Source organism: Lates calcarifer, linkage group LG16_LG22 (genome assembly GCF_001640805.2).
Source record: "Lates calcarifer isolate ASB-BC8 linkage group LG16_LG22, TLL_Latcal_v3, whole genome shotgun sequence".
In the NCBI taxonomy this organism is placed as follows: domain Eukaryota; kingdom Metazoa; phylum Chordata; class Actinopteri; family Centropomidae; genus Lates; species Lates calcarifer.
The window spans coordinates 2,552,041-2,624,129 of record NC_066848.1 but is presented as its reverse complement, the minus strand read 5'-3'; the positions used below and the strand labels follow the sequence as shown (position 1 = coordinate 2,624,129).

The 72,089-nt window shown below is 42.1% G+C and overlaps 1 protein-coding gene and 2 long non-coding RNA genes across 3 annotated transcripts in view; all 3 read right to left on the bottom strand.

Annotated features, from left to right (window-relative positions):
- LOC108889828 (uncharacterized) overlaps window positions 1-11,842 on the bottom strand; it is a 46,396-nt gene extending 34,554 nt beyond the window's left edge. Inside the window, exons 1-3 of the long non-coding RNA XR_001962060.2 lie at window positions 11,446-11,842; window positions 10,454-10,646; window positions 7,690-7,778 (exon numbers count right to left, since the gene is read on the bottom strand). This is a non-coding gene — a long non-coding RNA (uncharacterized LOC108889828). The remainder of the gene's footprint in view (window positions 1-7,689; window positions 7,779-10,453; window positions 10,647-11,445) is intronic.
- Window positions 11,843-23,283: 11,441 nt separating this feature from the next.
- On the bottom strand, window positions 23,284-71,591 carry wdr11 (WD repeat domain 11). Its single transcript, XM_018686465.2, has 29 exons — window positions 71,376-71,591; window positions 70,179-70,290; window positions 68,325-68,478; window positions 67,896-68,069; window positions 67,307-67,508; window positions 62,941-63,106; window positions 60,719-60,821; window positions 59,788-59,986; window positions 58,656-58,756; window positions 56,004-56,180; window positions 47,881-47,965; window positions 44,416-44,522; window positions 41,630-41,705; window positions 39,871-39,979; window positions 39,079-39,200; window positions 38,409-38,556; window positions 35,932-36,038; window positions 35,584-35,698; window positions 34,092-34,263; window positions 33,780-33,888; window positions 32,690-32,752; window positions 32,285-32,350; window positions 30,968-31,157; window positions 28,976-29,071; window positions 28,063-28,228; window positions 27,680-27,777; window positions 27,346-27,491; window positions 26,700-26,779; window positions 23,284-25,429 (listed from the first exon to the last, which is right to left on the bottom strand). Exons 1-29 carry the CDS (start codon window positions 71,459-71,461, stop codon window positions 25,230-25,232), a joined length of 3,729 nt encoding a protein of 1,242 aa, XP_018541981.1. The 5' UTR covers window positions 71,462-71,591; the 3' UTR covers window positions 23,284-25,229.
- On the bottom strand, window positions 53,234-55,395 carry LOC108889819 (uncharacterized). Its single transcript, XR_001962057.2, has 3 exons — window positions 55,086-55,395; window positions 54,477-54,594; window positions 53,234-54,006 (listed from the first exon to the last, which is right to left on the bottom strand). It is a non-coding gene; the product is annotated as an uncharacterized LOC108889819 (long non-coding RNA).
- Window positions 71,592-72,089: the final 498 nt, after the last annotated feature.

Genomic DNA, 72,089 nt, shown 5'->3' with positions numbered 1-72,089 from the left:
ACGGTGGCTGCATTGTATTCTGGTCTGTTTTGCCTTCTATGTTTGGAAACCTTAGTATTTCTGTTTTTTTCTCCAATGAATTTATTGTTTCGCATTTGTGCAAAAAGATGAGTCTTGAAAAAGATGCATTGCATTAGTAGATTTTTTGGCCACCTGGGGGCAGTGGAAGTGTAAACACAAAACAGACGTTCCCTGTCATCACGCTAAGCTGATATGGTGAACTTGGTAGCAAACAATTGGCTATTTACATATCAACAACTTCAGCATTCAGTTACACTCCTGTGTCCTGTGTACCTGATGAGTTTAAGTATAACATTCGTTCTCTTTTCAGCTCTGTTTTGGTCTCCATCAGCTTCTGAGGGAAATGTCAGATGATAGCCACAAACTCTGTATGTCTGATGTTTGAAGCTGGACAGGTAGGGCACAGTGGGTTTTCAGAGCCTCTTCACTAAAAGCAGCTGCTGCTGCCTTGGAAAACTTAAACAAATCCATAGGATTTGAAATTAAATAAAAGTGATGAGGATTTTTTTAACCTTTAACAGAGAACTATAAATACACACATTCATATTTCTGCCATCAATAACACTACTACACAAACGCACCTGAAAGGGAACAATCATGCCTGTACACACATACACATGGGTCCCAAGGTGACCTGTGCATGACAGATTAAGAGTATAAATGGCTGCTATGTGCAGCTCTAATGACTGATCTGTCATCAGTTTTCATTAAGTGCCCTGGGTTTACCAAGGTGAGACCGTTCTGTCTGCACAGTCTGGATCGAGACGCCGGGCTGTGGATCGCGGACAAGAACAGAGAGAAACTTGGAACAGCTGAGTGACCTGAACTTCCAGTAAAATATTGGAGCAGGAAAGAAACTGGTGTTGCGTGTTTGGCATGTGCATACAGAGCCTGTGACTCGGGTCGCTGGCCCTGTGTCCTTAAAGGCAAATTCCAGCAAAGTCATCATTTGGAAGAAAAATAACATGCTTCATGAATTCCGGAGTAGTCTACAAGATGTGTTGCTTGGGCGATCGTATGCTTGTCCAATCTGCAGGAAATAATCGCAGATATGAACCAAGTCTGTGCATACCAAACCATAACAAATTGAAAATGAAGAAACAGATTTATTTTCCCAAATGAGCCACTTATTTTTGAAGTCCAAATTAGAAACTGTCTTTCTGCCTGCGGGACGTCAGCAGGGATGGTGCAGAGCCAGAGCCGGGGCCCGGGACAGGAACCAGAGCCTCCAGTTTGTCACCTCAGACAGAACACACAGCAACATGAAGAGATCTTTCTCTAAAGCACAGGAACACTGCTGACAGTGTTTAGACAACTGCTTAAGTCTCTGTTTCCCGCTATAACTCAACTCGCCTCCTCTATCCTGCACCTCCAGCAGCACGGAAGGAAGATGCTGAGATGAGTGTCACAGGCAGACAGACGAAGCAGTAAATAAAGAAAGTAAACACAGATTTTATCCTGACGCTAGATGGTGCTGAACTCTCCAATAAAACTGTACATAAGTGTCAGGAAAAAATGTCGTTTGTAAATATAATCTGAGCTGAGGAAAGTTTCCTATCACTTCCTGTGCTTTTAAAAGAGAAAACTCTGCAACATGTCAAGGACATCTACAGATTATCTCATCTGAACAGAAGCAGGGATGTGTTTTTCCCACAGCAGGCCGAGATAACATTGGTTTCGATGAGATTAACAGAGATTTGAGGAGAGCCATTTCCTTTTTAATTAAACATTAATATCACAGGCAAATATTCAACACATATGATTGATCTAGTTTATCAGAGTCAAACAAACAGCACAGATAGCCATCTGGAACAGAGACTTTCTCAAAATGCCCTTTCATAACTGTACTTATAAATAGCTTTGAATCAAATCCCTGAAAGAGCCAAAAAAAAAAAAAGGAAGAAAAAACAACGAGAGAGTTAACATGCTCCAAGTTCCAAGAATAGGCTGTACCACAAGGTCCGGGATTGGATTTTGTGATAAGCCAGCCATATGAGCTGCATTCTCTATCTTCTCTGACCTGGCTGCATGTGAGCCACAATAACAAAGGCGCTCAGACGTGGGCCCCAGGGTCCGTTTACTCAGTGGCGTAATGTTTGTGCTCTCATGGCCCTAACAGCAGCCGAGTGCAACCCTTATCAGGGGCCCCAGCCTAGCCTGCCACGGCCCTCTGTAAGGCTGTGGCTACACCGCGCTGTGTATTCTACCACTGCAAACAACCCTCACACAAAGGAGGGAGAAAAAGAGCAAAGGGTGAGGAGGTAAAGAGAGGGATGGAAAACAGAGAGATCTGATGCCTGGGGTCTTGGTTGCTTTCCATAAAGGGGCCTCCATCCCTGCTCCTCTGGAGGGAAAGGGGAGAGGAGGGTGGAGGGTCGGAGTGCATTCCTCTCTCCTCATGCCCTGGAGGGGTGTCGGCTTTGGCTGAAGAACGAGGAATGAAGGCAGGCCTAAGCCCCTGCAGACACGCAGGCCTCGGCTGGCTAATGCTCTGTTGGCCTAACAGCAAGCAGGACTGAGGGGCCTCGGGGTCCATCACTTTGCCCCAGCCCAAAGATCTGACCGACCAGAAGGGCCCTCTGATCCATCTCTCTCATTCAACATGGATGTACTGTGCAGAACCAGTCTGGATTGTGAGAATAAAAGCATTATTGTAAGAAAAGCAAGAAAACAACAAGGGGAAAGTGCTGATAGAAAACATGTCCTGCTGCGAACTGAGCTGAACTCATCTCAGTTGTTTGGTGAGTCACTGTGCCAGTCCAGCCAGGGGAGAAAAGGACTGTTCCATATTTTCCATCCTCGTCGCTGCTTTTTGGGCTTTTCTCCTTAACTGGCATGCAGGCAGGCAGCAGGCTGGCATGGCCGCTGTAATTTCCAGCTCTGTCCTTTCTCAAAAACGCCTCAGAGAATAGTGCTTAATGTCACTCTTGAGCCAATTCAGTCTAATTGGAAATATCACATCTATAAATACCTTCCAACCACAGAAGAAAGAAAAAAAAAGAATGGTTTTCTAGAAAATAATCTCATCAGACATGAAGAGAAATCAGTCATTTTGAAGTGATGATGATGCCACTTTGAAAAGGAACAACTTCCACATCCAAAATGAAATCAAAATTTCCTCTGTAGGATTAGCTCCAGCTATGTGATGCCAGTGACTGATGCGGAAATCTTCCCAAAACCCACCGAAAAACCTGTTCCAGCTTAGTAGAAACCATCCCACACTGTGACCAAAAGAGGCCTTCCTTCCATCAAGCAGCCAACCCACCAAGCCACAGCTCTCCTTTCCCCTCATGTTCTCTCTGGTTTACCCTAAAAACCAACAGCGAAATAGGATGCAGGCCTGCAGACTGTTTTGAATTGCACCCATAAAAAGGACAGGCGGAGAGACGGAGGACTCTTTTTGGTCCCCAAAAGTAGAGGAATGTTAAGCATATCCCTAAGATGATTAGGGGTCTCCTTGGTATAGCACACAGCTTTTCCTCGATGTGCCAAAGGACCCGTGTAGATCAAAGCCGCCTCGGACTTCCTCGTCATTAGCCATGGCTTATCCCCAAATGCTTTCACCCTCTGATACTGACCCCCCTCATTATCCCAGCACACCCATCACTTCTTCTGGCTTTGGAAACAGAGTGCAGGGCTCTGGCACAGGATGTGATCCCCCTCTCAAAGACCCCCTTCCTCTCTTATTGAAGAAGTTACGCTCACTCAGTAAAATTCAGATGTAAACAGCACAGGGCGCAGAGCCGTGCACATGCATCAGTATCTGAGTGAAGTGAAACGCACACAACACATTCAGTGTTTTACTTCTGTGTGCTTTGTTTCCACACATTTTACGAGCAGTATTTATTTATTTTCCAGAAATCAATCATTCATACATGCAGCATTAAAATGACTAATAGCAAACACACTGATTTATGGAAAGATGTTATGTGCTTAAGCAAACAGAAAAGTAAACCCTAAAAGGGTAACTAGTGAAAAATTGTTTGTTTTGATATTACTGCTTATTCTTTTTCCTATTTCTCTTCCTTTGTTTACAATTCTTAATGTGAATTTGTTAACATTCCTCCATTGGTCCTTCGTCATCAGGAAGCTATTAGTGTCAGGGTTTGCTTGCCAAGAAGGTTATAGGCATATTTATACATTTATGGCTCCTAATCAAAACAAAGACTGGCCACCTGAGCCAAACACTTACAGTATATATTGTTTGTGAAATAGAAATACTTGCACAGAGGCTGAGCAGGTAGAAGGGATTTGTAATTAGTATTCAGAGCAGTCACAGGAAAGACTACTATAGAACTACTATTACTACACTAGCTGCCAGTTTGTGATCCATAAAAAAATGAAGCAGTAATAGATTGCACTGGACTCAGTTCAACCCGCCAACATCCGCCTAACCAGCCCCCATCACTAAAGTCAATACAGCTCGATGAGGCGTGAACGAAGCGGGTTAAAAGAGCCTTTTTTCCAACATTTATGAATACATTCCTCCATACTGTAGATTATCCAGCTAGAACACGGGAACAAGCCTGTCACACAGAGATGGAGTTTTTACTCACAGTATAAAAGCATATAGTGCAGAGCAATCCAAGCGTTCAGTGTGTTTGCTCAGGGTGTGTGAGGCCCGGCATAGCGGAGCTGGCTTGGGGTTACTGGGAAGGCCACCTGAGCATGAGAGAGCTTGCACACCTGTTCTCTGTTTGGTCAACAGCGCAATCGTAGCCCGGTCACACAGCACAATGCTATCGCTGCCGATCTGGGGAGCAATCCAGCGCTTATCTCTTATTGGCTCTGATTGCAGCCATTCAGGCCAATTAGGAGCTCTCCCTCCTGTTCAGTGAGTTCCTGCCCTCCAGCAGCGTGGCCCCGCCACACGGCTGCTGCAGTTCCTGGACCGGGCCAAGCCAGCCGGGGCACAGAGGGAATTAAGATTTAAGCAAACATCACGGGACGTCAATTCACACATATGGATGTGTTTGTAGAAAGGAAAATGAAGGTGGAGCAGTGGCTGATGCGACAGTGCAAACCTTGTCACACCAATTTAGTTAAACTGTTTTCACAAAAATAAAGTTCCTGCTGAGTGGTTTGCACTTTTTCATGGATGGCTGGTTTCAGTTAACTGTCAGGCTCTGTAGCAAAAAGGGGATTCTGGCTCTTGTTTAGACTGAACTTGCAACCTTTCAGTCACAAAATTGTCCAGCAGGCCACCCTGTCTCGACAACATTATACCGTCTGTGAAATCTGTGTTCTGCCCACGCAGCACCAGTCACACAATTATTAAATTAAGCCCTCTCACTGCCCTGGAGAGGATCAGTCCTGCTAAATGAGGTTGTGCCAGTGAGAGAAGACGGGGTGCTGGACTCTACAAGAGCTCCAAGTTGCCAAAACTTGCCCCGCCAAAGCCCTCCAGTGTGGACGAAGAAAGCAGAATCTGGCACTGACCCTGAGTTCACACCACTGCCCACTTCTCAGGAACCAGAGAGAAGGGAGGGGAGAGAGAGGACTTTGAACACACCTCAGAATACACGCATACACACTTGCTATTTCCCTTGGACAGACTCACCAGTGTACGTCATCGGCCTGGCCACGTCTGACCATTGCCGTGGTGACAATTCACAGCCCAGCCATTAACACCGCTGGAGCACTGGAAACCTTGACACAAACCTGGCAACATGCGCACATTGTCCATATCTGAAAATCCCAAATTAGACGTCGAGAACAGAATTGATCTTTTCATGCCTGAGAGCTGAGAATGTGCCAGTGTGTGACGGCAGCATCATGCCTGCTCACTGCGTGCATATGTGTGTGTGTGTGTGTGTGTGGGAGAATATATGTGTTTGCAGGTGAGAAAGTGTGAATCAGACCAGTGTCTGAAAATAGCCAAGCTGGCATGATTCGTGGAATCAGGTTAATGATTATTTTTTGTCAAATAGCTCTGTGTAAACTTTGACACTCGCTGTACTCTGCTGATACATCCAATACACCAGTTCACCAAACCAACACACCAATTTCCTATTAAATACTATGAAAAATGTATAAAATTTAAGACACATAAGATAATGTGGCAGTAAAATATCAGCCACAGAATAAGAATGGAAGGTGCACACAGCACCTACACACAAGATGGAGATGTAGCCCCACTTGTATCACAGAGGTGTTGATGAACAGGAAGAAGATTCGTCTCACTTCTGCCTGGCAGAGCTGTGCAGTATCATTCCTTGACAGCTCAGAGTGCTGACGGAGAGCTCTGGAAAAACAAGACGCTGGCCAGAGTCAGAGAGGACACTGGATATGAAGAGGGGATTTAGAGAGAAAAGAGACAGAACTCAATCTAACCCCTAATGATGAGTGTGTGTGCAAAGTGTATGGATATTGGAGAACATCCACAGCAGAACAAAGCTTTCAGCTCAATGGACAGAAATCCTGCTTAATGCTGGGTGTTTTCAGAGCATTTGTGTCGTATCAGTTTCAACATGCACCAGCCTTAAAACTATGCTGTTCCTGGGCATGATTCTTTTTAATATACACTCCAGGAGGTGATGAACCTGGCACGGCTTCAACACTGGAGGCAGGGGGAAACAGCTAGCCTAACCCTGTTCAGAGTTCCTTCTTTACAGAAGAACTGCCTGGATGGATAAATTGTTGTCAAGTTTCAGCACGTAGCTTCCTCCCCCCAAAACACCATCTACCTTTTTTTTTTTTTTTGCTTTTTGTTTTTGAATGAAACAAAAAATATACAACATACAAGCTTTATCTGTTAGCAGGTACATTTTGTGCTGTGTAAAGTGATAAATGATTGGTGACACTTGATTGTACTGGAGACAATGTCAGTTTGTGTCAGCAGTTTGTTACAACTGAAGCTAACACTGTCTTTTTAACCAGTAACAACTGGTTGACTTTATCAGCACACCTGCTTGTAATAAGGCACCAATTAAAAGTCCCATTAGCACCTCTGAGTACGCCAATTAACAGGTCATTAAATTCTGAGATATATGACTGTTGGGCCACTCTGTGACACTCTGTTGTCGTCATGGTGGCAAACGTCAGCTCACCACAGAGAAAAAAGTTTTCATCACTATGAGGAATCAGATCAGGACACCACCTAACAACAAGTGCCTTTTGCACCTCAGTTTACAGGAATGTGAGAAGAGCAACTGAAAGGGATACTGCCAGCAACAATAAGAGAAATATACACTAATTTGTCTGCTGCTGCAGTAAAAGTGATCATTTCCAAGTGAATCTAAGATGATTAAAAAATAATAATAATTAAGTCCCAAGCATTTCTGACTTTCCCCCCCCTTTATATTCGGTTATTTTCAGCAGCCATGTTGTTTGAAATTTCAACAAAAATGTGACAACATTCAGTGTTCAAAACATTTGACTTACATGGATGTATATCTAGGTCAATTTCAGCCATGATACTGAACCTATCAGTGAAACAACTGAATGACAGGGAAGAGAAGTCCGTATCAATGAGATACATATGACTAACAGAGTGCTATGATCTATACAGTCATAGATCTACTCCTCTACTCATGGAAATTATTCTTGGATTGCCTTGAGAGGCCGCCAAGCCACGCCGCAGTCACTGAAAATCAAACATGCAGGGCATGGTACATATGAAAGTCTTTACGAGACCCTATAGTGTGCCTCATTCTTTGTATCACTCACCCCTTCCCTTCCTTCTCCCTGTCTTGTCATCCTCGGGGCTGTGTAAGCTCTGTGGTTTTGGCAAGCTGGTGCAGAGATCCCAGTAGTTCCTGTTGTGGGGAGAGCAACTATTACAACCCCACACTGCTACAGTTCACAGAACAATTATCATAATTATCATTTCACCAAATAGAGCTATGATATCCAGTGATGCAGCTGCCATGGGTTTTGAATGTCAGCTTGATTTGCCTGATATGTTTCTATTTGGCAGTCTGTCTTTAATTTACTCTCTTTTGTGTATCAAGTTGTGGGAAGCAGTGACATGACCACTCACAGAAAGAATACAGTGTCATTAGATGAGTGGCCACTGTGAGAAAATTTACGAACCAACCATTTTCTAAACTGATATACAGAAAACATTATGAGAAAACATCAAATAAAAACTAGTGCATTTGAGCTGAGTCTTTTATTTCTTATTCCTTTCACTCTGCACATCTGGCAGCGCACAAACTGAACAACGTCAGTCCATGCAAAGAGAAAAATAAAGAACAGGAGAGTAACGAGCACGAGAAGAGAGCAGGAAGAGATGAGGCGTCCACTAGTCTCCAAAGCAGAGGAAAGACGAGGAAAAAGTGAAGTCAATGATAGTTTGGCCAAGACAATGCTCACATCCATCCTCCATCTCCATTCAGCTCCTCTTTTCTCCCAGCCACAGTGGCTGTTAGAGATGACTGTGACTTGTGGAGTGGTGAGCATTAGACACCAGCATGTCTGCCATCGAGTCAATATGCCGCCAGGGGTGAAAGGTCACATCTGAGAATGGGGATGGGAAACTGCTACAGCAAAAGGAGGGGGGACCAACACAGGATGGTTAGGCATTCACTGGCATAATGAAATAAGAGGCAGTGGTTAGAGAGAGATTGTCAGTAGAGGTTTAGACTTTGTGTATATTCATATTTCCTCTATGGTTTTTGGCCTGAAATCGGAGCCAAATCACACTTAATCTTCTGGAGGGACCAGTCTTCTTGTTTAGATACAAAGTCAGAAGCCACAGATTCACATTTTACGGGATTTCTCTAAGATTAGTTCAAAATGAGTGACACCACTCTAAGTCATGGAGTACAACATAGGAGTCGCATTTGAGGTCAGATTAAGATGGTAAACAAACACAGAGACGAAAAAAAATCTGTACATATGATGCCTAAACCAACTACAGACAACAATCAGTTGGATTTGTCTGGGGGTCAGGCTGACAAACCTACACCAGGGTATGCTCATTTATTTTGCTATGCAGTTCCTCCAGCAAACTGATCACTAATACTTTGTCTGTGTTGTGTTAACTTTACGGTCACAGCATCAGTTAATAGATCATTTTTGAGATATATTTGTTGACAATATATCTCTAAAATATGAAGTTCATGATTTAGATATCATATTCTTTTTTTTTTTTACATTTACATTCCTCTGAGCTTAATGCAGCACAATGGCTTTGGCCTAAACCTCTGTAGGAAAGTAAACAGTACAGAGGAATACCACAGTCAAGATTTACAGGCGCGCACACCCACGCACACTTGTTATTTAACATTAACACAAAATTAACGTCACGCTCGCTACCCTCTCCCATTCCAAACTCTTCCACTCACTCACACTACATTTAACAGTGCACTCTTGCATACTTGTGGCAGCTGTAAGTCCCAGTGAAGCTACATTTCCTTCATTAAGATATATTTCACTTGCACAGAGTCTTGGGTGCAGCCTGTTTCAATAAGACCCCAACAGACTCAACCTGGCTCATTTATCACCATTAAGGAAGTGAGAGGAGCCCCGGACAGGTGCTGAAACCTGCTTGTGGAAAGTTCCCTGGATTTTGACACAAAACACCATTGCTATCAATGTTTTTTTGCGTTGTGACTGAAGTATTTACGATGCTCAAAGAACTAATAACACAGTGGACAGCAGCACCACAGAGGAGGACTACCATTTTCTTCCTCAGCCTGCTCCATTTTGTAACCCAACTGTACTTGTACCCCAAACATTAGACCAGTGGAAAATATTTTAATAGCAGCTTAAAGTATCCTGCAGAACTCTGTTTTAATTACACCGCTGAATTAAATTCCGCAAATCTAATACCTCAAACATTATGAAGTATGTGTAAACATTATTTGACTGAGGTCTTTACTCGACTTAAGAGTTGTTACCTGATCCTTCCTTCAAATGTTTCAAAAGCAACAAGCAACCTGGTTTCCATTTAACCACTTAATTTAACTACTTAATGGTTCCTGAATGCCTTAATCACCGCAGCTCGAGATACGTTTCTCAGTTGCTCCCCAACAAAACAAACCTCTGACTGACATTTGTTGTCAGGCGTTTAACTTAAATCCAACTGCAGAATAATCGGCTCTGGCTTTTCAAGTCTGGACGATTGACAGGATTCAGAGGTGTGGTGCAGTTCAAGGAGGAGCAGCCTGAAACATCTAATGTGAAGAGCTCATGTCATGACTTGTGTCTCGTCTTAATGCTCATTATTCAAGCTTAGAAAAGTAATTTCACTGTTTGCTCTGTTTTCTTCTCGTTGAGTAGACACGCTGAGAAGTCTAAACTTGCTGTAATACCCTTGGCAGACAGAGTGTGTGTGTATTTGTAGATATATGTATGTGCATGTCAGTGTATTGTGTGTGTGTCTGAGGCAGGGCCTCTGGGTTACCTCCTGGGCTGAATGTGAGGAATCCACCCCTGCTTTCTCTGTAAACGTGCACCCAATGCCCTTCTTCATGGCAAATCTCACCTGGTCCAGGTGTGCTCCCCCCGCTCCCTGGGGGCCTTCAGTGAACCTGTGAAGAAAAGCCCTGGGCCTGCTTGGGTCGCCAAGCCAGTCCTCGTTTATAGCTCATCTTGTGGGCCTCTCTCCTCCTCCTGTCCAAGCAGCCATGTAATGAAGTCCTAATGAGCCTGTCACTCCAACTGTCACTTGTTCTCACCTGAGAGACACAGCAATAAACAGTGGAAAACAGGGCAAAGAGGTGAGACGGGCTGCACGGATCAGGAAATTAAAGAAAGAGAGACTCATCAGGGAAATGTAAAGATTAAAACTGAAGAACGAGCCAAGTCAGTTAGAGCTTAAATTTGTGGTATTACAGAATATAAAGGAATATTACAAATGGAGGACTTTACAGCAATATTTTTCCACACTCTTTAGAAGGTGAGTTTCTGTACAACTATCATCCAACTCCCTAACTTGGTGATCGGGGGCAGTAAGTCCTCAATCCTGTCTGTGCTGTGCTATGAACAGAACAGACACACACACTGAGCTGGTGTTAACTTCACAGCAGGAGAATTTATTTTTACTCAAACATTTTTCTGTAAAAGATATCTGCTGTAAAATAATGGACAAAGCTTCAGTCCAGTTTTATATAACAGCTATTTACCAGCACTGAAACACAACTGTAACAATTTCTGCTCGTATCCATTTACTTTACAATAGTATAACTCGTTTAGGCTACCTTCAGGTTTTGCCAATAAACCACACAAATATGTCCATTTGGCTTCATTTAACAGCCAGGAAATAACTTCTTATTTGTTTTTTTTCTGTTGTTTTGGGTTAGCTCTCCGGCCGCACTGCTACACACTTAGCAAGTTAGCACTAGCAAGTCGCTAACTCTGTTCGCAGAAAATTCTCCAACAAATCATTTCCTTGACGAACGTGTGCAAACGAACTCATGCTACATTTCAGCTCTTAAAGTACAACATGTGCACTCACTTTAGGCCGTATTTACTGACCTGGGACATGACTAGAGGAGCAGATGCTAACTTCGCGGCAGATTAATTCTTCCGGGACGCGTGCCGGAATTCTGTTCCGCACCACGCAAGCGTAATGCGCCATCTAGCGGCCTGGACATGAGACAGCAGTGCAGCGGCTTCAGTGCACTGAAGTAACATGATCAAATGAAAACCAATGAAAAACAATAATGATAAAAATAATAACGGGTGTCTGATTTGATTCCACCAGTTTTATTTATTCCTCCTCTTATTTATTTTAGGTTATTTGTCTTTAACGCTCATATAACGGTAGAAGAAGTACCCAGATTCTAATAGCCAGTAAAAGTCCTACATTTAAAATCCCATTGGTTGGTCAAGAACTCATTTTAATTGCTTTATATAGCACCTGAAATGCCAAACACAATCCAGAAAGGTTGGAACTACTTGTTTAATGTTTAACAGTTCTTCACTGCACCTGTCAAATAAACGTGGAGTAAAAAGTACAATATTTCTCTCTGAGCTGTAGTGGAGTGGAAGTATAAAATAGAATAAAATGGAAGTAGTCAAGTACAGTAAAAGTACCACAAAAGTGCACATAGATACTTGAGTAAATGTGCGTAGTTACACTCCACCAGTGCTTATGAAGACAGAATGAGGTCTGTGGCTTGTATGAGCTACATCTCTACCACAGCGTGGAGCCATTGAGGCATTTCCCCTGCAGCGGTGAGAGAAAATGTTTTTAATACAGTGTAGGGAAGGGGAGGATTTAGGGAGAAAGAGAGAGGAGGGGGAACAGTGTACAGTCGTCTGGCAGAGCTGGAGATTGCCTGATTAAAAGCATGTGCTGACCCCCGATTCTCGAGCTATGACAGACAGACCGCAGCAGATACACAGACAGGAACAAAGAAGTCAAGACCTCCACACATGAACACATACAGGCTATAGATGCACATGTATGCACACACTCACAGACAAACATTTGGAAATGATACAGGTGGTGTTGGGGGAAGTTCATGAGTGAGGTATTAAACATTTGGTTCTTTACCTCCATAATGTTACATCTGTTCACACCAAACCAACAATTTGGAATAACAAGGTATGAAATGCAGCTAAATGACTGTAAAAAGTTCCACACAGACGCACAGTGATTACACACAGGTTTTCAGAGAGGATCATGTCCTCCGGTTTGGAAGGTTAGTTAATGACAACAAACACACTCTTGAGAATCAAGAGTGGAGTTAAGAAGAGGAGAGGTGGGTGTGTGTCCCGTGTAAGAGCATCACTGGCCCATGACGTGGGGAAACGAAGCGAGCCAGGAGAAAGCAAACAGAAGCAGAGAGCTGAGGAGAGGCTCAGGATCCAGAGAGAACGAGAGCAAAGTTCGAACCCAGAGAGAAAATATACACCGCACAGGCCTCCACATAAAATAATATCTCTCCAGCAAACTCTGCTCCAAAATGACAGCATGCAGAGACTCTTTTGTTCTCCAAGTGGTTGGCCGGGATGCCAAGGCTTTGAAGCTGACAACTGACGAATCCAGACAAAAGAAACAAATTGGGGGAAAAAAATCCTGACCTTAATAAAACAAATTTATATATTTTTTTCTTTATTTAGACTTTGCGTGAGTTTCTGTTTCATTGTGATCTTTCACCATGCTTTTGGTGTGGCCTGGCCTCAGAGTATTAAATATTTATCCAATCCTTGGAACACATCATTCAGTCTTTTCTCGCTGGTGTGGGTTTCAAAAACACACATGCTGACTAGTTTACCTCTAACAAAACATTTTTAAGGGAGGTTGTGGGGGTGGTATATGAGTGTAAAAATACATCAATCTTTGTATGTCAGCACTGCTCTGACACAATGGGGATTTAAAATGGCACGAAACATTAGACAGCAACAAACACAAGAGCAGGAGGAGATGTTGGTTGGTCTGTACCCAGAAAAAGTCGTCACATCAGGAGCTGCCATGTTTGTCTGGTTCCCCTTCTTATCTTTTGTTTATCTGGCTGTCAGAAGTCGCTGCCAACACTCACAGAGACCATTAGAGTTCCCCCATCACAACGTATTTATGTTAGCTTTGATTAATAGCCTGTACATTTACAACGAGACATACTCATTGATTGAGAAGTGGAAACTTGACTTGGTTGATTGGAAAGAGAGCCTGACCCATTCCCGCTCATTTTGTCACATTTCAGTCGTGCACCACATGAACACGAAGAGGAGGCCAAGGAGCGCAGCCTGCCTGCATGCTACATCTGCAAACAAGCCCAACCAGCTGTGTAGTGTATAGATCCTAAGACTCTTTAAACCCTCACGTCTCTGTTCATTTGTCAAAATTTACATGGAAACAGATTAGACATGCATTTCTTAGAGCTGGTTTCCAGGATGGGGGAGGATGTGTTTTTTTTTTTTTTCCAAAACCTTATTTTTTCCACAACTGGAGCAAAATACTGTAGGTCTCTGGTTGTTTTGAGCACACTGTAATTTTGAAATGTTTTTCAGAAATTAAAATGATGCATTAAGAAGGATTGTTTTCCTCTGTTCCATCTGTTGTAAACAAAAAAACAAATAATAAGTATATTTATATCAGTTTATGGTTTTATTTTTTTCCTTTTTTCTTGTCCAGTAAAAGCTTAAAAACAAACCAGAGAGACATCTGTAAGAAGTGATTTTATTGGCATCGTGAAGCAAAGTGTGAAATCACAACAGCCCGTCTCAGCGAGAGTTTCCCCCGTTCAGAAGCCTTGCACAATCCCTTATGTAAACCCAACATTCCCACAATTACTGGGCTCACCTGTCCCAGCATGAATTGTGCTGAGATCAGTGTGCAGCAGTAAAAGATGTGCCACTTTTATCAGGCTTTGGGGTTGCTATAAATATTTTACCAATACATTGTGTTACTATGGCCTTAAGCAAGTAGCTACCAGAAGCATACAGTAAAACTGATTGCCAGGTAGAGCTGAAAGTGCAGGGTGTACCATGCTTCAACATGCCAAGTTAAAAGGGTAAAAGCCTCCAACACATTGTTCTATAAGATTACTGTCAGTTTTGCAGCTGCAGTCAGAGCATGCAGCAGCGGCTGTGTGTGTAATGCTGGAGCTGCAGTGGTCAGTGCAGCTGCACGCCACACACTGGCCCCCCTCATGGCTGCTTCGCATTATGGTATTCCCTCATTCCCCATTGTGAAATTTGTTATCTATCATGTGACTGCCTGGGTTGCATTAAGGCTCACACTTCCCTCCATCCATCCTCCTTTGCCTTCCTCTCTACCTCCTTCTCTCTGATGGGGGTGATGCAGGATGGTGACAGATGGTGTTTCTCCCCACGTTTATAAATCTGGACTGATGTTTATTTGTGCAGTGACTGGCTCAGCAGGAGTCTGCCCTTTCCCTGTTAGCACCCCCCATATATAAATGTTACTGCATGTGTGTATCTATAACTAAGCGACCCAGTTTCCTTCATATGTGCTGGCGACCATCCCTGTGTTTGCACTGTACGCCATATCTAACATCAGAGTGTGAAAAGCTGATCAAATACATTAAAAAGACGTCAGCATACCTTATCTGTGGAGCTCAGTGCAGTCATACAGCAGGTATGTAGCAATGTACATTTATGATAACTCAAATGTGCACAAACCTATTGGCCTCCGTGGACCTGATAACAAGTTGGCGCCACAGCAGGACTGATATCACATGACAGGGTGAGTGATTGTGAGAGAAAGAAAGAGTTACAGAAACAGATAACTCCACCTCTCAGCTAGACCTCCATCATTCACTCTTTATCAATCCTAACACCCCACACCACCCCACCTCCTGCTGCCCTTGCTCTACATCTCCCTCCTCCTCCAACTCCTAGCTGGGGGTGACCACTCTGCTGGGCTGCGGCTCTGTCCAGAGGCCCTGCTTCAGAACTGCTCTTTTCCCACCGACAGGGTGATTGAGAGGGGTTATCAGCCCAAACACCTCCCTTTTCTTCCCCTCCTCCAGCGAAAAGGCCTGGGAAAGGAGCGGGGCCGGTGGGATTGAGCCGTTACCCTGGTTTGAATAAAGCGGAGCTGTTAGCCTGATGGAGAACGGGTTGTTTCTCTGAATGCGGCTGTCAAAGTGTTGGACTGGGGCAGGGTCAAACATTGATATCAGTCAAGCGAGTACCATGCGAGAGGCTGTTTTATAGTGATGTATTGTGCTTGTTCAGTATGGTATTAGTACACTTTAACAGTAGCTTTAAAGCACACTCATCCATCTGATGACAGTTACAGCTCTCAGACCTGCTGTGACGAATGTTGGGATTATTGCATTTCAAGATAAAATATTTTTTCGCACCGATTCTAATGCAACACGCTCCCTGGAGCATAAAAGAAGACAAATAGCGAGTTACGGAATGCAGGCAAGCTCAGAGAATAAGTGAAATACTACATTTAATTTATTTCAATTGACAGGAAAAATTCATCTGCTGAGAAAAAAGATGAATAGAACAATGTTTCAGTGTTTCTAAACTTTAATTTCTGAGTAATTAGCTTTTTCTTTGTTAGATCACTCGACACAGGGGGGTCAGGACTGTACTCTGAAAAAGCAAAAGTGAAGTCCAAGAACAACCACCTCTTTGTGTTCACACACACACGCATGCATGCACACACAGACACAAAAACACACACACACACACACACACACAAAGGTCGCCCAGCTGTGAAAAGAAGCCAAAATACACTTAACTAATCTGCTTGATCTAGCAATTTATTGACGATGAAAACTTCAAAAGCGCTGAAACTTGAGCTGCATGCGTCTCCTAAACCATGGCCAATGCAATTTCCACCGGCAGGCAGGGGGGGTTATACTGGAAAGAGCCTGACCAGTGGACGGAGCTTTATTGGTTGCATTCGCCTCGGCATAAAACTAATTCACCCTCGATGACAACCCACGGCGAAGGGGCGAAAGACGAGATGCATTCTTTTTACCCCCCTCCCTCAACTACCTACTTTATTAGCTGGCCTCTCTGTGACAGAGCTATTCATTCTCTGCCCTGCTCTACCCTTTCTCTCTGACACACACTACACACATGCCCCCCTTTCCTCCTCACACACACACTTTTGCACACGCCGACCAACCCAAACATGTTATATTACTGGCTGGGAATTTATATCGCTTTCAGAGTGAAAAAGCAACTATGCTTCAGTCTGGGCGCAGGGCTCCATTGCTCATGTGCACAGGCTGCCCTTTATGGCTGCACAGTAGTGAGGCCCCTCAAACTCACCAGACTCAGAATACACTCAAAGCCACGACACATACAGGGAGTTACAGCAGGCCTGAGTTATCTGTACACATGTGGAAAAAAGGCCTCTTTATCTGGCTTTCCTGTATATTAATGAATGGACAGACAGGAGAATGAGAACTCTGAGCATGAAGACAGCAGGACATTTGTCTTAGTTAAGTAATTTATTCCTCACGTCTGGAGCAATAACTCATCAGAGTTCAAAGCTAAAAAGCCTGTCATTAGTTCGCTGTACCTCTACTTGCCATCACTTACACACTTGATAGGACCATAACTCTTCATGAAGCTCTGAAGAATAAAAATAAAGTAATAGCATCGCAAGCAGGAGCCACACCAAGAATTTCACTTGCTGTAACACCTCGTCTAACACGCAGTCCCACCACTGAAGCGCCATCTCTCCCAGGGTCACTCTGAAGGCCAGGAATGTGACCTGCTGCAGATCTCCAGGGGCTCCAATGAGCTCCACATTGTGCTGAGGTTAGGTACCCGCAGATCCAGCTGGGCTTTACTAGCAGTCCTGCCTCCAGCAGCTCTGCAGGCCTATCATGTTACTCTGATTCTGGGTCAGCGAAGCCCTCCTGGTTCCACTTAGAGCCCTGTTTCATTATTTCAGATTTATCACTGCCATGTTTGCCAGTTGCCATGTTTTCCTTCCATACGTCCCTAAGTGTAATTCATGGCGTCTAATGGTGCACAAACCAAGACATTTTAAGGGACTGCGAGTTGGAGTTGTTCCCAGGCTGGGGGGATTAGGGCCTCTGGGGGCCGCTGGGTAAAACGGTGGAGTGTTGCCCAGAGGAGGGAGAGGCCAGTCCCACTGGAGAGAACATTACTGGATATGTACCGAGTCATTGCATGGCCTAAGGGTTCAGCCTGACAGCCACCCACACCCTCCTCCCAGCATGGCACTGTGCATGGCAGACCCAGGGGGTAGCACAATAGTGAAGTATTGTCATGGATGTTTTCCAAATCTTTGCAAATCTCTCATGCTATTTTCCCTCATTGCTTACCTTTCTGAGGCTGAACATCATTATTGCATCATTATCTCATCTGCTGTTGATTTGCAAATAATGACCAACTCATAAATGTGGAGAAAGCGACTCAAAAGGCTGTCATGATAAATTTAAACTGCGTTACACACAGATAAATATCAGCGACAGAGAAAAAATGAGCTATTTCACCACTCAGTTCATCTACGCTACAGTAGGACTTTGCATCTAATCTCTCAGGGGCGTCTAGGGGCCATTTAACTGTTGTGTTTCTGTGCCGGAAGCTCACTGGTGGGGGTGTGGGGACAGGAGGCTTGGAACTGGGATGGAGCAAGAAGGGGAAGAAAGCTGGGATTCATCCTCCATTACCATAATAGAATTACCGTGGCGAACAAAGCAGGCATTAGTGCGCCCATGGTGGCATTTGGAGAAGATCCATCTCTCTTTCCTCTGCAGGCTGGCCCTCGTTGCTTAAAGAAAAAGAAAATCTACCCTTTGTTCCCCTTTTCATGAGCTTGCCAGATTGCAACAAGGGGCTCAACTGACACACATGCACACAGACCTGCACGAACGCACACGCCATGCCTCTCGCGCATGCTTGTGTGGGTAATGCACGCCTGCATGTGCGCACTCACGTCTGGCCGGTGCCTCGGCGTTCAGCAGGCAGCTTGACCTGCCCATCAGAAGGGATTACATCTACATAACTCCAACAAAACACTGTCAGCACCCTGCCCCTCCCTCACCCACCCTTCCTTCCACTTCTTCTGTCATCCTGCTTTTCTCCCCTCTCTGTCTCCTCATCACTTTAACCTTTCAATCCTTCCCTCCTGTCTCCCTTTCTTCTCCCTGTCTAGTGGACTTCTGTGTTGTCTGATGTAATACATTTTCAGTACGCCAGCATTTCTCCCAGCGGTGTTGCATCAAATATCACTCAAACTCCTCAAAGGGATCAGGCAGGAGTGTCAGTGAGTGGTGACCTCCAAATACTTATGCCAAGTGTTAACTTGGCAAACCTGAGAGGAGGTTTCCCGGCACACACACACACACACACACAGCTATGTGAGCAGTGGCTATAAGGACTAGTGGCTATGCTGATTCCCAGATTAGGCAACATGCAGTAGTGCTGGTGTCAGATTGTCTCGGTGATAGAGGGAACATGGCGCCGTCATGCACAAACACAGTGAGCTGTTATGAAATGGACCTGCAACTGCTGGTTGGCGCTGTCTCACTGCATGACCCACTAACACACACCTCAGCCAACGAGAAGCATGCAGCAGACACAGAGGAATGTGACTCTTTTCTATGGGATTCAGACAAAGATCCTGCGGCCTAGTTAGTGTCCTGGGAAAATCAAATCTTAACTGACTGAGTAAATGACATGCATGCAGCATTCGTATTGATAAGGATGATGCTGTGAAATAACCTAAACAAAACATAACACAAACTAAACTAAACATATCAAAAGTGGTTTAAATAGGAGCATTAAATAGATTATTAAATATTTTGTCATCTTAATTAGTTGTGGCTATAAGAACAAGATATTCTAATATCTGATCCATATACAGGACGTATGGAAACTGCTCTGAGGAATCTTAATTCCCCAAGTTCAACAGTAAAAGTTGCTGCAGGAGGAAACCTCACCAGCAGGTACCTCATGTTTCCAAAGCCTCTGCTGCCCCCCAGTGGAAACACAGGAAAGATATGAGCACAACACTAATACAAAGTACAGCATACACTACTGTACAGTATGTTATAATGCACAAAACATGAATGAACTGTTATTACATTAATCAAACTACAACTCTGAAACAATCTGATTTGCCTGTACATGTGATTTACCACTTAATTATTTGTGTCTTGAACTGTCACTGAAACACATCTGTCCATGTTTTTCACAACCCTTCATTTCCATGGTATGTTGCATTGTGGGACTCTGAATGTAGTCCACTACATACTCACTGGAGAAGGACTGAGTCTGGACCCTCAAACAGAATTTGCAGAGTATAAATGTGGAATCACAGCCAGGAATCGTAGATATGACTATTCTGTGATAAATTGCCATCTCAACTTAACAGTGCAGCGGATGTTTTCCTTTCCTCTTTTCCTAAAAGCCACTGGAGGAAGACTGAGCCTGGACCTGGTTCTCTGTTGGCAGCGTAGCACGTGCTTATCCCCAGGAGTGTAGGCCTGCACGGGCCGCAGCAAAACAGCCCACCGCTGCTGAGCCTCCAGCGTCCCCCACAGCCCCGCTCTCACACACAGACCCAGTGTGTCCGGTCAGACTACACAGAGAGGAAACACACATACTCCGCTTGACTAGAAACAAAAACACGCAGCTCCGCGAGAGACCCAAACACAGCAGGATAGTCTCTCTGCACTCACAGGAAAGAGGCCAGGGCAGTTAAACTGGGATCGCTCTGTACGTTCATCCACTGAGCACATATTCATGGATACACACTGCTTCAGATAAACACACATACATGCACATGTACACAACCAACAATACAGGAAATGGGTCAGCTGCAGCACAGGTATCCTTTACATCCTCTCCTGGCTCCCACTGTCCGCCGATGAAAGGGAATACGGTCGTCTGTGCAGCCCTGGGCCCGGCCGGCCGAGCGTACAGCGGCTTATAAGAGGCCATTTCCTTCATAATCATCCCTGCCTTCCCCTGCTCTAATCTCCCAAAGGACAGTGGCAATTAGCCTGAGGGGGCCTCACTGTAGCAAGGGCATCTGTGGCATCTCTATTACCTCATGGCCGGTCACTGAAACACATAAAAACACACATTTTGGGATCAACTGGAGCCACAGCTTGGATTTCTGGGTCCCCTCGGGTCTGCATATAATATAATAAGCCTGGCTCAAGTTTTTCTCCTCCCTAATACATCTAATGTTTCTCCTGCCATCTTATTGTTTAGTTGCTATTAATTCACTTCATGGACCTTAATGGGATCTCTCTGCTGCGTCTATTTGTTGTTTGCACATAAAAACACACACATGCAGTCACCAGACGGTCTGGATGTGGTTTATGCTTTGTCAACAACAGTCGGGGAAGAGATCTGTCAGCCACGTCTTTCTGGCTTGTTGACATAGCAGTGAGGATTTCCTATTGTACGTGGCATTAATATCATCAGATAAACCTCCTGCTCCCAGTTTGGAAATTTCCCCCGGTGCCTCCACTGTCTGTTCGAGTTGTAACCTTGTTTGTGAATCATTTGTCTCTTTCTCATACACATAACCCTGATCATTCACTGGGGATTAGCAGTGTAGAATCGTGTAAAAACCTGTGCAGGAGCTGCAGAGCACACTGCAGCTCCATGCTCCTGACACAATGTGCTCATTGATTCCTCTTTGCTTTTGTAAATAACAGCCCTGACCGCAACATGCACACGTGGAAGCCACAAAAGAGCTGTTTTAAAGATAGCAGGAGCTTTTTAAAAGATTATCCTGTCCACAAGTCATTACCGGGGCTCGATAAGAGTTTGTCATCGCGTGGTAATGTTCCAGAGATCCTGTTGTTCCCCTGTGCTGCCCCCGTCTAGCCCCTCGTCCCCGCTTTACTCTCCCTCTTTCTTAAATAGGAGCAGTGTGGTGTTGTGGTGAGGTGAGGCCATGGTCTGCTGAACACTGTGACATTCATCTAAATGGAATCAGATAAAGGCGGGGGCCTGAATACCTTCAACATAAACATCACCTGGAGCCCCCAGCAGGGGCCCCGGCACTGCTCGGCAGCCAACCGAGTCTGCAAACGTCAGGGGGGATAGGGAGCTCGACAAATAGCAGAGACTGAAAGGAGGGAGGGGAATCATTTCCAACCAATGTGAGGAGCGGCTGGCAGCAGATATCAGATGAGATCAGGCCTGTGGGTTCCTTCCACACTAGGTGATACCCCCACATGTGGGCGAGGGGAGGTGATGCAGAGGTGGAAGTGACTGTGTGGGAGAAAGGGATATGACCTTTACACATGTAAACCAGGTTCCCTGTGGAGCAGACTGGGAGTAAGAAAGCAGTGTAGAGAAAGGTGAGAAAAATGACCCACAATTACAGTGATGAGGAAGCTTGGCTTTAAGTATGAGAAACATCAAACAGCAAGCAGGTCAACACAAAGAAAAACATGTAAATTGAAAGCTCTTCTGATGTATTTTCAACACAGGTCAAAAGGACAAGAGCAGAACAGCAATCAGCGTGCCTAGACAAATAATTATCCTCATAAATGCAGCAGCCACTCAGCCCAAAATAATTCCACTACCTGGGGTGTGAGCTGCCTCAAGAATGCTCCAAAATGTCTGGGGAGGGCGTTGAGCAAACAATGGAAGGTGGGATAATTACAGAGAAAATGAGGGATGAACTGAGTAGTAACCCTCAGTGAGGAGGGGAAAAACAAACTGCAAAACATCTCACACACACACACACACACACAGAGGAAGAGACAGTGGGTTCTCAGCGAGCTGTGCAAGCAGGCTTGGACCTGCCCATCCTGGATAAAGCTGTCAGCAGCACCAGAGAACATGCTCATGGGAACTGGATGACCTGCTGTACTTCACAGTCTGTACCACACACACTGTGCAGAGGTGGCTGTGCCTCTGCTGGCTGCACACCGAGGCCTGGTTCGATGGATACCTATACATTGGAAGACAGTTCATTTGTAGCCGGCTGTTAATTCTCGCCATATGTAGTGTGAAGCAGTGAAGGCCAGTTATTTCCATCTGTTAAATGAACATAAGCGCTCCTCACTGCTCTGGATCCAAACACACTTAATCTTGTGTTTCTGACACCAGCTTTGAGTCTTACTTCAGGAAGGGCTACTGAGAGGTGAAAGCCAGGCAGCAGATGGAAACAAGTCTTCCAGGAAATTAATGGAGGTTGGTGTGCAGCAAGAACATGAGCTGGCATGGTGTCTGCCTGTTTCCTTTAAGTGTAAGAAAAGCAAGGATGAATAGAAAAAAGGAGGGGTAAAGCACATATATGGTGGAAAAGGGAAGTGACAAGTGAGGATGTTTGGATGGGAGTGGTTATCAGAGCCATTTGGCTAGCTGGGTGGTAGCCTGTATAAGCAGTGGGACAGAATAGAAATCTTGCAGCGAGGCTCTGCATACTGATGACCTGGCTGTAACGGCTGCATCGGCTCTCCGGCAGTTATTCATTAAGCCATTAAAGGAACACAATCAAGTCATTTGTGTGGCCTTCTGTTTCAGACGGGTTTTCTTCCCTCTGTGCTCTGCTGAGAAAAAACAGAATACACGTCAATGAATAAATCTGAGGTGAAGAAAAGAGTGAAAACGGTTAGACCTGGGCAGCGAGCTGAGGCCAGCTGTTGGCGCTCCTTCTGAGCAGAAAAGAAGTAATTAATTGCGGAAGCAGCTCATGCAGGAACTAATTCACTTATAGGACAGTTTGATAAATGAACCAACATTCAAATTCAATCTACCTGCGCTGAAATTAAAGAAGGATAATTGCAAAGAACACTTGATGTAACAGGTCTTTTCTTATAGTGACGGCCATTAAACAGCAAAGAGCCTCAGCCAATTTGGCTGCCACCGAGGGCCAAGAGCGCCCTCTTGTGTCAACATCTTTAGACAGCAAACAACAAACCGAAAACATCAAGTTAATAATATTTATTTTATTGCCATCCATATATACATATATGTGTTCTTCTCTTGTAATATTTATATAGCTTAAAGCATTAGGATCACTGTGTAAACAATGAACAGAGAACAATGAAAAAAGGCTAAGCTTTAACACAATGACACTGTGGTCCTCTTACAAAACACACTGTCTGAGACATGTCCTCCCTCACACACACACATGCCTGAACTGTGAACAGCATCATTTTGTAAAGTTCATCTAAGTACAAAGAAAAGCAGCGAGTGTTAATCAAACTAGTGCCTAATCATAAAGAGGCAGTACAGTACATGTTGCTTCCACAATACTGCGGCACATGATTGGAGGAAGACACACAGCACCAGGTAAACTACAGCTGATTATCTGCTGGGTTGTACGACTCCATGCTGGCTCTCTGTGTGATCCTACAGTATGTTAGTGGGGCTATGTGAAATGGATCTACAGGAACAACATGTAGTCCCCAAAAATAGGCCTGGGTTGCCATAGTGACAGTGCCTGGGGTTAACCATAACAGAGGAGAAACAGCACTGACGTGTTTATGAAACACAATAACACACACACAAAAAGGTCCCGTGAATCGAGTTACGGTCTCATTCAGGACAGCTAAACCTGTTACAAGGCAATTAAACACACAATCACTAAAGTCCTTGCATTGTCATACAGATGATTGTGATGATCAGTAGATATTTACTATGTAAGAGTGAGGAGAAAGCAGAGCAGAGTCGTGAAGGCTAAAAGTCAAAGCCACTTCCTAAACCGTGTGTCAGGTTTTGTGATTGTGATGAGCAACAGGGGGAGCAGCACAGAATATTGTTTGTGTGTAAATGATTAAAATGAGTTACAACACATTTTGACAGCTCTTCTTGTAATACACACACCAGAGAACAACCTCATTACACAAACATCAAAGCATACAGAGAGCAAAGTATCCTCCCAAGTCTTCATAAAAGTAGAAAATTAAAACTTCCATTTGGATTAATGGAATGGATTAATGAACAACCAGCATCTATTTCACCAAACTGAACTCTGCACGAGCTAATTAAATGGTTCCACTCAGGTGGCAGCGGTCAGATTCTTCTCCCCTCAGTGCGCATGGAGATAATATACTAATAAATGTGTAATAAGTGCAAGGTGGCCTGGCTAACTAATTTACTGGCATCCCATAGTTACATCTGCAGAGGCTTGTGCAGGAGCAGACTTTGGTCAGTCACTTAAACAGTGTGGAGAGAACATCCAGTCAGTTATGTTTCTGATTAGAGCAACATCGCACCTCATTCAATTATCATTCAAAGTATGTGATGTTTTTGGTTAAATGAAAAGTAGAAACAATCACGGGACAGACACGGAGTGGCTGTAGGGGACCATTACAATGGCAGTGCATTTTCAAAATGAAACAGGAAACGTATTCTTTTGGGATAAATTAAATCTGCCACATTCGATCTCAGCAGCGTGTAGAGCTACAACAGTACTTTGAAATTATTAGTACAGGCACACAAAATAGAGTTTAACAAGCAACCATTAAAAAAAAAGATCTAATGAGTTAAATTCATTAACCAACAAAATCACACACTGATATCACGGTGAATAACAATGAGTACTGTCTCACTTGTTGGGGGAATGAGGAAACAAGTATGTCTCTTTTGGGGCTGTTACATGCACACAAACACTCACTGGTACCAAACATTAAGAAACTCAGCACAGTCACAGACACAGACGTTAGTGACCGACTGACAACTTCACATGGAGGAAACTCCTCACATCTCCGTCTTGTCTTGATGTGGAGATGATGATCATGATTCCCCTGGCTGCTGACACAAAGTTATTTAACAAACGTTAAGTAACTGAAGTTAGACTGAGCAGCCGACCCCTGATTTGCACCAAAGAGTCAGCCACCCATTCTCTTCCAAACCTCCCGTCCTCGAGGTCACTCTGTGCTCTCCTGGCCCAGCTCCACTTCTTCTCCGAGGATGGATTCTGGCACCCCTCCCTCTCCCTGGAACAGCTCCTCCATCAGCTGCTCTCCAGCGCTGCCGGCCCGTGACGCCCACAGAGCAGCGCCCTCCCGCAGGCCCAGCGAGCGAAGCAGCCGTGCGTAGTCCAAAAATGAGGCCTCGATAAGTTTATGTGCAAATGCAGGTCAAGGAGAACTTGTAACATTTCATGGGACATAAAAAACACAGTAAACTAATGCGCGCTGTCATCACCTGAACACATTCCTTCATTTCATCTCACATTCCTCAGGTGCAACATAACCAGTGTTGATCCACTGAGGCTGGTGATGACGAATTTAAAAACACGGAGTAACTGATCTCAGATGAGCTGACCATCTCTAAAATCACACTGAAATAAGTGAGAGTAGGTTAAATACAACACACCTCTCAGTATGATGCAATACTGCACATGAAATGTGTGAAGTGTATTTAGCCTGTGCTCCTCATTGCTCCACACTGTGCACTGTTTGTGCTGCTGCAGATGGTCAACAAAACTGCAAAGATTAATTGGGCACACACTCCTGCATTTGTGCTTGGGCCCAATTTTATGTAGGTTTTTCCGATCGATGGGTCAGCCACTTCTACATAAGTACCTGTTCAACTAAAGGCAAGATATTTAGTCCGACAACCAGGTCTTTTTACTGAAACACTGCCTCCAAAAAACTCCTCTACTACAAAGGAGGCTGGCCTCACACAGGCTCAGTCTGCTCTGATCTGATCCGTAAATCAGAAATCACTTAGTGGCTACAAGCCAGTTCTGACCAACAAACAAGCCAAAGTCTTCAATTCAGCGTGCACACAATGATCTACAAACATTTTTTTAGAAGAAAAACTGTTTTAGGGTAGACCCATTATGTCAAGCTTTTGTTTTTTTGTCTTTTTGTGTGTTGGTCACTGTTAATATAAAACACATTTTCTATAAGCATTAAATTAAGAGCCATGGCTGGCTGGAAGAACTGATTTACCCAGGAGCCACAGGAACTGGTGGAGCATAAAGTTAATTTTTCACTTTGTTAAGGAGTCAGCAAGATATTCTCCATTATGTCACAGTAACAGTGTGAGGCCATGACATTTCAGTAACATATTGAAAACTGTGATACACTGTGAGCAAACAACACAGACTGACCAACTGATACTGCGCCTGCTGGTTTCATATAATCTTTATATCAGTGGTCAGCTGTGTTCTCTTACGAGTGTGTATCAAGAGCGTGATATTAGCTATTGGGAGCATGTGAACTGTGGCTCGATGTGCTCCATGAAGCATCTAAATTGACCTTCATTGTGACAAAAGCTCTCTGGCATTGAGTGCGCACCTGTAGCAGAGAGAGACAGAGTTAGAAGTGGAGCTAACTCTGGTCATGAACTGCCCTCAGAGTACAGTAATGGCTTTTCAAAAAGGATATTGGAAGAATCATTGGCCTCCATCACCCCATACTTCAAACAGGCTTCGATAAAGAGCGCGGCGCGATCAAACTGCCTCATACTGCCCAGGAGATGGAAGGAGGAAGAGAGAGACACAGGGAGGAGGAGGTGGTGAGAGCTATTGTCAGAAACCAGCATCATCCCCGCCTTCAAGCATACATCAACCCTGTCATCCTGATGCCTCTCTAATTCTCTGTGAGAGTGGGTTTTTTTTTTTTTGCCGCCAGAGGCAACTCAGAGCACGAGTTGTCAAGGAGGAGGACAGGTAGACCAACAGCAGATCGATGCTGAGGTAAAAGATATGGGGTCAGACTATACCATACACAGTGAAGTGTCCTTCAGTGCCACAGGAAGAAAAGAAGTGGGAGAAACTAAGACTCAAGTGCTCATGACTGTGGATGAAAGACGATGGGAGGGGAAGGTCAAGCAGAAAAGGCCATGGGCTATATACATTTTATAAAATACTGGATGTTTGTATGCATGTGTTTCTGTGAATGGAATTCATACAAGACAGAAGTAAATTACAGGGTTTGTGTTTGTCATTGTTAAGACCTTGGTCATGGACAATGCTCAACTCTGCACATTTTTCAAAGTCTGAACATGTACAGCGTCAGTCCTGGCTCTTACCTGTGGAGCATCTCTCCCACTTTGTAAAAACAGCCCAGGGAAAGCAGCACCAGGATGGCTTTGGACTTCTGGTTGACCTGCGGGGAGCACAGATGCTCTGCCCAGCGCTTCAGCACGTCTGAGCTCTCTGCTGGGTTCAGACGCACCTGGAAACACAAACAACAGACACGGCACTCACACTCCAGCTGCTGTAAACGCAAGCATACACATATGCAGTACGTACACCCTAAGCACCCACTACTCCAACCCTCACATGCCCACACACTCACAGACTATCCAAACATTACAGAGTATCTGATGTTTCCTGTTGATGGAGGCCGTCATGCTGAGTTACCTTAGCCAGCCAGGCGGCTCGGTTCCACTCCCCATAGGTCTGCAGGTAGCGGCAAGCGTCGGCTGCCTTGTCAATCAAACACAACAGCTGGACTCCCTCTGACAAACGGCAAAACAGGAGGATTTGTACTTACAACATGGAGAAAATAATGGCCTAACACCACCTGTGGGTTCTCTATACTCTGTAGATTACAGGCTGCTGAGACTGCACTGTTCTTTCCTGGGTGAAAAATCTGCTATAAACATTTAAGGACCACTAAGATAAAATAGATCATATCTGAAAGCCTAAATAATAAATCAATTATTGAAAGATATTTAAAAGGCCCTTTCAAGGCTGCAGACACTCATGCAATGAAAACTACACATTAAATACAGTTATACTACCTGCTAGCTTGCCATTAGCGATCATGTTGGTGGCCACTAGTTTGATGGTGGACTGTGAGGGACCAGAGGAGGTGATGGTGGTCACCAGGCAGGCCTTGAGTGAATCACAGTAGTAGCTGGGGTTGTCAGCACTCGTCTCCAACAGTAACTGCACTGCCCTGTCCGTCTGCGAGCAACAACAAAGAGATGAAAATGCAATGACTGAGGCAACAAAGAGAAATGAGGCATATAGCAGCTGAGGCAGGTAACCACTGTGTGAGCTGAACAAGACCGAGCTGCAACCGAAATTATGTTTATTATCCTTCTTTTCATCTGGTGGAGATGAAGGCTCAAGCTCACGCTGGGGTCAGCACAGGCTGGTCTCTGCCTGTCTGCCTGTTGGAGGATTGCACATCCAACACAGCCTGCTGATTGCAGCCTGTGATTAGAGGGAGAGCTGTGACATTGAGGGGACGCCAGCGAGGACAGAGGCAGCACTTACCGTCCATCTTGCTACATTAGGCTCCACAGCACTGATATGACCTATTTACAGTCATGAAAATATACATATATACACATATAATTAGAGTGTGGGTAGTACACTGTAAAGTCTGGAAGCCACATGTATGAAAGATGGAGAGAGATTCTAAACTTTGGGTCCCTTTTGTTTTTTTTTTTCCTAAAAAAGGATGTGACAGCTAAAAACAAAAACTAAGAATTCATCCATTCATGTATGATGTCAGATTATATTACAGTATGCCAACCACTGCAGACAAAAGATGAATTCCTAACTCATTTGGTTGCTGTCTGAAAACTGCAACCTCTGAACAGGAACTCTTATCTAATCATCTATCTAATGTCACTGTTGGAACATGTATCTGTGGCATCATAACAGATATAATTGTATGGGCAGTATGGGTAGTGTAGTACTTACCTGACCCAGCAGGAGGAGCTGGTCAGCACATTTCTTAGTGTGCTCGTAGCTGGAGCGCTTCACCTCCTGCAGGTGAACCCGATCCAACTGGAACTTCTGTTGATCAGTAAAGGTGGAGCCACGGGTTAGCTTACACTGTTTCTGTTTTTGGTTTGTTTTTTTTCACACAACCTTGTGTGTGTGTGTGTGTGTGTGTGTGTGTGAGTGGGAGAGAGACAGCGATGGAATGAGTTGGTACACACAGATTATACACTAAGGACATGAAATGCTTAATGATGAGAAAAAAAGGGATGGAGGACAATTATAGGAATAGAGTCCAGAGATGGAGAGTATAATTATAAAGTCTTTAAAATATTCAGGAGTTTTCACAGTGTTTCTGGTGCCAGAACCTCCCCTACTGACTCTCATTATTGGTGGCTTTTTTCCCCATTATTTCACCACATATTCCCTGCTGGGAGATGAGACTTTTTCAGTGAGCAAACGACGAGCATGAAACTTAAACACAGTGACAGACGCTTTAAAGTGTGAGAGCTCCTGAGTTTTATAAGATGACTAGAGGGGGGAAATGATACAAAGAGGGAAGAGATAACAGCATAGTTGAAAATTAGTTATGTATGCTGTATGTGTGTCCTTGCATGTGAACACTTGTGTATCTATATCTACCACAGAGGCTTTACTTTTTTCTACTTTTTATGATGATGAATTCTTCTGTGTGTAACAGCCGTGAGCATAAATCCTTGCAGAGATACCAAATTAGTTTAGTAACTTTGGAGCCGTGTGCTTTGTATTGGAGTCCTGGATATTAGTAATTACAGTCAGACTGCTGCCACTGAAGCTGTTTTATGACAACAGGAGCCAAATGTAGCAACAGACTGTGTGGGTAACTCTTTGAAAGTCCTAACTTTGTGATCACTGCGTGACCCCTCATTAACACCGAGAAGAAGTAAAGTAGAACTTCCACAAAAACAGAATGGTGCATAATGTTTTAAAAAAATAAACTGAATAACACTCAAAAGAAATTTTTAAAAAAAGTGACGGGCTTATTTGAGACTTTTCAACAGGCCCTTTACTGACTGAAATTAGACAGTCCATCTACATTCTGCTACTTCATACTATGAAGCAAGTTAAAAGCTACTTGACATTTTTTCTTAATGGGCTAATCTTTTTCCATCAAGAAAAGGTAAATGTTCTTTCCTCTCCTCATCTCCTCTCCACTCAAAAACCACTTTTACAAGCTATTCCTCTAAAGTCCATATGCAGCTTGAACACAAAAACAACCCGTGCATCACAGCTACAAAATGAAAAACCTTAAATTATAAAAATGCTGCATTCACTATGGCAACATTGAAGTTTGTTCAGCGTGGCTGCCATGTCGACCAGCAGACTGATGTGAGCAGACACAGCAGAGAAGAATCAATCAATGGGCCTCTTCTGAAGAAACTTTTCTAACACTCTTCAGAGAAAAAAGTGGTCGATAATTAAAGTAAAAAAAAAAAAAAGAGGATTCAGGGCATTGTTTACAAGGTCCTTGGACGTTGGTTCAGCTCTGTCATCAGCAAGATGCATTGATCCGGGCAATGACATGGCACAAACAAGAGAGGGATTTTTTTTTTAATTGAGCGTATCCTGGTGTGGGATAAAATCATTATGGGGAAATGTTGGGGGAATTAAATGTAGTGAGGAATGAAATGAAAGATGGGTTTGACCTCAAAGGATTAAAAGTGTGAGTTGCTTCGTGGGGTTTAGTGAAAGAGGAGATACACAATGTCATTAATAATGGAAGGTACTGTGTGACCGGAGCTATGTTGTTGACACTATGGATGACAAGCGTGGTGTGTGTTTGTGCGTGGTCTGACTTGAAGATACTAAGTCTCTGGATGACTCTTGAGGGGATTGCTTTTTTAATGCTGACTGCTTCGATCGTGTATTTGTGTCTATTGTCTCAAAGAGAGGAAAAGAAAACACTCCCTCTTCTTCTCTTGTTTTACTGACCTGGAAGTAAGAGCTCTCACACAGGACGTCGTGGCAGATGTCCAGGTGGTTGTGAGGTGATGGCTGGGTTCCCTCGCTTTGGGCCTGGCCCTCTGCAGTGGACACACTCAGCTGACGAGCCTGGGCAAATGACTGGAGGTAGTGGGACGCCACTGTCCAGAAGTGAAGGTCCGACTCGTCCCCGAACAGCCTGCGGTTTACCACAACAAAGCATCAGCCGGGCTCAGATTGGATAATGATCTCTCTGGAGCAGTTAGTCAAATTAGGCAGTCTGAATCAACATGCCACTTGCTTTTCCAAGTAGTGTGTGCACTAATGACTGTAGTTCCTGTATCTCCTAGCCCACGCCTCACTCTGTCAGCAAGCTCTCCTCCACCCCATCTCCACATTCTTCTGCTTTTTCTCCTGTCGTTTACCTCCCTCAGCCTTTCTTTTAACATATCTGCACAGGCACACAGCTGTTGCTAGGTTACCTCGCCACATTAACAACAGCATGAAAACTTGGACGGCCGGTTGCAGGGACATAATCACGAGCTCTGTGTGAGAGTACGGCAACAGAATTTATGGTACAAAAAGGGACCATGTGACTTTCCAGGTACATCATGGCTTTAATAACAGGATCCAAGGGGTGGTACTGCATCTCTGCTCAGACTGGCTGTTCCAGATTTGTCAGATGCTCGAGGGAAATGAGAGCAGGAGCAGAGAGGAGATCAGAGTTGCTGACACAAGCTCTCATGTCATGCTTTTTTGTGGAGATACAGAATCATGGCTGTACAGTTACAGCAAGAATAAGCCCCGTTATTGTGGCAGATACTGACGGTTTTAAAACTAAATTATTCAACAGCACATTTAGCTCATAATCTTGCATCATCATACTTCTCCTTCCCTGTTGAATTTAATTTTCTAAATTATTGATATTCCTGAGATAGCAGCTGTGAAAACTTTTTGATTTGATTTGAAAATATACAATTAAGCACAGATTTCTGTAGAGAAATGACTCCCAAACCATCTAATTATGCCTTGCTCCACTGAATTATATCTTGATCAATCAGTGGACAACAACGCTAAAAACTAGCTTGACTGCAAACCCATTTCGAGAGCTAACCTGTAGTGTTATTACCCTACAGGAAAAGGTGTTTGTATCCTAACAGCTTGTTGTTTGTTATATATTATTTTAACGTTTTCAGAAACTAAACAGTTTGTTAGAACTCATTACTTTCAGGTAAAGTCTTTGACATAGATGCACTGTCTGAATGAACACAGTACAGTGTGTGCAGACGGCAAACAGTGGTGACTCCATGCTGAGTTGTAACTCACCGCGACACCAGGAGGCATCGCTGCAGCAGACTGAACTCGGGGTCCTGTAGCACGCTCTTCATATCACTGGGGAGCCAATCAGAGACTGACAATCAGAACACAGTGAACGCCAATTACACTTTCAAACACGGCAGGCACAGTGTAGCTGTTGCAGGAGGTTCCTCTTATCTGTCAGCCCACGGACTACATGCTCTTTGAGCTCACTGTCTAAACACAAAGGATGCTGGGAGTCCGACTGCAAGCCAAAAGTACATAAACAAAAACACACTTGGCACGAACACACATACATATACATGCTCCAACATCTGACTGTTTGCGTTTGCGTAATGACAATATTAAATATTCTAGTATGAGCCACAGCGTGTAATTGCTTTTACAAGACAAAGCCACAGTGTAATAACTCACTTAGACAAGGAGTTGAGCTGCTCCTGGATCAGGCCTTTTATCTCATCTTTCTCATTGTAGTCTCTGAAACAGAGGGATCAAACTCAGTCAAACAGCTCCTCTCATGTCTTCCTAAAATAACACCTGACCTGATATTAAATGGGGAGCTGAGGACCCGCTTGTTAAGAGAAGCTGATTTGTGGTCACAGGAAATAATAGATAAAAGTTTATTCTAACATTTACGCTGAGGTGAGTGCTGCTCATATAGCTGCCTGACTTATGATAAGGCAGGTGTGTGTTTAATGAAAGAAAGCAGTGCAGCACTGAGGGCTCAGTTAAATGGGGCATACCTACATCAGGCTATGGTTTAACAGATGTAGCTGTCTGAAAAAAGCAGCTTCCAGCCAAACATTTTTAGATATGCTAAGCAGATAAAGACCCTGATCTGTTGAGTTTTGTATGACATACTGTATGTGGTGAGATGAGGTCAGTCAGTAAATGCTGTTGTAGGGAGAGTTAACAGACGATTGATAGTCTGACTTCACCCCCAGGCTGAACAACGTACGGTACTCAAGTTCAAATGCAGTTTAACCTAAAGCAGCTCTGCTCTCTCATTGAAGCACACTGTGTGGATATCAATAATTGAAACTACTGGCCTGTGTCAGTGTGTTGCTCTGCTTACTTGATCTAGCTTCAGGGATAGGTGCCAGCGTTCGGTTTTTATTTTACGGCTGGTGTTCCCAACTGCCACGAGTTAATAAACAAAAGATTGGAATTGGATCAGGCTTTACATCGCCAAAACAATTAATTAAAAAAAAAAAAAAATGCATTGGTCAGCCCCGACACTGATCTTGCAGACTGGCACCGGGCAGCGCTAAAAAGATCTGAAGCTAAATAATCATTATTTTCCACAAGGTCATGACTTGAATTCTTGACTCTTAGTGTGGAGTTGCATGTTTCCCATGTGTTTGTGAAATTCTCTCAGGTACTTTTAGGTTCTTCCCGAGTAAACGTACTGTAAATGTAAATGTGCTTGCTTCCTATGGAATCGTAAATGGGATGATATTAGAGTGGACATATTTATGGCAACGTACTCGGAGGCGAGACTTACACTTGAGTGATGTCCATGGTGAAGGTTCCTGACCACGGCTGCAGCAGAAGAAACGCCTTGAGGGTGAGAGCAGCTCGGGGCACCAGCAGGTAAGGACACCACACTGGATCTGGACACAAACCCACAGACAGAACATTCGATTATAGCTGTTAGTAACACCACGAATAGTATTAAATCATGTGTCATTACACAATTAAAAAGTATATAATTTCATTTGCTTAAGGAAACTACTAGGTCTACTTTCCATTTCTCTCTTCTAAAATGTCTATATGTCATCTTTATGTCACAGTTTTCCCTCCATCCCTGGCTCACCGGTCAGGTCTTGTTCGTCCATGCGGTAGCTGGCAGACTTCATCGCCATCTCCAGCACTCGGATACAGCCATCGTCAGAGGCCAGAACGACCTTGTCTGATGTGCACCAGTCAATGTCTAGGATGCGGTAGTTCACATTGCGACCGATCCGCATGCTGCTAACCATTTGGACCTGCAAGAGAGAGAGGGGCCAAGGCAGTTCAAACTCAACCTGTCACTGAAAAGCTTCTTTTATGTTATCTGCAAGGAGTCAAAGGGAGAAGCTGGGAAATGAGCCACTATTCAGCAAAATTCAAAGGGAGACAGACACAATACGAGATGATTTTGGATTGAATAAAAACGTGTTGGATTAACACAGAGGATGGTCAATGTGGCGTGCTAATGTAAACTAATTTACATTGCGTACAGCAGGATAAAGAAGGGAAGACTCTGTGGACTATCTGCCTTTTCACAAGGTGTTCTCCTCTTCTCTCTCCCTGGCTTTTTATGCAGCTCTATGGGAGTCAGCGCAACCCAGCTGTCAGCAGACCGCTGAAGCATTTCGGAAATCTCTCCTGCACTTCCTCTCCTCCCTCATTCTCTCCTGCTCCTCCCTCTCTCCCTCTCTCTTTCCCGCTCTACAGCTCCATGCTCGTTTCCCTCTGCAGCTTTGATCCATCTGTTGTCTGGCTTTTACAACTGGGGACTGAAAACTGTGTCTTATCTCAGCTCCCCTCAAGAAAGCACATCCCTCCATCCAGACAATAGTGCTCCACTGGGACTACGTATCTGCCTCCACCTCTCCACCCCACAGTGCTTAATACACCAAAGCATCTTTGTGTGTCCACATTCATCTGCTCTTCAATTTTTAACACTCATTGCTTCTGGGTAAGCTAACAGATACTGTGGCGTGGATACAGATGACAAAAAACTCCAGTCTATGACATTAGGTAAAATGATGAACTGGAGCGCAAACTAGCCAGAGGGATTCTTAGATGAGGTGTAATGAAGGCTGTGCAGAGAGAGGGATTTCTGGATGACTTTGGTAAACAAAGTTAAAGAGAGAGCGAGCGAGGATGAACACCACTTACAGAAATCAGGGTCATCCATCCTGCTATGGTTGAGCTTATATACAGCGTGTCAGCAGAAAGCTTTTAAGATTTGTGCATGTGTACTTATACAGCACAAGGTAATGATTCTTTAACACAGCAAGACGATTACAGTGGATTTAGTTTGAGAGAGGATATTAGTTAAATATACCCACCACAATACTGTAGTGCTTCGGTGATTACAGCTCTACAGAAACACATTCATTCTGCCACAGTAAATCTGTAAAACTGTAAACCACAGCTATGAACCTGCTTGAGTTCTGCAGTGCAGTGAGGTGATGTGTATGCCGGGGATTTATAAAGTGTTACACCAAACCAGTCAATAAATCAACTGCAATATTTTTTATTTCTGTCACAATGATAAGTCACCAGCACCCGGCAAGAGCTGGTGTGTGGTGCCTCACCTCTTTGGTGTCCCAGACCTCTGCGCCATCTGTGTACATGACCAGCAGCTTCTGATTGCCCTTCCCTGGAGCAAAACGAATCTTCTTCACCCAACCACGGTGGGTCGGTATTCCCCTGAAAACATCAACAACATTGGTCATGGAGTGAATCCATTTCTTAAACACTGCATAAGTTAGGACATTGCACACTTAATTTACATCACAGCAGATTTCTGACTATCAGCACTTTTCCTACCTATTTTTCTTCTACCCTAGAGTTATTTGTTACCATTAAAGATTTACATGCATAGACTGTTCATCAACCCATTGACATTCTGGTGAGGTTATTTTTTGTTGTTTAGCTGTCACCTGGACAAACGAGCTTTGAGGTCCCAGAAGTTGAGATTGCCGTCCACATCTCCGAGAACCAGGGTGTCACCTTTCCAGGCAATGCAAGCGATACTGCCCATACTACCCTGCAACACAGGATGAGCAAGGTTGTTAAGAGGACAAAGACAGAAGGAGAGACACACATTTGTCCCCTGCTCAAAGATTCCAAAGAACAGTTTTTAGAGTGTATCTGTATTTTAAACATGGTGTCTGTTTGGATTATTTTCAGCTACTTACAAACACAAAACTATGAAAATTAGTGTACGAGCCTCACTGGTGAGTTGCTGTAGTTTAATCCCTGAAGTTCTGAGATAACTTGTGTCATCTGACCATGATCATCCACCGTATAATATAATAAACAGAGGATAGAAAAACCAAGAAAAATATGACATGATGGTCACAAGCCATGTCTTCAATGGGCTGTTCAAAAAGTGCAATCCCAACAGCATAAAAACCACATTTATCCCTCTACTATAAAACATCATACTCCCTAGCATTCAATGTTTGAGTTTGACTGAAGACAGGACAATAAATTAAAATATCCACAGCAGCCAAGTGGTAAACAAGCACGACATCTGAGTTTAAGTAAGGCTGCGCCACAAGACAGAGTGCTGATGTGAAGACATTATGTGTCACCTCACCTTCAGTGTGTGCGCAGTGGATGATAGGACAAAACTTTTTAGGAGAGTTTCTGTCAGTTTCCTGACAGAGATATGAAGATCCTTTATCATCCTGAAAGGACTGTAAAAACCTTTGGGGTATGCAAATCTTTGAGCAATGAATCTGCAGCCGTCACGAAGATAAGGCTTTAAAATCCCCAGGTAAACCTCCAGTGTCTGTCTGTGTGGTGTGAATAGATGCAGGTAGCGAGAGAGGAAAACACAGACCGCCTTACAATCCTACCCACTGCTCAGAAGTGGACTTGAGGAATGGAGATACTATAGTGGCTTTTCTTTAGAAATACTGTATGGAGAGAGATTGATTTTGCCATCCCAGATGAAAAAATCAAATCAAAATAAGATAAATGTTACTGTGCTGTTGTTACTGACAGAAGATGTGGGCAATCAACAACAAACAACAGAAGGTGCTACCTACTCTATGTATGACTCATCTCGACACAGATATAAGCCACGGTGAGATAATGAGTCCGAGAAAGTTCCTGTTGCTGGAATCTTCACCGAAGAATAGCTTTAATTCAAACGGATGCTTGGCCGACCAAACACCTTCTCTTTAATTAGAAATCAAAGGGTTCTTTGTTAGTGGTGACACATTGACTTGTGAAGTAATGAAAACACACTGCTGATATGGTTTTACCACTGCACCCTGTAGTCATCTGGGTGAAAAGACAACCTGTCCTCAGTAATAGCTGGCCTCCATTTACCAGCCAAGCCACTTTGCTTTCAAAGCAAAATAATAATTGGGTTACGGTTATAAGCTTTACAGGTCGGTACAGTAACAGTTCCTCTTTTTCTGAGCCTGAGTCACATTCTGAACCAGCACAGAAAACATGTGCAAAACACGATCTGGGACAAACTGATGACACACTGATGACACACTCAAAACCACACACACTCAGCTGGCTGTTTGTTCTCTCTGAGAAAAAAAAAAGTTTAATACAGCAAAAAACATAAAGCTGAAGAATTTAGGTGAAAAACCTTCACCTTGATTGCATGCAGTTTATTACTGAATGTAGCACATTAAGTTCACCACTTCTTGTAGTGAAGCCAACATCTATATCATCTCCCACACGAGCCCCACAAAAAAAGAAACTGAAGGACACAGGATATAGAGGGGGAGTGATGGCTTTTACTTTATGGAGGAGGAAATGATGCTGGCTAACAACCAGAAAGCACATATTTCTTCCAGCTCCAAAATGAAGAAAAATGTTGACACTATGCAATGTTTGATCAAAAAAACAGCAAAGTAGTTGATGTGAAACACTTTGCTATCATCCTTTCTTTCCCTGTGACACAGAGAAAAAATAGTACACATTGCAAAAAAAGATTTAACCTTTAAATATAAGAGAGACAATGGCAGAAAGATGCAAGAACAAAAACACAACAAAAGACAGAAAAGGGAGGGAAAAGGGACATCTGAGTTTAAAAAAAGAAGTGGTGAGTAAAGGTGAAATACAGTATAAAGGACAGTGTAAGTTACAATACAGTGAGAAAGTATTGATTAATAGTTTTGACAGATGAGATAAGAGAGGAGAGGAGAAAATGTGAGGTAGAGATAGGAGACGTACTGGTGTCCATAGAAAATAAACAAATAGAAAAGACAGATTTAGATCTTGTGTACGAAAAGGATTAAACAAATATTAATCTGACAGGAGAAGGAGAGATGTGAAGTGGGCAGGAATAGCTTTGTGCAAGGATCAGTGTGGACGACCTTGAGGTGGTTCAGGTAAACATGAAGTAAGAACAGACATAAAAAGGACACATAGTCTCTAGACTCACATCAGGGGGAATTCGTGCACCATCTTTGACTGTGTTGCCCTCTACGGTGATGTGGTAGACCTGCCCATCTGTGTCAGTGAATACAAAATGCTCCCTGGCTGAGATGGCCTGGCTGGTCTCTGACTTGCTCTCCGCATCCTGCAGGAGGCTGTAATAGAAAAATCACACAAGCAGACAATGCTCTCAGATAAGGACATGTCGGCTCTTTTTCCAGTAGCCCCTGTTACACAGAGATCACGCTGCCTGTGCTTGTTTACACTGAACCACATAAAACCAGCATAATGCCACCCCGGTGTGTGATTTTACACAACCTGCCAGCATTATGGAATCAGAGGTGTCATTAATCACATGTAACACAGCAGCAGGCTCTCCCTTTATACAGATGTCGATCTGGCTCTGTGACTACCCACAATTCCACGAGCAGGCTGTATAAACGCGGCCAGTGTAAAATATTTTGGCTGGGTGGTGTGGAAGGAGTACTTGAGCTCATCTGACAGGGGTGTGGGGGATACATCAGACCAAAAAATACACCCAGAAAACAAAAAAGCAGCAAAATGATGATCAGGTATGATATGATTTCTACTCTGACCACAGCTACTTTAATTGCATGATTTGTCATGTCATCTCAGTCTGGTAAACAACACCACAAACAAAATATTATGATGCTGACCTGATGACTGAGGATTCAACACTACTCTGCTCGGCGTCTGAAACCGTCTGCCGAGCCATGGCCTCCCTCGCTGCCATTTGCTTCTTCTTTAGACTCTTCAGGTTGTGGGATGGGGACCACTCCTGTTTACAAACACACATTTAAAGGTTGCAGTTACAGCAATAAACCCAGACAGAGAGCCAGACACAAATATATTTGCTGACATAAGAGCAAACCATTACAGTGCAAAAAACCGACAGAGAGAGAGACAGGAGGAAAAGGGAGTGATTTGCACATATAGTAGATGCTTGCATTATGAAACTAAGGCACACAGGAGGGCTGTTTTCCCCAGCCTTCCTGACTAACTGCTGGAGCACTGTGGCTGTAGTCTGGTTAACTGGAGGTTGTAATCAATATGGAAATGAGACAGCAATATGGGGCTGGGGGAGGCAGGCATGTATTATTAAGGTTACTGGCACTTTTATTCGCACTGTGGAGGATTTTACAGCCCCACTGTAAAGTTTGCCCAGCATAACTCTCTTTTTATGAGCATTTCTCTGGCCTAATGAAGCCACTGTTCTTTGCTGAGCAAAGGGAAATTTTCCAGACTAATCTTTCAAATGGTCCACACAAACACAAGAAGGGGAAAAGAGTCAAAAAGTATAAGAGACTATTACAGGAGGGAAGAGTGAACAACACTGTAATGTGAATTTACATGCCTGAACACCTGCTGGAGAATATCATTTCTGTTATATCAGCAGCTCAGAGTTAAGTAAGGACGAGGTTTTTATTAGTATGTAGATTTATCAGTACCAGTGCAGTAACTGTGGGGAAGTTCTTAGCCATCTCCCGGAGAAGCGTCCCTGTCCTGATGTCCCACAGCTCCAGAGGTTTGTCCCTGAACACCACCACCAGGTACTGTCTGGGGATGGACATCACAAACACACACATTCAGTCTCAAAACACAAACGGCCCTGTAATATAATAGCCATATAATCTTGCCATATAACCTGGCTTCCATATGGCTTTTGATGTCTAAACACTGGACGAATCTGCTGCCTAGTCAGCAATGTGTCAGATGACCAGCACCAACAGTGACGGTAGTTTCTTTGTGTTCATATAGTGCAATAAGATTGTAGATAGATGAATGGTTTTAGCTTCCCACAAGAACCTTACGACAACAAGGATGAGTTTTTGCAATGACCCCTGCTTAGTGTTTTTCTCTTCTGTATTATAGTGTGCCTTTGGTGCACCACTGTTCACAATAAAAAAAGCAGCATGAACAGGCATTTTCTTGCATATCTGAATCATATATTCAGACCTTTGACTTGAAGTTAGTTTATCTGAATCCCCTGATCCTGGAAAAATAAGATGTGGCCAGAAAATCTGTCCGAGTCACAGCTTGCCCTCCCAAAAAACTACCTTACAGTTGCTCAAGAACAAACATCTTACCTTCAGCTGCTGCAGAGGAACAACACAATATTTAACCGTTTATCACTGCAGCACCTCCTCAATAAGCTTCAGTGTATAAAAGCATGTTGTTCCCTGTAACTACAACACCCAGGTCTTTGTTAATATAAGACTGGGATCTGTGGCAATGTGCCTGCTTATAATAAAAAAGATTATCTAGTAGAAAAGACACATGATGCACTGTCCAGTGATTAAATATTTTTCCACCTCCTGCTACATGATGTGGAACTGTGTACTTAGCTGAGTAATATATCATTTATCTGCAAGATATTTATTCATCTCTTTGTGATATCTTATATAACATTTCAGGCCCATGACTTGTATATTGACCCATGTATTCATTACCTCCAGAACAGCCTACTCTTTCACTCTGGAGGAGGGGGCACCTTCTGCCATTAGTGGCAGTTGTCACCTAATGTAGGCAGAATAATCAGAGATGTTGCTTTCTTGTATAAAACATTATCCACCTAGTCATATTTTCCATGTTCATACACAAAGCTGGGACAGGACAGCTTAGCATTGTCAAAATGTGGTGCCCTTGAGAAGAAAGTAGAATTCACTGTCAAACACATCAAGAGCAACTGAGTACACAAAAGACAGCTGTTATCTGATAACCTTGTGAATGGCTTCATTTCTCAAAATATGTGTGATGACTGTAAATGCATGCTCTTTTTCTGAATATCACAGTCCCATTAAAAGATGCAGCAATGATTAACGCTTGAATAGAAAATTAATGATCTGAAACACTGCACAGTGTGAATTTATGAAGGTTTTTGGGGACAGAAATAAAGAAACAACCCAATTAATTGTGGGTCTGTGCTTTTCAGGTTTTTAGCAGATTTCCATTAAAATTCCAGTCTGGGTATAATGATATTTCAGAACAAAGAAGAAAGCAAGAGCTCTCCAATCTTATTAAAAAAAAAAAAAACTTAATTAAATGTTTAGAGATGGATGGAGAGAGAGACAAAGGTGAGATGGCACCAGGCTCTGTGCAGGTGTAAATATACAGTTGGTGTGTGTGTGTGTCAGGTAAAAGCATTAGAGATTGTGTGATGTTGTTGGTATCTGGTTTTGTCTGTGGTGGGGAGAGCAGGCAACTTACTTGAGATGAGACACTTTAATCATCTCAATGGGTGGCTCATCGTTGCCTCGCTCGCCTCTGAATGCAAAGCATCTGCCTGGAAAAAACAACAGACAGAGAGAGAGAGTGATACAGTGAGAGAGAGGAGGTGATAATGTTAGGCAGTAGACGGTATCCTTCCTCACACCTGTGGAAAGACGGATTCATCTCATTTCACTTTAGTTCTGGAGCATCCTGGTTTCATCTCTTTCGCCGGTGCGGGGAGAGCAAACTGTCGACAACTTAGTCTCACCACCTGCTCTAATCCCTGCTTTTCATTCGCAACTTTCCACCCACTGAAGCAGACATTATGCACAGCATCAAGGTGCCCCTTTAAACAAAACAAGAATGCCCTTCAGGTGTATCATATCGTGTTTGCCTAAGGAAGTGCTGATCTGATTTTGCAGAGGACACTTAAGAAGGTGGCCTGTTTAAAATGTACAAATAACAGAAGTGCCTGCAGGGGTTTGGGAGGAGGGTGGGGAGGTGGTTGGTGTGTGTGACCTCCAACAGTTTTGAGACGGCAGTTGGAGTGCACTGGCGGGGGAATAAAAAAGCTAAGCATATGGTGCAGGGAAAACTTTGGAGACGTGTGGATCACTGGAGGCTAATGCAGCCCTCTTCTCTATTTTCTCTTGTGTCTCCACAATCACACACAATAGGAGGGGTCATAAGTCCTGATTACAGAGTCATTTTATGGTATCTAACTCTTAAGCTCATCAACCTCTAGGCTCTAATCATGTGACAAATGCACATCCACAGAAGCACACACATCTTAATGTCTCGAATACAGCTCACAGTGCAGCACACAGAGCAATGTTTTCTCTAACATGGCATGTCAGGGCTTCATGAGCTTCAATTACTGTAGATGATTATCGGAGAGATACCTCAGAGTGTTGAGCTGATGACACCTGCTGTGATGATGCATGTATAAATAATGGCTAATTATCATCTGTACACATAATACATATTTATAGTGTATGTGAGGCTATGCAAACTGAGTTCACTACCATGTCTCAACACTAACTTCTCTCAGTTACTGCAGCACACTCCCTGCAGAGATAAAGAATATGTCCATTCATAAAAGCTGCTATCGGAGGAAGATGGTTTTCCATCCACTACTCTAAAATCTTATCAGAAAATGCTCCAGCTGTAGGGCATAAGGTGTCTGCCTTCGTGGATTACTCTTAAAGCTGAAGTACAAGATCTTTTAGTGCAGAACTTACTTCTGTGCTTTTTTGTTTGAGGCCTTGCTTATGCAAAAATATGCTCACTTTCCCTGAATAAATGAGACAAACTAGCATGAGCTCAAGTAACAGAAACAAAACTGTGCAAATCTGCCTGAAGGCTTACTGAATCTGATCCAGGATGTCAAGGTGTGGTAGTAATTTAAATTTTGGATAGTATAATTGTCATTTAAACATCTAACATTCAAGCTAAAGAGACTGAAAACCTATACCTGGTAACCGATTCTCTCTGCAATAAGCCTCAGCATTACATGCTTGTTAAATCACAATGTCTCATTTTCATGTCTTCAGGTAGTCTAAGTTGTAACCTGTAAATAAAACATCTTGGGAGTTGCTGAGAGGCATATTTTTCAGTTTTGACAGAGCAGAGTTCCCTCTGCTTCCCCTGTCATCTTGGTGCTATGCTAGGCTAAACACGTCCCAGACCCACTGCATCTCTGTAGCGAACACACACAGATTAAATGAATATTGATCTTTTTATCTAACTCTTGGTAAGACAGCAAAAAAATAAAAAAATAAAAAAATTTCCCAAAATGTTGTGACACAAGCAGCAGACAGATATGTGCATGTGTCAGAGATGTGAGCCATAACACTGAGATCCACACAACCTATCTGCACTTCCAGCAGCTACATCTGCAGTCAAGGACACCTCAGAAGAACTCAGTGACTTGAACTCATTTGAACTCACAAGGAAAAACAATTAAGTATATGTGTGTTGGAAAGCGTGTGGCTCTGTAACCAAAGCTATTGCAGTGGACTGTTAACTTTGATGACTCTGGTGCTTACAAGAGAGTCATTAAAAAGTGACTTACCCTCACCATTGTTCTAAATGAACTGGGGAAAAAGGCTCTGTGACCAAATCATTACAATGACCACATTTTTTATTGTGCCCATTCAAGTTTATCAACGCAAACACATTAAGGTTGAAAGTAGATTCACATCCAAAATGGCAAATATATGAATTCTTATTTTCATAAAATAAAAACTGAAACATTTACCCAACACTTCCTGATCACCTTCACGTTACTTTATGACTCTGCTCTCTCTTTGGCACACAAAATGTAGCACTGTATATTTCCAACCCTTGCAGGAGGTAGACACACTTTAATGCTGGTGCAGGAATTCTATAGACCCGTCAATGGGCTCAGGCAAGCCAGAGGCTGCTCTGCAGGAGCTCATGATAGGATCTCATTTTCAGAGCTAGGCATCCCTTGGTGGTACCCTAACACTGTTTAGTTTAGACCTTAATTTGGAGGAGTGTGTAAGTATCCCCTCAGGGAGAACAACAAGAGTCTTAGAGAACCACAGAAAGACCCAGAAAGAGAGCTAAAAAGAGAAAGTCACAGAGTGAGAGAGACTGAAGTGTCTATTTTCTTTGTTGTTGAGACTGCAGGAACCCTGGGCAAAACAGAAACATCAAGAACAAAGGATAATATAAAAGTGCTGGCTGGTACCCTCAGGTACAGGTGATAATATGAGTGTGTGTGTGTGTGTGTGTGTGTGTGTGTGTAAGCTTCTTACCGGTTGGCAGATCGACATGCTGCAGTTCATTTCGCACCAGGCCCATGTTGTTGGGGGCAGAAGTGGCAAAAGATAGGAAGCTGGTAAGACTCACCCATTCAATCCCCCTGTGGAATAAGCACACACACACACACACACACACAGGTTTTAGTTAAATGAATAACGTTGTAATCTAATGCATGGCAGTGTAGCTGTCAAATATTCTTCCACGAAATCCTAGTAAGGTAAATGGTACAGCTGAACTTCTTCTTTAGGAAAGTGTAAAAGAAATGCACAGCAAATCAAGCCGGCAACTGTGAGATATGAGTGTTTCTGAGAAGTGGGCACAGCTCAGGGAGCACAAACTCCACTGTAATGAGATGGTAAATAGCCACATGATTAATTAGTCAATTTCTCCACTAAATGTAAATGAGATGCTAAGTAGCCAGGCCTCCTTTGGCATGGCTGTGCTTGGGTGAGGGCTGCTGGGCTCATTTCCATAAGCACCTCTGCTCTCCCCACCACACAAAACACACAGCTTTGAACTTAATGTGGTACGTCACAGCACTGGAAATAACAGCAGTGCTCTACACGTGTCTGCACAGGAAGAGAGAAAATCTAATGGAGGTGTTTTCAGGAGAAAGCCCTCTGATATGAACGTCTGGTTAGGTGGGTTCATGTATGACTGTGTTATTCATTTATTTTGTCCTTTTTCTTCTTCTCTGCTTTTGATGACTGGAAATTTAAAAACACGAGGGGTTCAAATACACCAAGGCGGTGTGCAACACCAAGCAACTAAACAATGTGTTAAATATTATATGCTGTGTGAGGAGCATTGAGTGAGAGATGAGGAGACAGCTGCTGAGCGTCATGACTGCAGAGCAAATTCACAGTGACACCAGAATCCAGGCTGAGAAACTCACTGCCTAATCACTCACTTTAAATCACACGTATGCACAGGCACAGGTAGCTACAGAAATATCAAGGAACTGATGCTTGTGCTGCGCAACTCATTAAAGTTAGTTGGAGTTTTGCTTTTGTGGACACCAACTTCTCTCATTAAAGAGAGCCTGACTCTGCTTGAACGAATGGTGTTTGCTCCCAATCAATCTCTTAACAACATTAATTGATTCAATCTTGTGCTTAATTAATCCTGGTGAAATAGTTTTGCTGCTCATTAGAGAATACTAACTAATGAAGCGCAGCCTGTTCTTTGTTGATGTTTGGCTGTTGCATTGTGGGGCGCCCAGAAGGTGGTGGAGTCCTCTGACTTTATCCCTTTTCAGTGTGGCCCACCTCATACACAATAATTAACAAGTACATAACAAGTACAGAGGCACAGCAGGACAAAGGAGTTTAATATATGACAAAAGTGCACTGAAAAAAAACCCAGACTTACTACAATCTATCTTGAGTGGACCCGTTTTGTCCTAATTGTAATAAATAGCTTGCACTTGCTTGACATTAATTTTGTATGTTAAACTCCAGTAGCTTCTAAGAATGTGAAAACACTGAACGGTGTTATGCAACTTGATATGTGGCAACAACTTTGGCAACATTTAATATGAACACCTGACACTGTAACATTATATATATATGACAAAAAATAAGGTAAAGTATAGTGAGTCCCCTTTAAGGAGGAAAAAACCCAATTAACTGTTAAAATAAAGATATTCTTCCCACAGTCACAATCACTGTCACCAACTGACATCAAGGACTGCGAGAGAAACAAACACTTAAAAATTCATATCCAAATGCGCACAGGGTATTTATGCAGAAGGTCATGGCACTGATGTATTCATGATGCAATACAACAGGCATCGAGCAGAATCTCTACAGTTTATCTTTTTAATGGCTTCAATCTGCATCAGATAGAAATCTATTATCTTGGGTTTCCTAACTAAATAGCTCTTAACTGTGTCGGTGGGTCTTGTCATTGATTTCTTGGAAATGTCATCAGCAACTGTTCAGTGTTTTCCTGCCACTCTTGTTTTCAGTCTCTATTTTCCTGGTTCAAATGCTTGGTTATGAGCAGAGGGAGGAAGCTTCCTAATATAGAATATGCTCTTCCCTGAATGGGCCTTTTGATGTGTGATTGACAGGTTCATTAATTAGCTACTTAGACCTGAGGGAATAGTGTAGTGTTCAGAGGTTAAAGGGACATTACAGGATAAGCCTGAATATTTAGCTCCATTTCCACCATAAATAGAAAAAAAACAAAACCCTTGAGTAATTTATTCCAAGTGACAATAGAAAATGATATTCATGTGCAGCACGCATTACACCGAGAAATCAATAGACCCTTTTCCCAGCAGACATTTTGACTTGTTATAGCAGGAAAAACACAAATCTAATGATGGCTGTGTTCTGTTTAGGTGTTCCAGTGAACCAGCATGCACAATACCAGAGCCTGACATTACTGTTATTAGTAACACTGGTGTTTGACAAGTCAAAATGTCTACTGTGAGAAAGGTGGATACGGTATAAATCTCAAAGATCTCAAAGCTCTGCTGTTTTCCCTTGTTGCTGACCAGATGATTTCTTCCAAATGAACAGTGAATTGGCAGTGATACGTGTTTGTTATTGTTAACTGGGCAAATACACCACACCAGCAGCTTTGGATGGATATATAAAATTGGGAATTGCTAATCTAAAGCACAGTTTTCTTCTCTTTAACCCAAATATATACACAAACACACACAGAGAATTAGATGTAGGCCTTCTAATGACATTCTTTGGGTTGTTGTGACGAATTGATTTGCACAGTACGTAAAGCTGGTCCCATTTCTCAAGAGCATCTAAGCTCCCTCTGCATTCACCCACACTTCAGGGAACAAACATTCACTTACTTGTTTGGATAAACATCCAGCTAGCTCCTGGAAACTGTGTAGGTTTTTTTTTTTTTTTTAATATGCTCTGGCCTGATCACATGGTGTATGATGCCAGGACACATCACAGGTAACCAGACTGTCACTTTGCAACGCTAGGCGTCTTTATTTGTGGCCTTCATGATTTCATTTGCATATAAAAGCAATGCTAGTACTATCTTGGCTTTCTAAATGTAGATCATGTACACTATATATTTAACCACTATCTCCGTATCTTATTTGATCTGCTTTCATTTTGCTCTTGGAGTTCTTGTATTATTTATCGAGTCAAGAGTACCACACTCAGCTGAAACACTCCGAGAAGATATTCGGTTAAAACCCCCATAAAACGAGCTAGGGAATTATTTTTCTTTAACACACAAGAGCTGACATGGCACTCTAATTATGTGAGTGCCGATTGCATCCACAAACTCTAATGAGCCTGAAAACAATCAACAGAAAATCAATCCCCCTTGTGCTGACTGACCGCCCACTGAGGTTCATCTAACATGTCATTTTACTGATATTTCACCTTAAGAGCACAGTGATTGTGATTGTGTACTGGTGGGAAATTAGCTATGCTGGAAATGTGCTGCATACCTAGAAACAAAAGTCTTACCTGACTTCACAAGAGTGGACACTGAGTTCTTTGTGGAGGAGACCACTGGTCAGGTTATAGACCAATACAGACCCATTACTGGTACCTGAGAAGAAGGAGAGAGACAGAGCAGAGCATGAAGAATATGACAGACACAGAAAGACAAGAGGTCACAAGCACACACATAGTTACTTATTTTAGCAGCATCTAGCCTGCAGCAGGATCACAGAGACGGTGTGTCAGTGTGACAACCCTGTGTGTTCCCTGTCACTGCAGTAGGTGTGGATAGAGGCAACACATCAAACCCCATGTCACCCGGCTCACAGCCTGAGAACATTGCACCGTTTCATCTGCTGCTGGGAAGATAGTACGACAGCTCCATCCCTCCCCAAACTCCACCTGATTAAATACTGCAGGTGACATTTGCCACTCGGATCAGAAACTCTGAGGAGGTTTGGCAAAGTTGTCTTTTCCCCACATTTGTTCATACTGTAACAGAGAAAATCAAACCAAAATCTACTTTAAAGTTATTTTTTATTTGCACTCATCTGGGGAAAGTTTCCAACTATAAAAAGCTAAATTCAACTTAAACTCAACTTACAACTTTTTTTAGCATTTGCAGGGAAAGATGATGTTTTGCAATGGCCTGGTTCAAATTCAGAGTCGAAACAAATTCATGGTAAGAGGCTCAACAGAAGCATTCAAATGAAATTTTGAATGATTTAGCATTTTACAGAATATAAGAAAGTGCAATAGAAGTCTTTATTTACATTTCCAACACTGAACCACAAAAAGCCGACGTCCTATTTAAAGTATGGAAATGACCCGTAGATGATTTTAACTGCTTTTTAATGGTTTCATGGAGTGCCATAGGCTAGGTTTACATTAATGGGAAAAACAAGCAGCTGTAAAAAGCACAAAACAGCTGAGGTTATAACCTAAGCAAAGAAGCTGAAAGATACAGCAATTAAAATAATTACACAATTCAGGAGCGTGGTGAACAAAGCTCTGCAGCAGATGTGAAAGCAAATCAAAAGTCCATTTTCATGATGTTGGGAAAGTGTTTAACAACGTTTGGGGGATTTCTTTTTATTTCTGTGATGAACACGGGCAGGTGCAACAGCACATTCAGTTCTATAATTATCCTGTATCCTGAGTGTGATGGAACTGGGTTGATGTGCCCAGTCCCTCTGCAAAAGGACTGCTCAGTCTGCACTGGGCCACAGCATGACGACCACATGCTGACACAACATCTGGAGGTGGTGATAGGCAGTGCCACATGGGCATCTGTGTGTGTGTGTGTGTGTGTGTGTGTGTGTGTGTGTGTGTGTGTGTGTGTGTGTGTGTCTCCCCCTCCTGCTCCCTGTGTAGCTGAGAGATGGCATGCAGCGTGGGACTTGGATGTTTCAGCATGAAGTCGGGCAAACAGAGAGTTGGCTGTTGGAGATAAACATACATACACCTCTTCCTGAGTTGCCTCATACCGTTTATTGTGAAGCTGATCAAGAAGACGCTGACTCTCCATGTGACCTTAAAGCTGAGGTGAAAGCGTTTTTGAAAAGATTTCATCGTGATTCTGGGGAAGAGATGTGAAAAATGGCCTCTTTACCCACAACACTGCAGGATGTAGGAAACAAAAGGCAAATTAAGGTCAGCCAGTCATCAGACAGACCAATTAAAAAGATACCATTTTTGGTCTGAGTGGCATGGTGGATGCTGCTCAGTGTTTGACAGTTGTTCCAAACAGTGCTCTGTTACTTTGATGCTCATTCAGCTACTGTTATAGTTTCTTATTTTCTCTTGTCAGAAGTTTCATAAGTGAATTGATACCATTCTTATAGGAGATGGTTAGCTTAGCTTATCTTAGCTCATTTCCCCAATTATAATACTGACTTGTTGAATTCCTTTAGAGTAGAGGAAATCCCCCTGATGATAAGAATCTTTTTGTTGCACCAATTGAAATTGATACTGATCCCGAATCTAGTATATCCCAGCAGTAAGCACAGCTGATGACAGAGCTGTACTATCCTCAGTTAAACCCAACTCTTCGAGTAAGTCTGAGGTGGCAGCAGATAATGTGTACCTCAAACTGGAGGCTTTGAAAAGATTCTTTTGTGGACGGCAAATGTAACTGATATTCCCACTGACAGACCACTGGAGCTGAGAATGAGACTCAGTCCATCTGGTAATTGTTTTGCTTCCCGAGGTGCATGCTTCAGTTGGCTGCCTTCATACCAATATGTAAGTGTTTATTTCCCACATTTTGCAACTGACAAATTTTTGCTTTTGCTGTGTTGATTCTGTATGCTAGTCTTTATGCTGTTTCATTTTGCAGATCCAAACAATGCAGCAAAGAATAGCTATTGGGCAAGCACAAATAAATAAATTAGGCATGCCACCATTAGACGTTTAGGAATAGATGTCAGTTTGTCAGTGTTTGTGTACATGTCACTGAGAAGGAAGGCTCTGGGTCTTGCAACTATCTGTAATGGAGCTGTCAGGTCTCATACAGATTACAGCTTTTTAGACAGAAGAGCAGACAGCGGTGCTTCTGGGTAGCTAGGTTGGCTGCACAGCTTCTGTAACCTCCTCCGTTGGAGGCAAGGAGCAAGAAAGACTGACAGAAGGGAAAAGTGGAAGACAGAAATAGAGAAAACAGAGACGGGAATCCCTGCCTCCTGTCTACCTGTAATGAAACTGTGGATGCCAATTTCAACCCCCAGTGCTTCACGCCATCAGCAGTGAGCTCATCTCTTGCTTTATTTGCACCTAGTGGAAGGTGTTAAAACTCAGTTTCCCTTGGCTGTTCCTCTGACTGGTGTTGTATCGCTGAGACTCAATGAGTCACCTTTTTAACTCAGCTGCACATTAGGTGGAAACATAACGCAGGCTAGAACAGAGACCAAGAAAGAGACTGAGCTGTAACTGTCAAGGACTCATCCATGGATCGCTCTGGTTTCACTGATTAGGAGTATTCTCTGGGTCTTGGTAAACAGGAGAGGTGACAGATGCCAGCGCCTGCCAGAACACCTGTCACAGTATCAACCTAAGCATCATTACTGAGGGGCTGACAATTGCAATTGTAACTCAGGAATGTATTCAATTTATAAAGCATGACAGCGAGGCAAAGTACCAGACTTCACGACTGTAAATATAACACTCTCTAATGTTACTGTAACTTCTACCTTATTGCATCAGTATAGGTATTATTGCTAACTGATAATATAAGTGATTGCTATAAATGAAAAACACAAGCCTCAAGATGATATTGTAATTAAGCATACTTAACCTTTTGAATCACCTGGATATACCCTTCACTAGCTTTCAGAGATTGCATCCTCCATCTAAATCTCCACTGTAATTATCCAGCCCTCTAAACTTATGATTCACAGGCCAGCTTGCAGGAAGTGGAACAAAAGGCACATTTCAATAATGCGGCTAGAGACTGTTTAACTACTTGACTCTGCAAGATGACTGTGGGGACTTGACAAATGATGTGCATAGAAAACTCAATCGCCCTGTTCTAGTTTTAGATTCAGAAGGCCACTGGGAACCAGCTGTGCCGAGTCAACCCCTCACCATCTGCAGCACGATGTGTTCCTACTGCACCCGCTCCAGAGTCACACAGCGATTGGAAACAAAATGACATGTCCCGGACCAAAAAGTGTCTTTAAAATGGCTGCTTTTGAGAGAATGGTGTTTGTTGTTCTCATAGGTAGAGATACCCTTTCAACACATCTGCCACCCTTAAGGCCTTTAAGAACTATTTCAGTTATTAAGTAATATTTTTTAGTGATTTTAAGAGATCTCTGTGTCCCACAATTGTGGAAGTGATGCACATATCAGAGACAAAAACACCCAGTGAAAACGGTTGTAAGATGTGTAGGTTGAAGGTGTTATTATTCACCTGCTTGTCTGTGGGTCTAAGAGAGGCAATGTATCTTTGAGGTATGATTAATTTATGTGGGCTATGTCAGGGGACTGAGTGTAGCCTATTTTTCAGCTTGACAACTAAACTGAGGGTTTGCTCCGTTGGGGAGAGAACAGCAGTATGCCCGGGCCTTAAATGGAATTTGGTGAACAGGCGCACACACATAAAGCAACACACACAGACAAAAACAGAAACACATTACACAGGCGATTCTACTTTTCCATTCAAATTGATACATCATTACTGTGGGGAAGATAAGGGAACAGTTTCTGAAGAAAACTGCTACGCTGATCTAAAACAAATAAATCCAAACTTTCACTGCCTCGCCTAGCAGCTGTCTTGGGGGGGGTAATAAGAGAGGCAGATATTTCAAATTAAATCTATGCCTTCTGCATCATTTGCTGAGACCACACAGTGATGTTACTTAGTCACTTTCAGCCTCAAAAAGTCAAATTCACAGAAATAATTTGTATATTCAGACATACTGATGTGTCCATTTAATGTGAGAAAACACAGCATGTCTGAAAAGTGAGAATTTGAAATGTGTCAAGAGGGCTCAACAGAAGCATCTACAAGTTTGAAACACTTTATAACTCCAACCTAATAGTTTACATGAATTGGATGGCAAAAAGCATAATAAAAGACAACATTTAAAGCCAAATTTAAATTGCTAGCTACTTTAAGTGATACTTGGAATTACTGACCTAGAGATACTGAAAATATTCTTTCACTTTGACAGGTCCCGTAGGCAGAGCATATGATTATATCTGACAATTGTGTTGCTGTTCTGAGGTAAAGCTCTGCTTCACTTCATGTTTGCTTTCATATCAGTAGCTGTTAATTTCCTGTTTCGTGATGAACCGATGTTTGAGGTGCTATGTCTCCAATGCTTATTAGTTCGTATTTTTCCGACACAAACCACAGACGCACATTGACAAAGGGCCTGGACGTACAAATGATTAAAATGTGTAGCTGCAGCTTCTTAATCATTCAGCCCTTTGCCCTCCAAAACACTTTTCACTCACTGGGATGTTTTGTTCTCTCATCACTACGCTGCAGCGTTTCATAAATCAAACAAGACAAGCCTTTTCTTCTCAACATCCAAATCTGTGGTAGTTACAGATGATGGCGTGATGAATGACAACCACTAACACAGAGTACATTTTGGCTAGAGTGTTAAAAAACAGATACTGTACAACCATGACAGGTGGCAGAAATATACCACACAGAACCAGCTCTGGCCACACTCAACCAACTCTATGGAAAGGACCTGGGTGGAGCTTTTGAACACATTTGATATTTTTCACTTAAACAATTCAAATATTAAATAATATCAATTTGTATCAGTGGGGGGGGGTAAGTGAGTACATTTACGCTTCACTGACATAAAAATTTGAGGGACTTGCACTTTATTTGGGTATTTCCAGTTTTTTTACTTTACTTTTTTACTTTACTTACTCGGCGTGAGTACTTTTACTTTTGTTACTTTAAGTACATGTTGTTCATAATACTCCTACTTTGACTTGAGAGATGAGCATTTGGTTGTATTGCTGCTTTTACATATTTTACTAAAGTTAAAGATGAAACAGTTTTATGTCATTCAACATTTTGGTGATATTGCACAGGGGTGTACTCAGTTTTGTTGTATACTTTACAGACAATACCAAATATTTTAGAATCTGGGCAAGTATACTGTTACAGAGTTGGACATCTTGCATTGTCTGTAGACAATTAGGACTATGCAAAGACAACATGCAGTTATTGTCAACCCACAGTGGTCAGCAGGTAGCATGTGGCTTTTTAGCCATTACTGTCCGGTAGCGCGTTGCTCTTTAGGGGAGCTTAGTGTGTATTTATGCGTGTGTGTGTAGGTGTATGTGTGTTTGCTGCTGCAGCTTTGACAGTGGAAATAAAACTAAACAAATCTGACAATTTAAACTGAATGCATGTGAATATAACTGAATATTTTAAACCACATGTCAACTTTTAACAGGGCACTTGTTTCATACAATTTGAATATATGTTCTAAACTGATGACTCTTCCCACACTGGTCACAGACATAAGGCTTTTCTCCAGTGTGGACAAGTTGATGATCCCTCAAGTTCGATGACTGCTTGAAACTCTTTCCACATTGATTACAGCGATGTGGTTTCTCTCTACTGTGGGTAGGTTGATGCTGATCCAGTAGTCCTCTGTTGAAACTCTCCTCACCTGTCTGTTTTTAAGAAGCAAAAATGGACAGAAAACCAGTCATAAGAACATTAAGAAATAAATGATAGATGCTTCCTACTTATGTTCTGTGTTCTGATACAAATAAAAATATATCATGGCAGAACAGAAAAATGGGGTGATGTTTGCTTTATATTGATTTAAGAGTTAAAACACAATAACTCACAATAACTTGTAGAGCTACCTGCTGTCAATCTTACCCACAGTAGATACTTTTTGCTTAGCTCTAATTGGCTGTGTTATTTTTCTAACCAGGAAGGCAGCCATCAGTGAGCACAACACTATACCTATTTGAACCACCACAGTAATTGGCAGTAATTCAATTACTGCCACTTCCATGGTCACTTAAGGAAAAAGTGACCGATCAACACACTACAACTACCACTGAGGGGTGCTGAAGTAGGAAATGTTCAAATTCAAACATTCTGGCTCTAATAGGTCGTTAAAATAACTTACCTCTACCGATGAACTCCTTTTACTGCTGGTGTTCATTTTGCTGTCAACCAGATATTCCTCCATCCTTCCATCCGTTCTGACGTAATCAAATTAATTAAATTGAGTGAGATGTGGAAAACTGCAATAATAACAGCAATTATAAGAAGACTTATCACTCAAACACATGAATAAATAAACTTATAGTTTTTATTTGAATGCGAAAATTCATTCTTGACCTGGAAACCTTCGACTGACAAAATAATTACTGGTAATTAGGCAAATGAGAGCTTAGCAGCTCTGAAAAATAATACACATTAATTGTATTTCCCTGTGCTTTAAACTGTGCATTTTTAAATAACTGCAGCTTAACAATGAACTATATCTGGAAAATAAGTGTGGCTATCCCAGTCACTTTTTCCTCCACCTCACGACAGGACCAATTAATAAATTAAATAATCAGTTGATTTCACTAAATGCTAAAATATGTTAAACAATGTAAAATTAATAACCAACCCCACCCCCCACCCCTCATGAACAGGTTGGTTCCTGAGCTCTCTATCTGAAAGTTAAGCTCTAGCTATCATCATCAACTACGAATGAAACAGCTGAAAGAAGGTTATTTTTTCTTACCGTTTAGGGGTGAGTGAAGTTAAGTCTACTTCTGCAGGTTAAAGGACGTCTTCACGTAGGTCAACGACAGAAAAGTTTGACTGATGCAATGATGGTTTCCAGGGTAACCAGGACTGAATCAGATCCAAAAAGTTCCAACTCCAAAAGCTTTTGAAAAATAACCACGCCCAAACCACAAAGCATTCCATACACTAAACATCTAGTAACAGAACCAACTAACATGAGTCAAAAAATCCAAAGACTGACAGCTGACCAAAGAGAGCTTCTCTTCGCTCCTTAGTTTGCTGAGAGCCAACAAAAACCTCACCTCATCATGTCTAATGGAGCTGGATCAAACGCATGTTGTCTGTTGTTGTGAGGAACTGTAGACAAATACAGTACATATCTGTGTGCTTTACAAAGCTTTCACTCAGATTGAACTCAGCTTCATGTGAGAGTTCATCTGTATAATCTATAAACATTTTTACATCTTTTGCAGCCATGAATCTAAATTAGCTCCACACAGCATTTACTGATGTTCAATAAAACCATTTGCTGACGTGACTGTGACACAGAAAAGCCAGAAAAACACAAAAGCAGTTCATTCATCAGTTGTTTTCTCTTTGAAGTGCAGCACTGACGCAACTGGTTTTAATCTGAAACAGCAACAAATGATGATGAAACGAAACAACATATTGGATACAAGTGCAAACGTTACCCTCAGGTTTTTGTGAAAACGCAGAAAACTAAATTTAAAACCTTTCCTAAGTCTGTCCACAGTCCATGTAGGTTGCTATACTTCAGAATACTACCCAGTACTGTCTCATGGGACAGATCACAGCATTCATTTGGGAACAAATCTCCAAACCCAGCCAGCTGAGGTGCCTTACTCAGTGAGTTTTGTGTGTCATTGTGTGTCAGTGGTGCATTGTTACCTACCTACAGCCAGCAGGGGTTGGTAGTGGTTGATGTTTTTTGTGGTAAGTGGAGGGCACATGCGGATGGCAAATGGTGGCAGCGGCAGACCAGACAGCAGGCCAGTCAGCAGGAACTTCAACTGGACCTCATGCTGGTTGGATGATGGAGGAGGAGCCTCGCCAGCTATCAGGGTCTGGCCTAGAGATGAAAACACAACATGAAAGTCATTATCAAAACTTAATCAGATGCAACTTCATTAATGAAACAATGAAAAAATGTAAAAATATTAAACAAGTGAAATTAACGTCCTTTCCACTGGCACTGATTCGGTTTTTGGCCATTGATTCAAGTCCTTTAGTATTGTATATGTGTTGATTTAACTGTGTTCAATATAATATTTAAGCATACAGAATTGGTCAAACTGATTCAGTCTAAATGATATGTCTGGCAGCTGAATAAATCTGCATTAAGAAAATGTAGCCTGCATCACAACTTTACTTTAAAGGTATCCTAGAACTTTTTGTAATATGTTCTACAGTATTTTATATGACATCTGTGGAGGGAGTAGTTTCAGTCTGTAAATGGTTTAGACAGGAGTCAGACAGCTACTCTGACGCAACCATTCGTAGGAATATTTCATTAAAACTGCTTGTTGCAGTTTATTTGTCAATGCCAGTGCATGGTTCACTAGTTTGTGAGAATGTGTGTTGGAAACAGGTTACACTATTTCGATAGAGTTCAAAAAACCACAGGCATTTTATGTATACAGACATCAGACAACATTAAACACAAGCAAATGAAACAGAAATTAAGACACAAACTGACAAACTATCAACTGATGCTAAAGATCAACAGCAACAACATCCAACTATTAATCAGCATCTTGAGTAGCTCTTAATACATTTGCAAATGATGCTGCATATACATGAGACAGACATGGTGTCTTGCAGGTGTAACCCTTTCCATCTTCTTTAAATTCTAGATACATATTTCTAACAGAGCTCACTAGCACTCTAACAAATAAAACTCAACTTAGTAAACTTACCCAGTGCTGGCTGAAATGGAAACACTCACACAATTTGACTACAGCAGAAAGGAAACAGTATTGTTTGCTTCATTAAGCTGTGGCCGTTATCAAGTTGGCCAGCTTTAATGATCTCAGGGATGTAGTGGTGAGTTGAGACAATTAAGCCACAGACCCTGTAGGCCTCATTCACTTAAATCTACTTTGCTGATTTCATTATAGTTCTAATACCGGACAGTCACAGAACTTAACAGCAGTTTTCACCATAAATATAAACCCCGGGTCCTTTAACATTTTCAAAGACCCAAACATACGCTATTTTTACTGAGGCTTGCTTTTTGATGGCCATTCCCTTCGCAATCAGACTGTTAATGAATACATTTTATATGTTCTAAATGGGCAGTCATCTCCATTTGTGTATTTGCTGCAGAGATATGGGACATCTTTTGAAGGTGTAACAACTTTGATATTATAATTGGTGCTGGTTGAAAAACTCATTCTGTTTTCATTTCATGCACTGTAATAGCCTTCTTTACATTGGAAATTTTATGTCTATCTAAATGAGTGTCATTACAGCTTGAAGATCTAATTAAATGAGGACATAATTCCAAACAACCCAACACATCAGTAAGAAACAAACCACAGATACAACAGATTGCCATGAGCAGCAAATGAAAATATGAAATGAAGGCATATATAGTTTTCTAGGTGGCAGCTCTTGCCTATAGCAATCATTAGTTTGCCTTTGCCAGTCTGATGCCCTTCGTATGTCAGCCAATCAGCATCAGAGCTTAACAACAAGCTAGCATTTCACAGAATTTTAGTATCATGCAGGCCAGTGACATTCCTTCATAACAAGAGCTTTAGTCAGCAACTGTCAGACAGAGCTATTGCTGCAGGCAGTGGCTGGCTCCAGTCTGTGTATGTATGTGTGTGTGTGTGTGTGAGGGGACAGACAGCAAAATCCTCCCCTCTTATGCCAAAATAACTACTAGTGCTCCACCTCCCCAAGGCCTTCCACTCACTGGCAGTTTGACTTTCGCTGAATACAAAAAACAAAAAAAACCAAAAAAAGAACAAAGAAAAAAATCCTGCATCTCATTATAGTTTTATACCCACATTCATCTTTTGATAGGCAGCTCTGTTCTAAATCTACAGGGAAGACTAGAGAGAGAGACAGAAACACATCATAAGCAAAAGGATGAGAAGGTAAAAGGATAAAAGTGAAAGACAGGAATGGCCAAGCACCCATGGGAGTCTTCGTGCAAAGCTTGGGGAATAACGCTGGCCTGTGTCGTGCACAGAGGAGAAACCAGCAGTCACGCATTGAAGCAGAGAGTGAGGGAACGCCGAGACCAACACAACTAACACAGGGACAATAAAAGATATAAGGCCTGATGAACACAAACGCTTGCACATACACTGTATGCACACTACACACACTCACACACATTCAACTATGTCTCCTCCTTTCCTTTGAGTTTTCACATTTTCTTTCAGAAATGAAAATCATCCCTCTGTGGAGAGGGAGAAAGCTTTCGCAGCAGAAGTGAAGAGGTGATAGGTGTGAAATGTTTTGTGGCATTGTTAAAGACACCAAATGTGTTGTGCTCGCTAGATGGTGTTGATAGTCACGTGTTCAGTCGTACCGATCATGCTGCTGAGACAGAGATCCTGAATCCTTTTCTGGTTCGGACCCAGTGGAGCTCCACAAAACGACACCGGGGAGTAGAGTGGTGACAGACCCGAACTGTCAGAGAGGGGGGAGAGAGAATATTAATTAGATCTATTTTTTAACATACATCCGTTGCTGAAAAGAAGTGAACAAGGAGTGATAAATGAACATTGCTTCTGCGAATGATGAATGTGATCTGCTTTTTAATGAATTACTGACCCAGAGGGACACAGCAGCATGACATGTGTACTGATTCCTTTTATTGATTAGATGCTGCTCAATAAAAAAAACAGAGATGATTCAGAGAAAAATTATTTTCACAACTGTTGATGGAGCTTGATATACTGGCAGCTTGACCTAAAATCGAACAGGTACTGCTGAGTGAAGTGTCTCACCCCAAATAACTCATCTTAATTTCTCTGCACGTGCTCAGCACACCGTGACAAACACCATCTCACAGGTGGAATTAGAATTCATATCAGGATATCAAACCTGGTCCAAAACATCTTTTCAGAATTTGTTTTGGCTTTCAAATAGGAAACACTGTACACAAGAATGTTTGAGCAATCACAAGGAAGCATCAGAATATCAATTTAGTGTAGTGTGAAAGACAACTGCCATCATCTGAACAGTCCTGAAATAGAAAACCCACCTGTCTGAAATTTCAAGCAAATAAATCCAAACAAGTCTGTAATGAGACAATTCATCACCGAGTGGCAAAAAGGAAGAACATGCCAACCCTCCTCCATTCACTGCTGTGGATTTCTCTTGTCTACCCAAATTAAACTTGTTCGCTCACAGGCAGACAAACGTCTCTCTGCCTCACACAGGAAGCCAACTTGAGAGAGAAATACAAAACTGTCTCCTCGACAGCAGCAAGGGAGTGTTCTATCAAAGGAGAGCAGGGCTCATCAACGTTAGCTAAACTCTCTGCACCCCCTACGTACACCAGTCACTAAGAAGACTAAATTTAGGTCAGAGGATTATATAGTTTAAAGTCACCTTACAAAGTAGTCAAACTTTTACCCGCTACTTCCTCCTGCCGTTTCAGCCCCCACTGTAATATAGCTTGACAGAACTCTTTGCATATCTGTGTGTGTGTATACCTAGGATTGGCAGCAGCCTTGCCGGTGTGGGCTTTGAGCTCCCACAGCATGGCTCTGCCGTCACTGACCATCAGCCCAGCGTTGTTTTCATTGACAGGACAGATAACCATTCGATATGGCCTGACTGTCTTGGTGACTCGGATGGCATCGCACTGAGAGCGAAGGTCGTACACAAGCTCCTGGACACTCTGTTCCGGGTCTGAGGGAGAGAAAGAGGGATGGAGAAAAAGAAACAGATAAACATAAAGAAGATTAAAGTGACAGAAAGGTAAGGAGAGACGGTATGATTGTGAGGGAGAGTGGGAAAGAGAAATGGTGGGAGATAAAAGCAAATGAGATGGAATCAGAGCAAATTGGAGAAGACATGAATGGAGGGGCACATAAAAAAGAGAAAAGAAAAAGAGAACATTTGGAAGAAGACAGTGAGTAGATGTTAAAGTAAAGGGAACAGAAGTAGATAAGAGTGGGAAAAAGTACAATTGAGAGACAATTTTTGAGTAAGTGTTAGTGGAAGAGAGTTGAGAGATAGAATAGGATTTAAGGAGCTAAGAAAAGAAGACAGGACATAAGAGAATAAATGAGTGCATGAGACATGCACAAAAGGACATGACAGGAAAAAGAAAGATGAGTAGAGAGTAGAAGAGATTGCAAGGAGAGTAAGCGAGGGAGAGCGAGAGAGAGATTCAGCAAGACAATGGACTCCCATTGGCCTATAACACTAAGCCAGCGATAAATGAGACAGTAAGAGGCTAAATGCCCACTGGAGCATAGAGAAAGGCTACAGGCTCTGACTGCAGTGCAGCTGGGATGAATAGATGATGACAAGGCGACAGTGCAGGAGTGAGAGTGGTTTGTGAGTAAGTACAGTACAACTAACATGTGCTGTATGTGTGTGTGTGTGTGTGCACGTCTCTGTGGAGACATTTCATACCTGCTGCTTCCTCTGTAGCGGTAGTGGAACGGCACACTCGAAGGGTGATGCACCCGTTCTCATGGAGACAGTAGAGGGCGTCCCGCTGAGCACAGGGAATTACCTGAACACAGCGAGGCAGGAAAACAGGTGATGATGTGAGAATGCATGATCAAGTTTGCCAACTGTCTCTTTGAGACTTAACAGAGCAGTTTACCTTCAGCATCTATGAATGACTGAGAGAGAAACCTGTAATGTATTCACCAATATGTCATTTAGTACAAACAGAAATGTAAATAAAAGCTGAAATGAATCAAGCTATAAGCCTAAAGGTCAGCCTGAAAAAAGCTTTTTTGTTTTAAATAGTAAGTATATAGAGTGCCAGAAAAGAGTGAAAAATAATGTCATAAATCCCACGGTGACATCTTCACTGCACTTCTTTTGTCCTACCAACGTAAAATAGATTTTTTAATCTACTATCAAAATAGTTGCCAATTAATCTTGTGACTAATCAACTGCTTCAGCTCTTGATAGAATAAAAACAATATCAGTCATCATGTCAACAACTGAGCACATGTCGTATCAACCTGAAAGATATCTGGTTCAATGCACTCTCAATGAATGAAACAAGCAGGAGGAAAACATTTTGAGATGCTTGTGTGTGCCAGATTGTACTGATCAGTGTCTTTAGGGTGACTTATGTTAAATGTTAAACTAAAAGGTGAAAGCGTGGCCCATGACTTTGCAAGGCTGTGATCCTCTTCCCATTTTCAGACTTAAAACAGAGCAACAGACTTTAAGATGATCAGTAAGTTTTTTTCTCCCTTTGTCTTTTTTGTCGTTGTCATTATGTAGTCACGACACCATGTCTCACACAGACATCTGACCCCAAATACTTAAAAATCTGACTCATATATTAAATGATCCAGCCCCATTAATGCAAGTGCAGGTGCAGAAAATATCACAGACACTTTCCAATATCAGCTTTAGCGATTTTGTATCAGATTGCATTAGATGTAGAGCTACTATATGTGTACCTGATAAACAATTCTGCATACATTTGTCTATGTGCCAAGTCTGACAGTGTGTAGTACAGATGTATGTGCCTGTCTTTCCTTGGCTATTGGAAGCTCCTACACTCCAGCCTGGATTTTTGTTGAAGCTGTGTCATCAGTCATGCAAATTGGCTGTGTGACAAGCACTTTATAACACTTAGGAAGGGAGGTGTTGGCTGGACAGAGTCTGGGCAGCTGAGTAATACCCCACTACTCCTACTCTGTGACTTTAGGACTTAGTACTTGACTACAAAGGCTTGTTCTCCACCTCTGTACTATTTAACCATGGATACATTTGTTAAAACAAGATCAATGACAACCCAAAGAGAGTATGATTTATGAAAGTACAATAGAATACAGAACAGAACACAATTTCACACACACCAAAAAAGTCAATTTGATAAACTGGGAACAGTAAACGTGCACATGCATGTGTATATAGGCCTGAACTTTAAGGCTATACATTTAAAAAGGAAATTTATGGCTGAAATACGAGTAAAACAGCCACAGTGAAAGCCATGAGATCTACTCCATATAATGATGAGCCACCACAATAGTCCTTCACAGACAGACACAGAGCAGTAAGAGCGAAAGCAGAATGAACAGAATGACATTAAGAGACAGTTTCTGTTCCATTACTGGCACTGCAGCTGTGACAAATCCTCAATCTAATACCCCTACAGCATTCATCAATTTCCAATTAGAAATCCAGACTCCAAAAGAAGGGAACCAGCACCTAAAGGTTACCCATTCTGCTGCATGCGACTATAGAAACGAGCAGAAGTCTGTAGAGATTTTTGGTGTAGCTAAGGAGACAGCAAGGCTGTGCAGTCTAGGTGAGAGCTGAAAGGGAGGAAGAGAAGTAGAGAATTTTATCATTCACGGCAGGGGGAATTGGCTTCTTAGAAGAATCATCCATAAAAAAAACAGGCAGACTTTGGTAAAGCCCTTCAAGTAATGCAATAAAAGTAGAAAGTGTGAACAGGCCTCATCTGAAGGAAGGGAAAGACGGTGATGGAGATGTAGATGAGAAATGTTTCTCCATCTCATGCAATTGGCAAAGTAACCACATTATTTCTTACAAAAATTTGGGCCACTCTTTTGAGGTTTGCAATTTCCACTAACTCAGACTCTTTTACTGAGAACTTTACCACAGAGAATTTGCTGCACATGTGCACACCGCCTCACCTGGATGAAGGGCACCCCAGAGCGCTCGATGGCTACGACACCCACAGTCTGGCTGAGCTCCAGGTCCAGGATGAGGATCTCTCTGGGATAAAGCAGCAGCATGTGGTTCCTCTTGGATGGCAGGTAGGACAGCTGCAGACAGTCGTTCAACGTCACCGCCTCTGCACTACAGTGCCCCAAAGGAGAGTAAGGACAGGAATGCACACACAGTAAGAAAAGGAAATCAACTTCAGTGTCAGGTTATTAACTGAAAACATTTGGCATGTATTCAGGAAGTGTGAGCCAAAAGCCTTTAATAACTTAATTCATCTTTTGATAAATTAACTAAAATTTCAGAGATAATTAAACCTCCAACTCCTCTAAAACATCCCAAGATTCGGCATTTCCTACATTTGGCCTCTTTCTTGGTTTTGCATACTTGTTTTAAACTCAATATATTTACCACAAGACATGTTTAAAGAGGTGCAAAGTAAACTGTAATAACTAGAAATGAAGATCTCGATAATAGGATGTATTGCCAGTCTCATCCTGCAGACACATCATCAAAAATATAATGAGACTCTGCTGTAACAACAACACATGCATATGAAATATGCAAATATCATGTATATCAATGAGAAGATGGAGTAGGAAGTCTTAAAACAAGTTTAATAAAAACTGTCCCATTTCTAAGATCAATTTGATCTTTATTCATGTCTTCCCATACAGAAGGCTGAATGAATTAGTTATTACAGTTGTGGTCTCTGTGAGTCATGGGCAAATGAGAGAGAACTTAAAAGTGAATTTGGTCTAATGATGGGAGGCTGATGAATTAAGCAGGTATTGGCAGCTTAGTCTGTTTACTGCAACTTGTTTTATGTGTGTTTAAATTAATTACAGATACTATTATCCATGGCAGCAGCCCGGCTCAATCTCTCTGTATGACAACAAAGCAGTCACAAATATTTTGCAGTTCAGTCAAGAAGGAACAGAGAGCTGATTTTCTCAGAATCTATGAGCGGGTCCACAGCCATAACTCATTCCTACAGCTTCATTCCTCTAGGTCACGATGAGATCAAATAAAGGAGAGACAAACTTTATAACACAATAGAGATCATTATCATCTTGGGGAAAGCGTAACAGATAAAATGGACTCAATAGAGGAACCTTTAGGAGCTGCTGAGCTAAATCACACAGTTACCAGCTCACTGAAGTCGGGCGAGGCAGAGATAGGGGCTGAAATCACTGAGCCACCAAAGGCAAAACATCAGAAAGAAACAGTGAAAGACTTCTGTGTCTTAGATGCAAAAAAGGAGCAACAGATCTTCACAGAGAAGGAGGAAAAAACAGAAAAAAAGAAATAAGTCCTATAACCCCAAACCCTCCCAAAATATTCAGCTGTCCAATTTCCAAAACATCACACACTTCTCACATCTCACTCTCTCTCTCTTTGCTGTGAATAAGGCAGAAAGACTACAGCAGTCAGTGGATCATACATAGCTTTACATTGTCACATGCAGACTATGTGTGCACACACAGTGAGTCGTGTAAGGTGTGTCTGATAGCACAGGGGGTTTACTTCAGAGGACTGAAGTTCCAAAGAACTCTCCAGCCTCTAATGTTTAACCATTAAATAAACACATTTGACCCAAATGACATTAAAATTAAACACCATGTTCATAAATTATTTGCACACTTCAGCTTGAGCTTCTGATGTCTAGACAATACTGAATAAACTCACTTGATACTGGATACCAGTGGTGCATAAATCATGACTTTGGCTTACATGTGCACATGGGCACCAAATGTGTGTATAATTATGTTTTATAAGTGAGGCTTGGCTGAGAGGCTGAGCAGCTGGAAATGGCTTACAACAGTGGGAACAAAAAACCAAGATGAATAAACTTGAAACTTTCATAAATCACCAGAAACAGACAAAAATGTTTTCTTTTTTTTTTTTATGGCACACACATTGTCCACTTCAGGCCTTTCTTGAATTCTGACAGCTGATCTTTTGTGATTTTTATAAACCAGCTTGGAACATTTTGGGATTTGCCCTTTCATATCCTTGAGGTGTTACATTATTAATTATTTCATTTTTTAAAAATGTTTTTCAGGATCTTCCTTGTCCTTGCGCTACTATTACCCTTGCCTTAAACTGAACTCAGACCCCTTAATGTCTGAGTGTTAATTTACTGCTCATACAAACAAAAATATTCTATTGCTGCTTTACATTAAAAGTACTCATTGGGTGGCTTTTTTGTGATAGGAAACACTGCATGTTTGCCATCACAGTTGGCAAAAAAAAAAAAAAGATAGACTACAAAACATACAGAAGTGAGTTTGTTTGGTTGCACTGTAAACAGATTCACTGGTTGATCTTTTATGGTATTTCTGTAGCTGCTCAGTGAGTGTTTGCCGCCCTCAGAATTTCTACAGTACTGAACCTCACGTGCTGTTACCACGGTAACCACAGGTGTCTGAGATCTTCAGGATCACAAGTTTAATGTCTCAGTGAATAATTTATTATTCTTCTAGTTTTCTGTGATAATAAATTTGTAAATATTACATTTCTGACAGTTAAAATATATTTTTAGTTTGTCTTCATGTGTTTGCATGTGTATGTGTAGGAACAGCCAAGCTGGAGCGTGAGCGTGAAACCGGTTTCTGTCATCTTGATAAAGGGACCAAATCTTTGCTGGCTAACAACCAGATTAATGGCTGCCTGATGAGACACTAATGTGCGTGATATAGTACTGTATTCAATGGGTTTCTGATAACAGTCTGGGAGAGCAGAGTCTTGTTTAAATCCCCCCATCTATCAGCCGGAGGCAGACACAGCCAGAGAGGAGAGATACTGTAACACTGAACATGATAAACACCCAAACCCAACACACAGACAAAGGCAGACTGAAGGAATACAGCATTTTCAGAAAGAGCAATTATCAATGCATGAAAGGTGAGTGGAGAAGGTGTCACATACCAATATAAGACACAAAGACAGAAACGGAAAGACGAGAGAGGTGAGAGAGAAAATGAAGACAAGTAAGATTAATGGAGTGTTTGTTATTAGAGCTGGTTGGGTGGGTGGACAGAGAGGCCGGGGTGCTGCTGCTATAAATAAGCCTGTTTGACAGTCACAACCGCTCAGGCAGGAAGCTGCCAGCACATCAAACAAGGCTTTGGTTCCTGATCCGTTGCAACTTTTTGTAAAGTAACGGCTTATACAGTTTCACAAGTTTGTCACTTAATGTTATAAAAATTAGGTTAGCCACTACCTCATGTGTGTTTCAGCACTACAAAGCAATGTAGTACATCTGCCAAGCAACATATCTTTTCCTGTCCCTCAGGGAAATGTAGGTCCTTCATTTCCTCACACTTGCCTTCTTTTATCACCACATTTAAGTGTCACTGATACAACAGTTTTAACCCTAAAAAACGCCTGAATCTGAACTTGGTGAAATCAATCTGTCTCAAACTTTGATGGAGAAAAGAGTCAGCTGTACACCAAACTCTTCACTGAGTTAATCCATTATAATCCATATCAAAGCTTAGTTTCTGGCAAATCTCTCAGGTGTGATTAAGAGTTTTGCCTCATGCGTCATGTCATTCAGAAAAAAAGACTGAGAGCAGAACAAAATGAGAGCTCCCTCAAAATATGTCACGTTGCTCTGTTAATGTGCCACAGAGACTACATCTTTTAGTCTGTATTTTACACTCATATTTAATGGATGGAAAACTTTGATTAATAAAACAAGACATATTCAGTGCCTGAATATGTTGTCCAGCAGCAAAGGACATAACATAATTAATGCATGCTGACAGGTGCAGATTCACTACAGGTCAAGGGTACATGCATGCACTTTGTAGCTGAAGACGCCCTGAGCCTAAAAAATTGTCTGATAAAATTATCTCTTGGGACTCGGTTTGAATAAAACTCCATTGAGCTGACCCCGAGCAACGCCCTTTAATCCCAGTTGCTGGAGTGGAACTGAAAGGGACCTCACTTAAAATACAGAACCAAGCAGTGTGAGATTTTTCAAACTGATATGCTCTGATACAGATTCTAAAAATGGTTTCAAATAAGCAATAAACTGCATTAGTGGCCGACCCCCAATGAACTTCCAGCCACTTAGGTTAATGTTAATTAATATAAAAGCTTAACATGCTTGGGAATTCAAGCCATACATTTACTGTCAGAGGCAACCTTTTAGACCATCACACAATAAACTGACTGTAAACGATATGATGCTGCGAATATAAGACCTTGATTTGTCAGGTTTACCTAAAACATGCAAAGTACACAACGATCAAAATCACCAGGTGCCCCTGTAAAAACATTCTACAACACAGTTAAGGAAGTAAAATATAATTTAGTGGCTCTTACGTTGGTTTTTCATTGGTGATGAGCACTTTGACCTTGTTGAGGGCCTTCTTGGCACCAGTAGGGGCTGGGGCAGCGGCGGGAGCAGGTTTGGTGTGGGCGGGGCTTGCGTGTGGGCTGGCGATGTAGACCTTTTTGCCGGCACTGCTTGGCGGTTTGGAGTGGGAAAAGTCTGTGATAAAGACTATTCCTTCGCTAGTCAGCACTGCCGAGGACGAGCAGAAAAACAACATGAGGATGCTTGTAAAGATCACAGCTTGACACACTGTCAGAATTCTATTAGCAACTCTGCATCTGTCACTTGAGAAAATATCCTTTACCTGTGTTCTCCAAGTGAAGTAGGGAAAATAAGATATTACAAATGGTTCAATGGTTAGCATAATAGAATGCCATGCATCTCTCTAGATGTAGAACAGTGTCTCTGATATGTTAAGAAATACTCAGGCAGAGTATTGAGTTTCACCGCATACTGAGCTTAATGAATCATAAGAGAGCTGTGGCTACAATAGCTGATGTATACGTGTGGGCAACAAAGTGAAACAGTGACTAAATTAAGGCTGAGTCAGATTTAGACAGTATGTTGTTCACCTACATGCCATGTTGGATGGGTCAAAGGGGTCAAAAGAAAAGGAGAGGATGTTCTCAGCGTAGCTCTTCTTCCACAGCTTGGTGCCCGTGTCTCCGTTCCACAGGACAATGTAGTTGGGAGGGTGGACGGCTAACAGCAGATCACGAGACGCATCCTGATTCCACAACCACTCCAAGTCTGACAGGGAAGGAGAGGAAAGCAGAGAGGAAGATGTAGAAATGAAGAGGATGGAGTCGAAGTGTGTGCCAGGAGGAAAGACAGAGAAGGATGGTAAGAGCATCTTAATGAAAACAAATAGCCAACAACACAGCAACAGCTCAAAGTTTCCCCTTGGCAGCGCTGGCAGAGTAATGTCCTCTTCCTGTAGCGAGCTGGGGGACGAAAATAATCAATTCATGCCTGCAAGACGGGGGTTTCTGGAAGATCTCTTACCTTGGATGGGTTTGGAGTGCTCCTGGATCTCACAATGGGCAGTGCCGCTGACCACATCCCACACTATGATCTTCCCCGAGGCATCTCCTGAGGCCAGCCGCAGACAGTAGGGTGAGCTCAAGTTGTGGTAGTAGTTTTCTCTGGACCATTTCACCTATCAAACACCAAACACTGGCTGAGCATCTGGTAGAGGATATAAAGACTTATACTTTGTGCCATTTACTATTTTTTTCTCATTTTGTGTGTGTGAGCTGATTTGATGTGCATTGTTCTTTGTTTTAAAATGATTTTATCAAGCTGCTTTCATGCTGATGTTAAGAACCTTCATCTGCCATTATGTATGAAAGGCACTATACAAATAAACTGACTTGACTAAACAAAGTAAACAACAGAATCTGACTGTGACAGTATATTCCTAAAACAGAAAGTGATGAATTTCACTAATTACACAACTGATGCCACAGTCTTCTTGTTAACTGGAAATCTACCACAGGCAGATTTTTCATTTATTAGTGTTTTTACAGAATTTAACTAATGACTACAGTCCATGCAGTCCATGCTTAGACGAGAAATAAGATTATCAGACCATATAAGAAACGCACAATATTGAAATGAAGCTAATAAAACTTCTATATTAAAAAGTGACAAATGACTCAAGCTGATGTTTAAATAATTGATTATGTCTGTGTATTTGTTTCTGAATGAGCATGCCCTTTACTGTGGCTACTTCTTCTTCTTTGTTTTTTTCAGCGAGCCTTCTTATGTCAGGCTGGGTGGTGAGGAATGGCCCACTGCTGTGGCTGCAGTGCTTTACAAGATTAAAGTGTGCTTTGGAGTGAGGAATGAGAGCCACGGATTGAGCCCCGGCACTGATAATCACTGTGGAATTTATTGCCCATTATTTACCCTTCTACAAAACACACAAGCATACGTGTACACACACACATAAATAACACATTCTCTGTCAGTGCAGAAGCAACCTTTATCAGTGTTACTGGTGTTGACCTACAGAGCTGAATCTGTCTGGCAGAGAAGGACAAAAACAACTCAGCTCAAGATCACACAATGTTGACATTAACACTGTGTTATAAAACATTACTTCATCAGTAGCTGTGTGTTTGTATTTCACCAAGAAAGCCTAAAATATGTATGTAAAACATGTGTAAAGGACAAAGAGCAAAAGAGCACTGAAGATATTTTTGGCTTACAAACCATACAGTATATACTGACTTAAAATGCAACAGATAAGATTTATGGTTTAGCTTCCCAGAATCAGATATTCAATAAACCCTCTTTGTGACTGAGAAAAAAAAACAAAATAGAAGGCCCAATAAAATGAATATCCAAAACAAGCGTTTTTCATCCAACATATTCTTTTCACATTAATCAGGCCAATCTTTAACCTGTGCTTAAAATATTCTATGGTAAGCTGTCAGTTCTTTCTCTGTGACCTTTTTAGTTTGATTTTTCTCCAGTAACTTAACTAGTCAATTAACTGATTAGTCAAATGAAAGAAAGTGAAGTGGTAATAATTTTTCTAATGGATTAATTGTTCAACTCTTTTTCCAAGCAAAAATGCCAAACATTTGCAAGGTTCAAATAGTCAAACCTTTCTTTTCTTCTCTCTTTGATAGTCAACAAAATTACCATGGGCTTTTGATGGTTAGACATTACTTTACGCTCTGGGTAATTGCGATGGACATTCTTCAGTTATTTGACATCTTGTAGCTTATACAACTGAAAACTTCATGGAAAAAATAACCAACGGAGTGACCAAAAATGAAAATAACTGCTATTCGCAGCCTCCTGTCGAGCTAAACAATCATACAGATGAAAATAAGTTCAAAAACTCACCTTGACCACATTGGCCTTGTGCCTCTCCAGCACCTGGATGGTCTGGGCTGTCTTTGGATCGATGATGAGAATACTGGAGTGACATCCCTGAGCTATCAGCCCCTGCCAACCCCTGCAGTGCATGAGAGGAAGGAAGGAGAGGCAGAGGAGTGTAACAGATAAAAAGTGTGAAGGAGCTTAATGTTCTTTCCACTGCAGAATAAGAGAGATGGTTTGTGAGTGAGAGATGAAGCCAAATGATGTGCAAGACCACATAAAGCAAATTTCAAGATGTGAATTTAAACCTTTTATGAGGCAACATCAATAAATGGCCCAATTTGGCCTATCACTGGTTTGTATACGCTGTCCTATGAAGATACAATATTACTTAAAAGCTGTGTCGGCATCAGTTTGCTGCTCTCCCCTTCAAGTCTATATCGATCTTAATCTTTCAGTCAGTGTGTGTACAACGTCTGCATACATATGTGGCTGGACTGCAAAAAACACACCTCAATTCCACATCAAATTGTGAAACTCATTTTGTACGAACAGCCTTTCAATTAATGAGTCCTGGTGCAACAGGCTGATACAACTGCTGATCCAACAAGTGTGTGACTGTAAACCAAAACAGGAAAATAACAAAAAGAAAGCAAGAGTAGCTGCAGGTGAGTACTAACCCAAATTACATTCCTCATACCCCATTCATTAATAGTTTTTTTTTTTTTTTTTTTTTTTTTGGTCAAATATAACCACGGCAAAGCGAGAAGTCTCAGCTCTGATTATTGTTGTATTTATTATATTCATAATTTCCACTTCATATATATGGAATAAAGCTTGGTGTTTGTGCAACATTTGTCTAAAATTGTAATATTTCTGGTAGCTTTAAATCAAATTTAAATGAAGTCACACTGCAGTCTCAATCTCTGAGGAATTACTGCTGGAAGATAAGGCTTACGAAATTCACAAGGCCCAGCAAAATGTCACTTCACATCACATCACATGACACAAGATTCCCTGAATGGTTCTGTTTTGTTAAGAAAACTCTACATTACCGGCGTCAATTAACACTGGCATCTTTCTAAACAGCAACAAAAGGAAACAATACGTTGAAACATACACAGTGTAATTAGCAGGTCGTACGTATCCACTGTCAGTTTCACATCTTGACTGAATTAAACAGCTACAACATTATGCTAACGGCAGAGGTGCAATACTCACCAATCTACCGCGGTTTTATTCTGCAAATTGAGAGTGCCAGTCAACGTCCGAGCCGCGAGTTTGATGTTGACGGTGTAAGGAATCATTATTGTTGGTAAGTATTTATGCTACATTAACATTTGTTGACTAAAAGCTGCTAAAATTAATTAGCTTCTGTGGTTCGGCTCTGTTGTGAATTCTAACAGGAAGTGAAACGGTGTTTCTCAACGGAACGCCGTGTGGGAACAAATCCCAGCGTAAAAAGGTTCCAAATTCAAATTCGCTCACATCTCCCGATGCAAATCCTTTTTTTTTTTTTTTGAAAACGAATAAGTTCTCTTAAAATAGCAACTTTTTTGTTGACCAGACGCGAGAAAAAATATTTACTTGCCAAAACAGATTTCTAAATTAAAATATTTTTTCCCCCAGCTAAATAGATCGGAAGTTGACACAGCAATAACAAATTCGGCTAAACAATGAGTTCACTATTTATTTCACATTATATAGCGCCGTAACATTTAAAGCAGTATAAAGTGAAACACTGAATTATATGTATAAATGTGTAAAGTATAAAAACAACTGACAAATACAATTTTCTCCTATTATGTTGCACAAAAGTAAAGTAAAATAAACTATGGAAATGACGATTTGACCTGAAGAGTATTGAAAAGCAAATTGTTTAGTTTGTTTTGTAAGTTGTGTGATAATTTTATTGTCTCATAGAGTTTATTTATG

Excerpts from the sequence above, each read along its gene's own strand:
- wdr11 (XM_018686465.2), bottom strand. The coding sequence starts at position 71,461 with ATGATTCCTTACACCGTCAACATCAAACTCGCGGCTCGGACGTTGACT. Across the intron at positions 63,107-67,306 it reads ATCACCAATGAAAAACCAAC|TGCAGAGGCGGTGACGTTGA; the intron begins GTAAGAGCCACT and ends GGGGCACTGTAG. Across the intron at positions 59,987-60,718 it reads CGCTACAGAGGAAGCAGCAG|ACCCGGAACAGAGTGTCCAG; the intron begins GTATGAAATGTC and ends TCTCTCCCTCAG.